This window comes from Benincasa hispida, chromosome 9 (genome assembly GCF_027475165.1).
Source record: "Benincasa hispida cultivar pf3 chromosome 9, pf3_genome.v1.1, whole genome shotgun sequence".
Classification (NCBI taxonomy): Eukaryota; Viridiplantae; Streptophyta; class Magnoliopsida; order Cucurbitales; family Cucurbitaceae; genus Benincasa; species Benincasa hispida.
Window position 1 is genome coordinate 38,826,005 of NC_143486.1, and position 72,089 is coordinate 38,898,093.

Below are 72,089 nucleotides of genomic sequence, written 5' to 3' on the forward strand. Positions count from 1 at the left end.
ATGTAAAATGTTATATAAATAATGGATTGTTTCGTGAGATTAGTCAAGATTTATACAAATTAACTCAAAAGTTTAGTATATACATACCTAGAAAATCACCTTTTTCATTTTATCAGAAGATAATGGAAAAGTTGACTATAGACATTGATTTGAATGGTGGCTGTGACCCAAACAAACTGAAGTAGCAGCAGCCTTTGTTCCTTGTCCTACCAAAAAACATGAGAAGCTTTTCTTGCTCCAGCTTCTTCTTTCTTCTTATTGCGAGATAGTGAGAGAGGAGAGTGAGATTGTGAGAACCGAGGGAGTGAGAAGAGCGATTTGTGAGAAGGGAAAGGAAGCGAGAGGACAGCCGAGAAGTGCGAGAGAGCCAATTGGCATGCGTGAGAGTTTGATTGTGATAATTTCACTCAAATTTGACGTCAATAAAGGATAAAAAAAATATCAATTTTCGAAAAGTGGGGTAAATTTTATTTTTTTCCCTCCCGTTTAGATCATTCGTACAGAAATCTCATGGAAGTGAGCATCTAACCTGCAAAAAGAACTATACCACATATTTAACAATAAATCATCACACTTGAATATATCTATAAATTTTCAATCCTATTCTTGTCACCCCTTCTTGGTACTTCACTCAAATATAATTTTTAACATAAAGTTGAAGGAAAAAAAAAAAAAACCAAACTTTCATTGGAAAAAAAATATAAGACATAAAAGAAAAAGCCCCAAAGAAGTGGATTCCAATACTAACTACAAAAAGAACCATTCAAAAGAATGAGATGAAAATCATAACTACAACAAGCTCAGTGATCAATACCAACACAGAAGCATTAAATAAAGTTCTGTTTGGATTAACTTAAGAAAGAAGTATTTATAAAAAAATTCATTTTTATTTAAATATTTTTGATAAAAATGATTGAAAATACACCTCAAAAGCTGTTGTTTTCCCAAAATTGGTGTGATAGTTGCCAAACATTCCAATTTTTTTTCAAAATAACTTATTTTTTAAATTAAACAATTGAAAATACATTTCAAACATATTTTAAAAACTCAAAAATTATTCGACTACCATACAAAGTAGTCTGAAGAATCAGTGGATGTCACTTCAACAGTATGTCAATAGACAATGGTTGCCAAATGTCCAATGCAGAATTTCTACACTACAATAACACTCTAGGATATGCAATGAACAAAGTTAAATTATACAATTGCCTTTGAAGTTCTTTGTCCAAATTCCAGTGAACGTAGATAATCTAACACAGAGAAGTCTGAAATTGTTTTGGAGTTGCCTTGGTTACATCTGCACTCCTCGAAGCCGAAATTTTATCTTCGCACTCGTATACAAGAGACAATCTAAAGCACGATGACATTGATCGAAAATGGAACCACCCTGAATTTTATGCAAGGGGCACAAGTTTTTATAAATACAATTTTAGATACATCGATATAATATTCAAATCATATAATATCATTCAAATGATCATAACTAATTAACATATGTATAGGGTAGATCCAAAATTGTGTTAGGAGGCACAATTTTATATAAGATTAAAATTTTAGTCCATTAACATTTAAATTTGTGTCATATATAATTCTTGAACTTTAAAAATATATACTAAAAAAAATGGATTAAATTATTGGCTACAAAATTGAAATGGTAGGTTCAATTAGAAACAAAAATATTTTTTTATCTAATACAATGATTAAGTTTTAAGCATTTTTAATATTTTATAAGATTTTTATATACTAAACGGAAAGTTTATATATCCATAGACATTTTTAAGAGATTTATTAAAGTTAAAATTAAAAGTTAAGATACTTATTAGTCATAATTTTAAACGCTAAAAATATAACTTGTGATGACTTCAATGTAATTTTAAAATAATGGCAAAGTAAATAATAAAGCAAAAGATCTATATGTAGAATGGTACTTATATGCCATAATTTTCAAAAACTAAAAATCAATAATCAAATAGTTATCCCTAGGCAAGCCTAAAATTTAAAAAATATTTATATATAAACATGAACACGTGGAAAAAAAACATTGGAATGAAGTTTTTTAAGCTATCATATATATGTGCATATGATAATCGAACTCTGGTTGCCAAATTAGTAAACTTCCACCACTGTTAAAGCAAGATTCTATCTTATTTCTCGAAGGGGTACACGTTACTATATAATCAATATACAAAAATAAAAAATATTTTTTTTTATATATTTAATAAAAAACAGTCTATTATGTAATACGATATGATGTAAAGGGGCACATGTTCCTCCTGGCCCTTTCATAGATCCGTCCATGATTGTAAATCAATTTTATACCCCAAAATATGGAAGGGTATGACACTTTAATCAAGAAAAAAGATGTACAGAACGTCCTATTTTTTAAAAATAATAATCAATGATTTATAATTTCTACATACATTCTCTCTTTACAGCCAAATACATTGACCAATAACTGAACATAATCAAAGGTGCACTATCTGCTTTTACTACTAGAAGTGAAGGTACAAGTACCTGTAAATAAAGCAAAAAACGAACAAAGTCAAAGACAACTTGACAATACATGTTGGTGTTGGTGGTTTATAAATGCAGTCCCAATGTCCTTAGCTTGAATGGTCATGATGCCACAGCCAAGTCGCCTACGGGTCACCGTCATAAAGTCCATCCAAAGTTGGTGATGATGAATATGTTAAAATTTTCTTGGGACTGTTCTGAAACTCCGCGATCAATGAATCTTCGACATTTTGATCATCCCAATTATTTCCCCTCAAGTCCAATAGCTCAAGATTACCTATATTTTAAGACAAAGCCTTGAATGTCTTATCACTCCATCAACAACATAAAGTAATAACGTATCATGAATTCTAAGGATTTATTATACTCAGTAGCTTACATCAAATAAACCAAATCATGACTCCATATAGCAATAAACATTTAGCTCATATTGAAAAATCCTCTTCCTTGGCATTATATGTTCGTGTCTGGATATTCCCCAAAGCGTAACTGCCGAAGCAGAATTCATGAAAATGAGAGTTCAATACGTTTGGTGAAAATCTAAGTTGGAAATTTTGGGATATTATCTATTTTCTTGTATACTTTCATGGTTGTAATTTCTCTTTCTTTTTTCAGATTAGGTTAATTGCAAATTCTTTAGGATCTATGAGTGGAGTACTTTTGTATAAAACTTACTATTCACTACTCGACAAAAGAAAAGTAAAAGTAAAATATCTTTCATACATCTCAAAGCTTAAAAGCTACGTTCTTAAACCCAGCCAACAGCACTCTCACATTTAATGGCCTCTCCTCCTTGCTCATCTTCCCAAGTGGCTGTGCACCATTATGCTCGTAGGTTCGAGTTGTGTTCATGACTATTTGTAGCTACTGCTATCAGGGACAGCTCTCACCGCTGTGCCACACTCACCATTGCACAACTCTCCTTGTCCCGTTGTGTCCTTTGTGGCCTCTGCTCACGCTATATCTCCTTGTCGCCTCCATAGGCCTCCAATTGTTTAAGTTGCCAGGTTTGCCTCCATGAGGCTGCTTCTGCTTCTACTTGAGCTTTCACTTCTTTGTCACTTTTTCTCAATCTTTCCTTCTTTCCTAGTTGTCTCTGACTTTTGTTTCCTATCCTTCTTCACGGCTTGGGTTTGTCTCTTTCTGCTCAAACATGTTTCTCTCTGTGTTTAGATTTTTTTAATTTATTATTATTATTATTTGGTGATAAGAAACTTGTGAATAGCATTCCACAAGAACAAAAATAGCCCAAGGGCCGAGGGATGAGAGTACCCTCTCTCAGCAAGAGCTACTTACAAAAAATCTTCCAATCATGAAGGATCATAGAATATTAGTTTGTGTTCTTCAAGAAAAATATAATACGAGTAAACTCCCAAGTCTTTGAAGGAAGCGCCTAGAAGTTGAAGTAGTCCAGAAGCTTATTCCAATTTTGATAGGAAATGGGTGAGAAAAGAAAGTAGGACGCAGCCTCATCATTTGATGATCTTCCAGTAGGAATACCAGCCAAGAGAAACAAAAGAACAAGGACAAGGACAATATTGCATAGGGTATATCTCCCAGCCTAGAATCTATACTTGAAACGATTCTTTGACAATAGTGCAAGGACGATATTTGTGCTTTTTTTAAAGGATGGAAATGAAATTGCATTTCCACTCAAAACCCCCCAACTCAAGCCTTGAATGTTTTTAAACCTCAAACCAGAAACAAGACGATAATAAATTATCAGTAACGTATAGAATAAGTACCTTTAGCAATTTTCAGGGCAGAACGTATGATGTCTAAGGATTCAACGGGCATTAGATTGTAAGATGCATTGACAGAGACAAGATCTGATGCCCCAGACAAAAGCTTCAACAAAAATGTTGCTATCTCTATCCCACCACGATTTTTGCTACAATAAAAAACATAGACATTTATATTTCAGTGCGCCATTTAGAAAAAAGAATAATGAACTAGTTCATGAACGTTAATTTTGAACCTTATGTTGATGTTCACAATATTTGACCCTTCAGCTACTCCTTCAATTAAATCCTTAAACCCGCATGTACCCAAGCCAATGCCTTCAACATTCAGTACTTGAATTGATTTCCTCATGAAAACGCCCAAGGCTCCTGCTACCGAGCTTCAAAACAAGAGTACACAGCAATCAAATATTTGAGTGGAAACTATGAAATAGTCGTGATTTCTGGCTATTGTCAAATATGCAAACCTTCCAAGGCTATTATCTGCAACAGAAAGTGACCTAAGTGGTTTCCTCAAAGTTGACAGCACATTCAAGAGTTGTGTGACTCCATCACAGGAAAGCTCACAGTTCTCTAAATTCAGATCAGCAAAGGGAAAGCTCCTTTCAGAAGCTTCAATAAAATAGGGGATTAAATTCCTGTAAATGCACAAGGTTGGTAAAAACTTGCTTATACTAGAGCTAAATAATATACAATAAAATAATAATAATAATAATAAACAAACAAACAAATAAATAAAAACTAAAGAAGAAAAGAAGGACCTGATTCCATCATCCTCAATAGGATTATCACTTATATCCAGGAACTCCAAGTTTGGAATATGAGCCAAAGCATATCTTAGGTTATCTGCATCATCTTTCCTTAGCTCATTTCCCCTAAAATAAGAAAAAGGTGATTCATCTCTGTTCTCTGCACAAGTAGTAACAGAAGAAAACTATTCTACTAAATTACAAATATTAAACTAGATATGAAATCAAGATTAGTTTAACTGCATTTATTGGTCATGGGATGTATGACATCTCTCTCTCTCTCTCTCATTTTTTAATATGGAAAACTTCAATCAGTGAAAGAACAACATAGAGATCCACACACAAAAGGAAGTCCCAAATCAAAAGTTCGGAGTAAAAAAACACAAAGTAGAGAGAACTCCAACTTACCATAATATAAATAAAGCTATTTTAAAACTCAAGGACATAGTTGTACAACCTATAGAACAGATCCTATTCAAGTAAGGTCATTAATATATATATAATTATAAAACAAACTTGACTCAAGATCTTCTACATGTGCCCAACAAAATCCTTTGTCAAAATCCTCATATACCTTGAGAAGATCCATCTTGGGTTGGGTTTCATTAAATAATATGGTTAAGGTATGGGTCAATTCAAAGGTGTAAAAAAGATTGGATTGTTGCAAGCTGAATCACAATCATACAAACCTTGCAACATGTTATAGTGCTAATATTAGGGTTATTTTATTATTGTAAATATCTTTATGGCTTTTTTACACTTTCCAACTTAGGTCACTCTTGTACACTAGTGTGTGTGTATATATATATATATCACTTTAGTGAATAGAATAAACTATTCGAATTCTCTCAAACCTAAGAGTTTTACGTGATATCAGAGCTCTAGGAAATTAGGGTTTCGTGAACTTTAGGGTTTGAAAGTTTAAAACCCATCTGTGTTGCATCTAGGGTTTTGTGGAGTGGTTGGGTCTATACTTCTATTCATCGTCGTATGCCGTCACTGTTGTCGTTGTCGTTGTTCGCTACCGCCACCGACGCAAGTTAGGTCCTTTTTTGACAATGCTCATTCCAACAGGAAGCCTAACCGCTGATCTAGAGAATCTTCGTGGTCTGGTGATTGTCTGAGCAACACGTGAAGCACACGCACCGCCGCCATATTCTGTCCTTTTGTCTTCCATGCGTGTGATCAGAATCATCTCCTTCAGCCGTTGTCGTTGGTTTGATTGTTGTGGCCTTGTATTCTCTATTTTGTGGTTTGCTAGAGCACAACCTCTTTGGAATATTAGAGGTTTCTTCAATACAAATTTCTTTTAGATTTTAATTTGTATTTCTGTCTATTTTGAAGGTTATGGCTGATAAGAAACTAGCAATCGTTTCCGAGATGATTCCGTGGTGTTGAAAGTTACCAAACATAAGTTGAATGGATCTAATTATTGTTCATGGAGATCAAATGTTCGTCATTTTATAAGGAGCATTGAGATGGATGATCACATCACTGAAGAGGCAGTGACAGATGCTACTAACAAAATTTGGTTGCAAGGCAATTCAAGAATGCTTATACTAATCAAGAATTCTATTGAGCGTGAAGTCGTTGGGTTAGTAAATCATTGTGAATCAACCAAAGACCTATTGGAATATCTAGATTTTCTCTATTCTGGAAAAGAAAATATCAAGAGTGTTTGACGTTTGTAAGACTATATCAACCTGATCAAGGAGAGAAACCCCTTACAAATTACTTTATGGAGGTGAAAAATACGTGTAGAATTCAATGCATTGATGCCAATTAGCATCGATCCAAAAATTCAAGTGACTCAATGTGAAAAGTTGTTTATCATGAGTTTCCTAGTCGGTTTTGCACTGAAATATGAGATGACCAAAGATCAATTTTTGTCAAGCTCAAGTATCTCATTGTTGGAAGAAGCTTAGACTCGTATACTTCATACAGAAAAGCCACAAGCAATTATGCCATCTAATTCTAGCTTTTGATTGGACGCACAAATGACTATAGAGGTAATAAGGGGTGTGGATCAAATAGCTTCAAAGGTTATCCCAATAACCAACCATTCAAGAGATGTTTGCTATTACTATCATAAACCAGGTCCATACAATATGTGATTGTAGAAGATTGTTGAATAAGAGTCAGAGGGTATCGATGCACATATTGCTTCTAATACTAATAGTCTTGAGAAGTCCATTACGATCTTTACAGAGGAGTTTACTAAATTTCAACAGTATCAGGAGTCATTGACAACATCATATTCTACTCCCATTACTACTAGCATAGAGATAAGTAATATCTCTGAATGTCTTCTTTCCTCCCCTTCAAAATGGGTCACTGACTCTGGCTCTACAGAACATATGACAGATAACCCTAGTTTATTTTCTAACCTTTGTCCATCTACTTCTTCATCTAATGTCACTATAGTTGATGGAACCACCACTCCTGTGTTAGGATCAGGAATTGTCCATTTTACTAAATCAATGTCTCTGTCATCGGTTTTAAACTTACCACAGTTCTCCTTTAATTTGATTTCTGTCAGTAAATTCACTCGTGATCTTCATTGTTGTGTCTCATTTTTTTTTCCTGGTTATTGCTTATTTAAGGATCTTATGATGAAGCAGACTATTGGTAGAGGACATGAATGTGGAGGTCTTTACATTTTCTAACCTTAAATGCCTACAACCATCATATGCTCTAGTGCTTCGTCTCCCTTTGAAGAACATTGTCGTTTGGGTCATTCATCTATCTCTGTGTTGAAAAGTCTTCGTCCTCAGTTTCAGCATTTGTCTTCTTTAGATTGTGAGTCATGTTGGTTTGCTAAGTTTCATAGTTTGAGTTTGTATCCTCAAGTAAATAAATGAGCTAGTGCTCCATTTGAATTAGTCCATTCTGATGTCTGGTGTTCATATCCTATTGGGTCCAAAAGAAGGTTTCAACATTTTGTTACATTTATCGATGACTATTCTCATGCAACGTGGTTATATCTAATGAAACATCGTCCTAAGTTACTTTCTCATTTTCGTAATTTTCATGCTGAAATTCGAACTCATTTTTGTGGTTCTCTTAAAATCTTATGAAGCGATAATTTTGAAGAATATTTCTCGCACTCGATTCTTATTTAGATGCCCATCGCATTCTCCATCAATCTTATTGCATCAATACTCCATCTCAAAATGGGGTTGCAAAATGAAAGAATCGTCTTCTTCTTGAAACAACTAGAGCCTTAATGTTTCATATGCATGTTCTAAAATCCTCTTGGGTTGATGCTGTTTCAACAACTTGTTTCTTAATAAGTCACATGTCCTCTTCCATTCTTAAGGGTAAGATACCTTTTCGTACTTTATGCCCCAAAAAACCTTTGTTTCCTATTACACCTAAAATATTTGGTTGTATTTGCTTTGTTCCGGATGTTCAGTCTCAACTTACCAAGCTAGATCCAAAGTCCTTAAAATATATTTTCTTAGGTTATTCTCATGTTCAGAAGGGGTATCAGTGTTATTGTCCTAGTTTGGATAAATATCTTGTCTCTCCTGATGTCATGTCACCTTTTAAAACTGTTCATGAAGTTTTGTCTCATCCTGGATAGTGTGCCGCTATGGTGGAGGAGATGGCTGCCTTAGATGATAATTGTACTAGGGATTTAGTTTCTCTCCCTGAAAGAAAGAAGCCTATCAGTGATAAATGGGCGTTTGCAGTTAAAGTCAATCTTGATGGTTCTATAGCTCGATTAAAAGCACGTCTTGTTGCTAAAGGCTATGCACAAACTTATGGTGTTGACTATGTTGATACTTTTTCTCCAGTAGCTAAAATGACATTTGTGAGGGTTGTTGATTTCATTAGCTTCAATCAATCACTGGTTTTTGTATCACCTTGATATTAAAAATGCTTTTCTTCACGGTGATCTTCAAGAAGAGGTGTATATGGAGCAACCACCAGGGTTTGTTTCTTAGGGTGAGAATGGAAAGGTATGTCGCCTTCGTAAATCTTCATATGGATTAAAGCAAAGTCTCCAAGCTTGGTTTGGGAAATTTAGTCAGGTGATTGAAAACTTTGGAATGTAGAAGAGCACGTCAGATCATTCAGTCTTCTTTAAGAGATCTAAGAGTGGTGTCAGTTAAATATGTCGATGATATTGAGATTACTGGTGATGACGCTTTAGGTATTAAGTCCCTACAAACCTTTCTCCACGGTAATTCCATGCGAAAGATTTGAAAATGTTGAAATACTTTTTAGGAATTAAGGTAATAATGAGCAAGAGAGGAATATTGTTATCACAGAGAAAATATGTACTTAACTTGTTGACTGAAACAGGGAAGTTAGAGGCTAGGTCATGTAGTACCCCAACGATGCCTAACTTACGGCTCACAAAAGATGGAGAATTGCTAAAAGATCCTGAAGATATAGGAGGTTAGTGGGAAACTTAATTATCTTATGGTGACTCGACCAAACATAGCCTATTCAGTGAGTATTGTGAGCCAGTATTTGCCATGTCCTGCAATTGATCATTGGGCTGCATTGGAACAAATTTTGTGTTATCTCAAGGTTGCTCCTGGGTATGGTTTATTATATAAGGATTATAGCCATACTAATATTAAATGTTTCTCAGATGCCGATTAGGCAAGATCTAAAGAAGATAGAAGATCAACTTCAGGATATTCTGGTTTTGTCGATGGTAATTTGATTTCTTGGAGGATTAAGAAACAAAATGTGGTGTCACGTTCAAGTGTTGAATCAAAATATAGAGCAATGACACAATCTGTGTGTGAATTGATTTGGATATATCAACTTCTTGTTGAATTGGGATTTGATATCACCACACCGACAAAATTGTGGCGTGATAATCAAACAACATTTCATATCGCATCTAATCTAGTATTCCATGAAAGGACTAAACATATTGAAGTAGATTGTCATTTTGTACGTGAAAATTCAACAAGGTTTGGTATCTATAGGGTATGTGAAGACTGGAGAACAGTTAGGAGATATCTTCACGAAAACGTTAAATGGAGCACGTGTAGGCTATCTATGTAATAAGTTGGACATGATTAATATATAAGCTCCAACTTGAGAGGGAGTGTCATAGTGCTAACATTAGGATTATTTTATTATTGTAAATATTTTTATTATACTGTCCTTTATGGTCTTTTTACACTTTCTTACTTGGGTCACTCTAGTACACTTGTATATATATATCTCTTTAGTAAACGGAATAAACTATTCAGATTCTCTCAAACCTAAGAGTTTTACACAACAAAAAACGGCACATACGTCAAGTAGGTCCTAGGCCAGGTCATCTTCGCGTGGGTTCTACGTTCTCCTCTTCTTCTCATCTTCATCTTCCTTGTCGCCTTCTACACACTTGATCTTTTGCAGCGTTGATTGATTCGCCTTTTCCTTCTTCCTTCTTTGTTATTTCTTCTTCGTGCAAGACTGTAATTTGGGTTTCCATCTCACAAAAAGGTCTTCGTCGGCATTTTTCTTCATTGTCGATCATGTCCTCTTCTTCACACATCTTCTTCTGCAAATTTCACTTCTTCAACATATGGGTTCTGCAATTTTACCCCTACGTTCTTCTTTGCCTTCATTTTTAGAATTTTCTTCATCTTGTTTGCTTGACACTTCTTCACACACGAATTATAAAACTTTGAGATTTTTGTTTTGTGCGTTTTTTGCATGGTTTCACAGCTTTGGGGAATTTCTTTGGTTATCTTGAATGTTCCTTTCAAAAACCACAATACTAGCCCTTTACGTTCTTGTCGTTCAGATATATCTCTCAAAGACGCTAGATTTCATCCAATCTCTTCCAGAATTCCTCCCAATTCATGTTTGATCCAAAAACTGGCATGTTCTTGAATAGATTTCCGCATTCCTTTCTCGTGTTCCATATTCGAGACAGAAGTTTGTATTTGAATGTTCTTCTAGCATGGAAATCCTCCCTTCTTAGGCAATTCTGACAGTTTTCTTTCTAGGGTTCCCCTTAGATGTGCATTGTTTGGTAACGAGTACAGCTCACAAAGCTTCCTCTTGCGATCTATGTTGACAAGAGTTTCTTGATCTTCCACTGATGGTAGCCAACGTTGGCTCAAGTGAGTCCTCTAATACCAAATTGGTGTAGTCTAAGAGGATAAAAAGGAAGTTTTCTCTAAGAATCAATCAAAAGTCTTAATTATGAATGAAGATTATTGAATACATAAGGGCAATTCTCTATTTTTAGAGAATTGGAAAGAAACTAGGAAAGAAAATACAAAAATGAAACTAAAGAGGAATTAACCAAGTTTTAACAAATATTAAAATGAATTTACCCCAATTCACCCTTATCCTACCACATCACAACAAGTATCTTTGATACCTTAAATTGAGTATACGCAATGATTGCAAGGATTTTCCAACCATGGAAAACGCCTGAATGCCAGTCAAAGATCTCCTATTAAAATTGGAGAGCCATCCTGCCATCTACAAAGTTGTTGAGAAGGTATTGCATCGACTGGCTCATAACAACCAAAATTTAAAAAGAAAAAAATATGCATACTTACATTATTTTCTGAAAGATCAAGGACAGACAAACAAGATGAAGCATCGAGAAGAGTGTGAAAGACGAGTTTTCCAAAGTTTTTACCCAGGTTGTTCTCACATAGTTTGAAAGAATATAAGTACCTGAAAATAAATAGAAAAAGTAGTTGAAACCAAGTTTTAAGAAAAATGAAAGAGATATAATCTATAGGAAATTCAAAATAAAATAGAAGCCCGTGCAAGGAACTCCTTTTACTTTCCCAATTGATTGGGTAAAAAATATAGAACAAAAGGGTGGATAACTAAGAGTACCATACTGTTGAAGTCTTACCGGCATACTTCTTGCTTCTATATATAACACTCAATACAATATATTTCCCATTGTATTATTGAAATGATAATACATGAAATTCAAATTGGTGGAGATACCTTCCCGATGAAAAAAATGATACCAGTCCCGATGGCAGTGCGACAGGGTCAGCTTCATCAAAGTATGATGCATTGATTGAGAAGTGCAGTATATCATGTGTTTTTCTATTATGGATTAGAGCATCACAAATTGAATTAACAGAAGTTGAAGATAGCTTGCAATGAATGAGTTCAAGAGAAGTTAAAGTTTCCCTGTTTTGATTTAGGAGTTTGCATAATCCATCAACCTGATCAAATGTAAAAGCCAAGTCAAGATAAAACATTTTCATTGATATTAGAAAAGTTACAAGTTACTTGAAATTGCTACCAATTTTCCGAAGAGATCAAAACATAAAGGAACTCCAATACTAAAATTATGCGCATTATAAACTTCATAAATACCAAAAAACAATCTACCATGAGATCACAACACTATAACCTCTCACAAATAGCATTACACAAAAAAACAAAAAACAAAGCATTCCAAACAGAATATATATATGGATTACATAATTTTGAAAAGCTTTGGAGAGACCACACCATGAAGCTTGATAAGTTCAAAAGAATCAAAACTTCCTTCCCCACGAGTAATTTTGCAGACCCTCTTATATCCTTCATATCATATTCTCCAAATAACAAATTTAGCAATGTTGACTCAAAAGATTCTTGTTTCCCCTCTAAAGCTATGACTGCAAAGAGAATTGATGATATTGCTTCGAGCCCCAAAATCTAGCATATCCAAAAATTTGAAAATATGCCTCCCATGAATGCTTGCTGTACAAGCAATAGAAGAATAAATGTTATTATATTACAAGTTTAGTCCTAGACTTTCAAGTTTGTGTCTATTTAGTTCTCCAACTTTAAAAAGTGTCTAATAGGTCACTAAACTTTAAAAGGACCTAATAGGTCCTTCAACTTTCAATTTTGTGTCCAATAGGTTCGTGACCTATTCAAAATTATGAACAATTAAGGCCATGTTTCGTAACCATTTGGTTTTTGAAAATTAAACTAATAAATACCCCTCCAGCTCTAGGTTTCTTTGCTTTGTTTTCTAACTTTCTACCAATGTTTTCAAAAACCAAGTCAAACTTTGAAAACTAAAAAGAGTAGTTTTTAAAAAATTGTTTTTGTTTTAGGAATTTGGTTAAGAATTCAACTTTTTCGCTTAGAGAATGTGAAAATCATGTAAAAAATTGAGAAGAAACAAGCACAATATTCAAAAACCAAAAACCGAATTGTTATCAAGTGGGACCTAATTGATCTAATAGATATAAAATTAAATTTTGAAGTCTAATGTGATCTAAGGGAGTGTTTGGAGCACTAAGTTGAGTTATGGAGTTTGGAGTTAGGAAGTCCATGGGAAAATTTGTACGGATGGCCCCTTTTTAGGGGTCCAACTGAAATTTGGCCCAAGGTTCAAAACTGAATGAAAAATAGTCTTCTATTGACGTCAACCACATGTAAAAGTACCCATTTAACCCCAAAACACACATGAAGGCCTCCCATTTTTGGGTTTCCATGCCATTTTTTCAAGTATATGTTTGGGGTGCAAAGTTGTGAAATGAAGTTCCTCAATAAATGTGCAAAATAGAGAAAGATGAGAAGATGGAGTTCCGATAAATGTTCAAACTTCGATAGTGTTCACAATTGAAGTTGAGTTATATAACACCAACTTATAAAGTTGGTGGTCCAAACACCCTCTGAACTTTCAAATTTGTGTCTAATACATTCATAAAAGATCTTGAATAGGTCAAGGACCTATTAGACACAAAATTGAAACCTCAAAGACATATCGGTGGTTGGATACAGAACTGAAAATTTTAAAGACATATTAAATGATTTGGAAAGGTCATGGATGGACAGAAAATTGAAAGTTCAAATCTTTTACAGTTTATGACCTCTAATTGGAGTAGCCTTCACAAATTTTTTTGTAACTATACCACTCTCACTATCACATAGATTGTACGTCTTTTTGTAATCTTTGGTTAAGGAGAGGCTCTAGGCTGTTTCCTTTTTTCTTTTCTTTCTTTTTTATTTTTTTATTTTTAAGGAACGAAGTCTTCAATTTTCTTTTCTTTTTTTTTTTTCAGAAAAAAGGTGTTCAAGAAACAATCACACACTTTTTAAAGTTCAGAAACTAAACTTGCCATTTAAACAAGAATAAATGATGAATGGCTTCTCAATCCTTAAAAGTTAAAACACAAAAGACAACAACTAGGACTCAACACCCAATCTAGGCATTTTCTTATCCTCACCTTATATGCAAATGTAAATTATCTATTAATTAAAATATAAATAAAAACTGAGCTCACTTGCCCCTGGAATCTGATCCACCTTAACACCAAAGTCTGCAACTTGCAGCTCCTTAATACATGCTGCAACATTAGAAATAAGAGCTATGAAAAAAAGCAAGAAGATGGCAAAACAAGTACCTTTTTACTGAAGTAATACATAAAAGAAGGTAAAAATACTGTGACACAAATAAGTTCTAAAGAGACGGGGCTAGCTCTGCTTGTCTTGCAGAACTTGACACAAATAAGTTCGTCAATTATTTTTCATTATTATTTTTTGATTTAATGAGAAACCGATGTTTATTAAGAAAAATGAAAAAGCAACCAAAGGAGACAATACAAAAATTTTATAATACTTTTTACATTTATAACATGAATTGAAAACACATTTTACTGATATGCACAAGATTTACCCAGAACATGAATGATGATACCACTGAAATCTGAAGGACAACAATTGCATTAAAAGTTTTTTTTAAAAAAAAATCATTAACTTACACAAATTTCCGAAACACAGAGAACACTCTGAAGCCTCAAACATCTGTACCAATAAAAGCGCATAGAATAAGATGTTCTGCTGAACCCAAAATATGAATTGTATTGTAAAGGACCAAAATGTGCTAAGAAAAATCGAAATCATTCAATCACTGAAATTAACTCATTTTTTTGGTAAGTTTATACTGATTTAGCATGAAGGGAGCCATCTTTTATGCTTTTATCTGGTAAAGACCCCTATTTTTTTTTTTTTTTTTTTAATGAGAAACAAATGATATTATTCAAATGACATAAAGCCTCGCCCTATTTTGTAATTTCAAGACCATTTCTATGTTAGATTGTAGTTGGGAGGGGTGTTTTCTGTTATTTTGTTTATTGTAGTTGATAGTTCTGTAACTTTTCAAATCTCAATGAAAAGTCTATAATTCTTGTAAAAACGATAGATGTGTGTGTGTGAAGAATTCATAGGCATAAATCAGATTAAATCACAACGGATAGTCTTAAAAATTAAAATGTGTGTACTTAAATGGCATTAGCAGTAGAACCTCTATAAGGCATTGAGCACATTGAAAAAACCCACTAGTAAGAATTCAATCTTAAGCAGCACTAGTAAATACTCTATAATCAACAAGTATAGTGGCCAAATCAACAAGTATAGTGGCCACAGGAAGTAAACTGCTAAAAACCATTATTTTTTCCCTTATTAATCTTAGGGGAAAAGGGTTTCTTAAATAGAAGAAATACCCAATTACAAATAAGGAAAGAATAAAATACAGCAAAAATAATACAATAAGTACAATATAAAATTTCACAATAAAAGAAATAATCTACACTCCCCTCAAGCTGGTTTGAAGATATCATTCATAGCCAGCTTGTCAATCAACTTGTTGAATTGCCACTTTGGAAGACCTTTGGTTAACACATCTGCAATTTGCTTTGCTGTTGGGAGAAAGGGAATGCATATATTATTCCTGCATCAATCTTTTCCTTTATGAAGTATTTATTAACTTCAATATGTTTGGTCCTATCATGAAGGACTGGATTGTGGGCAATGGAAATTGCTGACTTGTTATCACAATAAATGTGTATGGGCATTGTCTGAGAGAAATTCAATTCTTCCAGTAGTCTTCTTATCCATATGTCCTCACAAATACCATGGGCTAATGTCCTAAATTATGCTCCAGCACTACTTCTTGCAACCACACTTTGTTTTTTACTTCGCCAAGTAACCAAATTTCCTCCAACAAAAGAGCAATACCCCGAAGTAGATCTTCTATCAGTCGTGCTTCCTGCCCAATCAATATCAGTGTAAACCTCAATGTTTAGGTGGTCATGCTTTGTGAATAATATACCTTTTCCTAAAGTACCTTTCAAATATCTCAAAATTCTATAAACTGCTTCAAAGTGAACTGACCTGGGAGCATGTATGAATTGACTTACTACACTAATTGCGAAAGCAATGTCAGGACGTGTGAGAGAGGTATATGAGTCTCCCTACAAGCCTCTGGTACTTTTCCTTTCCTTTTACTTCTTTTTCAGTTGCAGCAACCAATTTTAAATTTTGCTCAATAGGAGCTTTTGCTATCTTGCAACCAAGTAAACCTGTCTCATTCAGTAGGTCAAGAATATACTTCCTCTGGTTGACAAGAATGTCATTTTTAGATCTGGCAAACTCCATTCCTAGAAAATACTTTTAAGGTTCCCAGGTCCTTGATTTGAAAATCATTAGCAAAGTTTTTCTTCAAGATATTCAGTCCTGTCTCATCATTACCTGTAAGAATGATATCATCAATATACACTTTCAAAACGACCAACTTACCACTTCCAGTATGTTTATAGAACATAGTATAATCAGCTTGACTTTGACTTAATCCATAGCTTGTGACTGCCTTTTCAAACCGTTCAAACCATGCTCTGGGAGATTGTTTAAGCCCATAGAATGATTTCTTTTAACTTGCACACTTTGTTAATCCCGAGATCTACCTCAAAACCAGGTGGCAAGTCCATAAAAATCTCTTCTTCAAGATCCCCATTGAGAAATGCATTCTTCACATCAAGTTGATAAAGTGGCCAATCAAAATTAACTGCACAAACAACAAGATTCTAATAAAATTAATTTTAGCTACTGGAGCAAATGTTTCTTGATAATCAATGCCATAGGTCTGAGTGAACCCCTTGGCAACCAATCTGACCTTGTACCTTTCAATACTACCATCAACTTTACATTTTACAATGAACACCCATTTGCATCCCACTGTCTTCTTATCTTTTGGTAGTTCAACTATGTCTCATATGCTATTTTGTTTCAGTGCATTGAACTCTTCCATCACTGCTAATTTCCAATTTAAATCATTTAGGGCTTCCTGTATATTCCTTGAAACAAATAGGTTGGTTATTTTGGATGTGAAGGCTTTATGACAATCGGACAATCTATGATAAGAAAGATAGTTTTCAATGGGATATTTAGTGCATTTACGAGTACATTTCCTATGGGCAATTGGAATATCAAGATTAGAGACGTCAGGTAAAGGATTAGAAGGAGATGAAGAACTAGGAGAACAAGGAGTAGAGTGTCTAATACCTAGATCTTCAAGATCATTCATCGGAGTATTAGATTGGTCCTATGATAAGTCAATTGTCTGTTCTCGGACTCTTTGAGTCAAGTTTCTTCTAGTATAAACCTGAAGTTCAGGATTTCGACTTGTAGAGTCATTTTGTAGTGTTTCTCCCCCTAAAGAAGAACTCTCCATACTTGGTATCGAAGGACTAGAGCTCATAATTGCAAGGACCACTGATGTTTGGGAGAGATAAAGTATCCCAAAAATTATCTTCAAGGTTAGATATCTCCCACGGAAGAAAATTTGGGCCAAAAAAAGGTTGATTTTCCAAAAAAGACACATTCATACACTCAAAATGCTTGTGGGTCAAAGGATCAAAACATTTGTAAGCTTTCTTATGAGAAACATAGCCTACAAAAATGCATTTAGTGGCTTGAGGATCAAGCTTAGTTCGAGAAAGAGAAGTATGGACATAAGCAGTACACCCAAACAATGTAATTGGTAAATCAGAAAACAATTGGTTATTAGGAAAAAACTCATTGAAGTGATTAAGAGGAGTTTTATTATTCAAAACCTTAGACGACATTTGATTTATCAGATATGTAGCTGTAAGAACGACATCACACCACAAATAGTTTGGAACATTCATAGAGAACATAAGGGCACGAGCAACTTCAAGTAAGTGTCTATTCTTTCGCTCAGCAATGGCATTCTGCTGAGGCGTGTCACGACACGTAGCTTGATGAAAAATGTCTTTTTCTTGCAAAAAATTGGTTAATTGTTCATTGAAATATTCAGTGTCGTTATCAGAGTGAAGAATTTGAATTTTAGTTTGAAATTGAGTCTCTATCATATTGTAAAACCGAATAAAAACCTCTTTTACCTCTGACTTTTTTGTTAACAAATAAAGCCAAGTTAAACGAGTGTGGTCATCTATAAAGGTAACAAACCAACACTTACCACTATGAGTTAAGACTTTAGACGGACCCCAAACATCAGTATGAATTAAGGAAAAAGGTGATGAAGCCTTGTACGGTTTAGGCAAATAGGTGGATCGATGATGTTTGACAAAAATACAACTTTCACATTGAAAAACTGAACAATCAAATCCTTTAAATAAATCGGGAAATAGATACTTTAAATAAAAGAAATGTGGATTCCCTAATCTACGATGTCAAAGCATGATGTTTTCTTTAGCAGGAGGAGAACAAACACTACTCAAGCCCTGAACTTTTTTATGACTAGCAGAAACTTCATCAAAGTAATAGAGACCATCAATCATCCTAGCACGTCCAATCGTCCCCCCCGATTCCTGATCCTGAAAGATACAATGAGTTTCACAAAAGATAACACGACAGTTAGCATCCTTAGAGAGTTTACTAACAGACAACAAGTTACAAGCTAATTTTGGAATATGAAGGACAGAACGTTATATAAGTTTTATAGTCAAAGGAATAGTTCCTTTTCCTACAATAGGGGTGAAGCTGCCATCGGCAATGCGAATTTTTTCATTGCAATACACAGGAGAATATGATTCAAATAAACAAGAGGAACTGGTCATATGATCAAAAGCTCTAGAGTCTATAATCCATGGAGATGAATTAAGGCAAGAGAGAGCTTGAGGACAAGTACCTGATTGTGCCAAGAAAACACTAGGATTACCAGATGATGAATTGGTCTGTAGCAGCTTCAGAATTTGATCAATTTGCTCTTTATTAAACGGGTTGGAGTCAACAACATTAGCATTAGAGGCATGTTGCTTAGAACTTTTCCAATTCGCAGGTTTTCCATGAAGTTTTCAACAAGTTTCACGTGTATGTCGAGGTTTATTGCAATGGTCGCACTAGACACGAGGCTTTTCATGTGGCTTATTGGATTGATTAGAAGCCTTCATTGCAGTATTTTCAATCACCAATGCAGAGCATTCAACTAAGTCAATAGGTTTTTTGCAAATCATAACATTCCTGTAGCTTTCTTCCCTGCGAACTTTAGAAAAAACATCATTAATAGTTGGAAGAGTAGTTTTTCCAAGTATTCTACCTCTAACTTCATCGAACTCAACATTGAGGCCAACAAGGAATTTGTAAATACAATCATCTTCAATAGTTTTCCTATAGTGCTTTTGGTCCTCTGTAGACTTCCACTCATACGTACCAAATAGGTTAAGGTCTTGCCAAATCCTTTTTAATGAGTGAAAGTACTGTGTAACGGAGCTAGTTCCTTGTCGTATATCACCCAATTTTAAGTTCAACTCAAATACTTGTGACTGGTTGCCCAAATCAAAATACATCTGAGTTACACTATCCCATAATTCCTTGGCAATAGAGTAACACATATAGTTACAACCAATGTCTTCGACCATGGAATTGACAAGCCAAGTCATAACCATGGAGTTTTCAGCGTCCCATTCGGCGAATGAAGGGTCATCTGGACTAGGAATGGTTTTTTCTCCTGTGATGTAACCAATCTTCCCTTGTCCACGAATATACATTCGAACACTTTGGGACCAACGAAGAAAATTATCCCCATTGAGTCGAATGGTAGTTATTTGGATAGTGGGACCGGTTGAATGGCCACGATTGTCGCAAACTCGAATGATGGATACCTTAGTGTTCGACATATCGTTGAAAAAAAGGAAACCCAAAATACAAAATCAATAGATGGGAAAAAAAAACTGAGCCTTAAACGAACCAGCAACTAGAAAAATTATAGCTGACGGACAGCGGCAATCTGTCGACAGCGGAAACGGCGGTTGGCAGCGCAAACACAGTCGGACGGCAAGACTGCGAAATCGCAACAAAAAAACGCGACTTAAACAACGTTCGCAATTTTCAGGCGGATGTCCGGCGGTGGAGCTTCAGGTGGTCGACAAAAGGCTGGGTTTTTTCTAGGGTTTCGAAAAGAAAAAAAATAGGGTTTTTTTTTTTTTTAGGGTTTCAAAAATTTTGTTGCTCTGATACCATGCTAAAAACCATTATTTTTTCTCTTATTAATCTTAGGAGAAAAGGGTTTCTTAAATAGAAGAAATACCCAAATACAAAAAAGGAAAGAATAAAATACAACAAAAATAATACAATAAATACAATATAAAACTTCACAATAACGGAAATAATCAACATAAACAAAATGCATCCAACTGCCAATTTATATATGAGACCAAGTTAAATTCCATAATGAACGACTTACAGAGCATAGCACCCAAATTCTTGGCAATGATAGCTTAATTTTCTATACTTTGCACACCAGAAATGAGCAGACCCTTCGCTGGCAATAAATTTCAATATAGAATCTGCAAAAGAAAGGACGAGAATTTAATGGTTAGCAGAATGCCATGTGCCCCCCCCAAAAAAAAAGGCACCTCCAACAGACACACAAAAAAGAGAGTATAGTCAACCAAACCCTGCGGCAAAAATATCCAGATATAAAGAGCTACTAGGTGTATTTCAGCTTTCACCTCACTGATGTTAAGTGGCGATTTCCAACAAAGTTTACCAATAGGTGTAAGGGCTTTGAATTTATTGCCCAATATATAACCTTCCATTTGCTCTATAAAAGTATGGTTCCTCATTTATTATAAAAGATAACTGATGCTAGAAGAAAGTTCCACAGAATTACCATACAATATTTTAAAACACAGAAACAAAACCATCATTATCACCTGACGTCTCTATTTCTCCAATACACTTAGAAAAAGATGGTAGGGAGGCTATTTCTGCTGCTTCATCTAGGCAACTGTTTTTAATGATTGACATGGTAAAAAGTACAGATCATAAATAAAAGATGAATCAAGAGTCAATGAGAAGAACACACCATCTTATCAGGTAGGTATACCTTTGCAAGTGCCTCTCCCAATATATCTGCTGCCAGTCAACTGGCTGGATAGTATCAGTTAGCTTTGACCATCGTAAATTGAAATTCTTCTTCCATGCTAAATTAAAATTACAGTGCCTATAAAGTTATACACGCATCATTAAGGCTTCTTTTCCTTCCCGAATGTTTAATCTTACACCACAACCAAGAAAAAAAAAATGCTAAACTAGAATATGGTGAAATTGAAAAACCTTCTACGCTTCTGCCCACCCTTAACACAATCATTATCATATTCATCCTCATTCTGGAGCTCAAATGGCCTGCTCGAGGAATATTTTTAAAATTCAGTGTACAGTTAACACTTGAAAATGGTTGTTACCGAAGTGATGTATCATTGATATATTTCAGATTCTCATTGAATTCATTCCAAATGTTCAGAATCACAAATTCTCATCTGACTACAAAATAGTTTATTATCAAAAAGAGAAAAAAATGGTTCAGACTAGAAGATAGTTGGCATGTTTGAAATGGGTGAAATTTGATGGAGCATCGTGTAACTCAACTTCCTAACATCGAATCAGTGGGATAGGAAGCATTCATTGAAAGTTCAATCAGAAATGCACTCACAAGCATCAAAGAATATATTAATACGAAAGTAATAAATGAAGTTTTTATTTTTCATTCGGGGGGGGGAAGAAAGAAAGAACGAATACAAGAAGATTAACTAGGGCCAGAAAGCACAAACCAACAAAGAGAAGGGGCTACAGAAACCAACAAACAGGACCTTGTCACCTAAGAATGGTTCCAGTCCAAGAGAATAAGACCTAATGAACAATTACAAAAATCTTTAAACACGAATGCCCAAAGTAAGCAATTAAATCTAGCTACAAATAAAACCTCCTCCCATAACCACCCCTAAAGATTCAATTATTTCTCTCCATCTATATGCCCCAAAGAACTGCGCAAAGTGCAAACGAAGGGAGGAAAAAAAAACCCCCCAACCCTCCATAAAACCCTTTTCCCCGGGGGAAGAATGAAGCAAAATCTCCCCCATCATCAGACAACACCCCCCTATGAGTATACTACAAGCCAAAGACCAAAAGCCTCAAACAACTAATCCTAAATTGAGCAAGCAAACTGACAACTCCAAAGCAAATGACCCAAGAACCAAAATGCCTTCTTACCAAGAATACACCACAGCGGACCCAAGAAGACGAAAAGAAAGAATGACTCTAAATCTAATCCATAGCATTAATTCACACCCTGTGCAAAACCTGCCATTAATAGAATTTGACGTCCTTGGGAAAATTAACCTTCAACAATAAAGAAAATAAATGGATTAAACATTGGTTTGCCCTTTGTGCTAGAAGAATGGAGAATGCCTCAATCATATCTTCTTCCTTTGCTCTTACTCTCGATGGTGTTGGTTTAATTTATTTCATTTGTTTGTCTCAAATGGATCTTTGCCAACCGTTTTAGGGATAGCGTCCTTCAAATTCTCGGTGGGCCATCTCTGAAATCAAAAGTGCAATTATTGTGGACCAATGCAGTTAAAGGTCGAAAAAAATCAGGGCATTTTCAAGATTCACCTTGTTCATGCGTTGAGTGCTTCGATTCAGCCCATATAGAGGCTTCATCTTGGCGTTCATTATCTAATGACTTCAAAGGATACTCTATTCAAGAATTGAATAGAAATTGGGAGAGTTTCATTGTTCTCTTTTGATTGCTATCTTGTTTTTTTGTACTTCTATTTCGTCTACCTTTTCAGTTACAGTTTTTTCTTAATAGATTTTTTGTACTTTGGAGCATTAGCTTCTTTTCATTTCCTTGATGAAAAGTTTTAAGTACCATTTTCAAAAAAGGAAAACAAAAAACAAAAAACAAAGAAAACAAGGGGGAGTGGATGGACAAGGGTTACAAAAGAGGTTAAAGAAAGAACCACAAGAGAGCCCTTTCGAAGGATCAAGAGACCAATAACACATATCCCAACTCCATGGCCAAATTAGAATATTCTCCAATAAAGGTAAGCTCCAGCATCTAGAGCCTCTCTAATGTAATAAAGTAAGTGGTTTCCATTAAGAATGACACAATTTCAAACAAATTACACTTTTCGGTCTCTATAATTTGGAGTTTCGATACCTAGAATTTCAAAATTGACGATCTCTAAGGTTTAAAAAATAGTTCTAAATAGTCCTTCATATTATTTGACTATGATGTTGCAGTTAAGTGATGACTACAATTTTATATGATGTGCCAAATTTTAGTAATTTTATACTCCAATTTTATCATGTGACCTTTCTTCGTTTTCTCCTTTGGTCACTTTTCCCTCTCTTTCTCCTTTGAAGCCATTTAAAATTTCTCCCTCCTCTGTTTTTCCACGGACACCATCCATGACTCAAAAAAAAACTCTCTTTGTTTTGCCATTATCGTGCCTATTAAAGGAAACCCATCTCTCTATTCCACAGCTCTTGAAGGAAGCCCAAAACTTCCTCCCATTACCATGGCTTTGGCAAAAAACTCAATTCCAAGAAGACAAGAACAACTCAATCACCCATTTTTACATTCTGTAACTTCTCTATAGTTTCTAAGACCTCACGAAAACCCAATCACCTTTTAATACAAGACAATAGCGTCCTCTTCTTCCTCCTCTTTCCTCCCATTTCCCTCTCACCAAATTTAAAGAGAGTTCTTCCTCATGTTCTTTCAATCCCTCTTTTCCCATTCCCTTTCCCAAGACCCAAATAATCATTCCAAAACCCTCATTTCTTCATGTCATCCCAATCCTCATATTCACTTCAGAATCATTTTGTCACTACATATTTGGATTCTTCAATCACAATTTTTTTGGTCTCCTCCACTGCAGAACTGGAGTGAAATAATCTTCATAGAGAATGTTCCTCAATTATTCTGATTGTCTATGAGAATTGATTTGTGGTTTGGTAATTGATTTTCGTCCCTGGTTCTATGTATAATCAGATGAAGAAATAAAAAGCAGGAATAGGTCTTCGGGCTGTTATTGAATGTTTGATGATTCTGGAGGAAGATTTCACTATTATGTGAAATAACTCATGCATTTTCACAATTTTCATAATTTGAAATAAGACCAAGGGAGTAGCACCAATATGTATGGAACCCCAAACATCGTTTTATGGCCTATCTACTTTACCAACATGTTCTCTATTACGTTCCAGTCAAACAAACCACGATACAACAAAAAAATCGACCAATTAGAGAGATGAAGACAAGTTTTTAGTTGACTTTACGATGGCATAGTTAGCTCATTTTCAGAGCTCGTGGTGTGGCTTTGATAGGTGTTCACTGATTTTTGTTTCATTTCATTGTAAGCATAAGGACGTAGACCACAAGACGGAACTCTGCAAAATGCCAACGAGTAATGACTCAAATGGTGTCAATCCTTCCCAAAGCCACTAGCGGTGCAAAACATAGGGTCTCCTTCAAGATAATTGACAAATCATCGGAGATAGAACTTTCTTTTTTAATATAATCTAAACAGAAAGTAAACACACATTGTGTAGTTTTTTCCCCATATAGATGATAAAATCTGAAAACTCTTGAAGATCATTCAACTCACAAGGTGGGTTGTACAACATGCGCCTTAACACATAGGTTCGTTGAACTCACACTATCAACTTTCTAATTTCATGGACCACATGAAAGATTCAAAAATCCACCTTTCACTCAAGCTATATATCAAGGGGCAAACTTTAAATTCATGCTATCAACTTACTGAACTCACAGACCACATAAACTTAAGGGTTGTTTGGTCCCCTAACTTGAAGTTGGTGGAGTGGTTACTATAGCATACTCCATATTTAAGGCTCCAAATATAGTGTGGTATTTATAACTATTTATAACCTATAATTAACTACAGTAATACTATTTGAAATATCTCTTTGTTACAATATTTACTATTTCCTACTTATCCTCTCTCTCTCTTTGGTACAGTGTTTACTATTTATTACCTATCCTTATTAACTAAGACTAAAATAGTCTGCACTCCAAATACAGACTATTATAAACCATAGACTATAATAACCTCAAACTATAGTAACCAACTCAACACCCCCAAATGCCTCTTTAGGATTCAGAAATCTGCCTTTCACTCAAGCTATACAGTTATTTTTACCCATCATAAAGCAACTAACCAAACACAAGTTATATAGGCACAATTTTTCTTAACTCATTCTTCCATACAATCCAGGTATAGGCTAAACAAATTTCCAACCCAAGCTATTTAAACGTCCCATCAAGTGCCAAACATATAACTGTTTGACACACCCAAAAGTATGGAACGTAGTGATCGTGGCAGAAATTTGCCCTATAAGAAGCTTAGCTAAAACATCTACCTGAAAGTTCAACATATATAAGTCACTGGTTAAGGCAGATCTTTCTCAAGGTAGAAAGTTAAATCTCCACTCTCATATTTGTTGAACTTGAAGAGAAAATTGAGAAGAAAAAAAACAAACAAAAACAAAGGTTTTCAGTTCAATTTTTAATCCGATAAAACCACAAGGATAAGACCGCCTCCAATCATGCGAAATGGCAAGAGATAATAGGTTAATTAGGGTGGGACAACGTACATTCCAGAATGTAAATTCTGTAAAGCCAACGGCGGGAGCTGCGAAGCCAGAGTATCCAACAAGTCAGGAGGAAGGTCATAGACGGCCGGTGGAATGTCACCCCCTAACAGTCAAAAAGAACAACGGATTAAGAAAACACGGCAGAGAAACGAATACGGAGGAACTGAGTATAAGTAACACAAGAATTATGGAGATAATTACTGTGAACAATCTCATCTCTGAGTAAGGCGGTGCATAGAAAGAGCAGCGACGGAGCTTCCGCCATGAAAACTGGAATGAAAAACAACGGAGTTGTAAACAGAAATGGATAATGGTCAGCGAAGAGTTCCAAGATTTGGTATAATTACCGGAGGGGGGCGGCACCGGGAGTTCCTACGGCGTACCTCTCACCGTGCGACGTGGCTGTTGTTGATTTTGTTTTTGTTAAATTATACAACATATCTCTCAAAAATAATTAGAAAATATCTACATGTTTTGAAAACATACATACCCTAAAACTTTTTTTTTTTTTGAAAAAAAAAAGGTTTTTTAAAATAATAAAGAAATTTTCACCTATGGAAAATATGTCAAACTATTTACAAAAATGACAAAAAAAAATATTGATGGACATGGATAGTAACGTCTATAGTTTATCAGTATCTATCATTGATAGACAGACTTCTATCTGTTAAGGAAGCCCATTGAGTTAGGCCTATTTTTCAATATTTCATTTATTGTAACCCCAAATTATAAAGGGCCTCTTTTCAATTGTTTTTTTTTTTATTCCTTTTATTCATTATGTTACCCGAGGTATGATTTGGTGCGTGTGAGTTTAGCAAGAGTTTCTCCTCCAACTTTTCTATTTTTGTGATATTCATAATAACTATACAAAAAGTTAGGCTTTTATCTTGCATCTACTTTCTCCCTTCTATGAAATTTTATTTCCTAAGTTGGTATCAGAATATTGTCAAATGACTTTGTTATTTTTTTTCTGCATTGTTCTTAATTCTCTCGATCTAGGGCTTGTTTTCTGATGAGCTCTCAATCTTCCACAACAGAGATTGAAGGATTGGAAGATCATCTTCATTTTTTTCACAAATGTTTAGCTTGAGTAACAAAATCTTCATTGTTAAACTTAATGATGACAACTTTCTTCTATGAAAGTTTCAGGTTTTTACTACGTTAGAAGGATATGAGCTTGAATTTTTTCTCCAATCTAAATCGGAACCTCCACCAAAGTTCATCACCACTGCAAGTGAAACAGAACCTATCGCGACTGCCTTTTCTTCATTGACTATAGTTCAGATCCTTAATCATGGAAACGGCAAGATCGATTTATATCATTGTGGTTACTTGGCTTGATGAATGAGGATATTCTAAATCAGATGTTAAACTATCAATCAATGAAGGATATTTGGGCAACAGTACAAGGTATTTAATCAGTTCGTTGTCTTACTCAAGTCGTGCAATTTAAAAATAAACTACAATATATGAATGAGGGAGCTATGCCTTTAAAAGAATATTTCATAAAGATTCAACAGTGTGTAGATGCCCTTGCATTTGTTGGTAAGCCTGTTACTCAAGATGATCATATACTCTATATATTATATGGGTTAAGATCTGAATATGAGTCTATGATCCCAGTTATTTTTGCTAGAACTGATTCTCCTTCAATACAAGATACCACTTCTCTGTTGCTTACAGAGGAAACTCGGATTGAAACTAAGATTATCCCTGAAGGAGCGTGACCAGCAGCTAATTTAACTTCTCAAACCTCAGAAAAAGAAGGAGACCAATCCACTAAATCCAATAACTTTTAACAATTTAATTAAAATAATCAGAAAGGTTGTGGTGGTGGTCGAAACCAAAGAGGTCGTTCGAAATGGAATGGTCGAAACAAACCTCAATGTCACATTTGTACTAAATTTAGTCATACAACTGATCGATGTTTTCTTCGTTATATACCGTCTTAATTTGTTCCACCATTAGGTTAATCTAATCATGTTTTATCTTCGAATTCTACTAATCCGACTGGCTTTTCTCCCCTGTCATCTATGGTTGCCTCTCCTGATCTAAATGTGGATAGCAATTAGTATCTTGATTCCGGTCCTACGAATCACCTCAAAATAACTTCAATAATCTATCTATTGGATTTGAGTATGGATGAGGGAGTCAAATCTATGCAGCAAATGGATCAGGTTTGTTGATTCTTCATTATGGTTTTTCATCTTTTAATTCCTTGTCTTCATCTACTCAATCACTTGTCTTAAACAATTTGTTTCATGTTCCTTCAATTAAAAAGAATTTGATTAGTGTCTCTCAATTTGCGAAGGATAATAATATGTATTTTGAATTTCATTCGAATTTTTGTTATGTGAAGGATCGTCTTACTGGTCAAATTCTCCTCCAAGGGCAGCTCCGTGATGGCTTATATCGTCTTAATATATCTCTGTCTCATGATTCTCCCACGAAGTCTAGTTCTTATTTCTCTAATTCTCAAGTGTTGAGCGATGTCTCCACTATATCAAAAAGTTTTATCTCATAACGTTGATGATGTTTGGCATAGACATTTGGGCATCCCAATCCCTCTGTTGTTCGTTATGTACTTAACAATTTCAAATATACCAATGTTAAAATAAAATAAAATCAGCTTCTATAATGCTTGTTTTGTGGATAAACATCATGCTCTTCCTTTTCCAGCATCCACTACTTAATGTAATAAACCATTACAACTTATTTTGTATGATCCATGGAGACTCACTCATGTGTATGTCTCGAAATGGATTTCAATACTTGTTGAGGAAAAATGAGGGTGATGCAATATTGTGTGTTGTATGTCTTAAATTATGCATTTATGCCTATGTGTCGAAGGTCATGCGTTGGAATGGAAAGTATGCGTTAATCTAGTATACAATAACTATGCATTCCTATCACAAGTTTTCTTGCCTTCTCGCCAAATATAACAAGAACCCAAGTTTCTCGGGTAATCCGAGGTCGAATACAGGGACTCACTCAATAATGCTTGTGAAGCAATACGTTTGAGACGATGAATAAAAGTAAAAAGAAGAAGTTTAATGGATTACACACTACTCCTACTCCTAACTAAACAAATTGAGCAATGGAAGACTTGCGATGAGAATTGGTAGATACACAACAACCGTCAATGCATAGTAACGTTTATTATCTTAAATCACTCGAGTAATCCCAGCTCGTCATACTAACGCATCGCACACCTCTCGGTGGTTAGTCGTATGACTATATCTCTATAGTGCATGGTTGCGTCGAGCATAAGATCGTGCCTATCTCTATAAACAATGCATACTTTGCTTTAGTGCATTCCATCTCTTACTTTTTTAGGCAGTTAGATGCGGCTAATTAACTTATAGACAAGCATTGCAACAACCCATCGACAAGCGTTGCTACAGCCTTTCACCAAGCAAAGAGGATTAACTCACTATACTCGCACAATGCACACCTCTCGGTGGGTTACTACATGCGTCCTATCTCTAGGCTACACAATTGAGTATGTGACCGCCTTTGATAAATAAACGATGAAGGTAAATGATTATAAAGATAAAGACGATGCAGAAGATGGTATTGAAGGAATCAAGATATGAATTGATTACAAAATGTCTTAATATCTTAAGCTAAAATGTAATACAATACAGAGATTAGAGAAGAAATGAAAGACTCTGCATCAAGGCTGCTAGTGGTGCCATGGATGGATGGTGGAGACGTCTCTCTTGAGCTCTATCTTCGGCGAAAAAAGTTCGGATGTCTTGAAATGAAGGTTCAAAGGGCTATTTATAGAGTTTAAACGCCGACAACAATCATGATTGCGTTATGTCTTACTGTTGCCTTTGTCGCGGTATGTGCAATGTCACATCATCTTATCTTGTTGATACTCCCAAAGTATGTGTTCGAGCTTGATTCAACTGAAGTATCAACGCATTCTACCCATCTTGCGATCACCCTTTTATTTAAGGTTATCACTCCATGGTCGCAATCTCCAAGTGATTACCGCATTCGCTTGACGACCGCAACTTCCATGCGATGGACGCATTCGATCACCGCAACTTCCATGTGATGGACACATGCGATCACCGCATGCGTTCGTCTATGTGATAGCTTGGCTTTCAGCGCATGCGTTTGATTCCTACGGTAGCTACAAAAATAGACACTTTGGCACAGAATAATGCATAATATTGGGGTTAGTGAGGATTTAGGTGCTGATCGACGCAAAACTCAATTTTTCACAAATTCTAAGTATTATCACCGCATTTTCTACTTGTTAGCCCCATAATTCTAAATAAAAGGCTTATAGTAACTGGCATTTTTGCCAGTTATCAATACTATATAAGTTTTATTGATGTTTTTAGTATATATACTTGGATTTATTTTCTCTAATATAAATCTGATGTTGTTTCTGCCTTCATAAAATTGAAAACTCTTACGGAAAACTTGTTGGGGCATCCTAATTTACGTTTAAAAACTAATAGAGTGTTTGGGTTGATGCCCTAAATCTCGTAGGGTCTTATAGTTTGTAAACATTGCTGAATAAACTGTTTATGTGATTAATAAAATATATGATATTTTATTCACTTTGTCTATAAAATATGTGATATTTTAGTTGCATTAACCACAAATCAATAAACTAACATCCAAGGTTATCTTTGTAACTTAAACATGTATAGAGACATATGGGTGGATCATGTTTAAGTGATAACCTACATGGTCTGTAGCAGATGGATAAGGCTGGGTACCTTATCTTGGTAACACTATGAGTATGGCCCGTTTTGTAGGTGTTACAATTGTTGTAAAGTGCTACAAATGTTATGATCCTGATCATTCATGTATTAGACATGCGAGCGAGGATATTCTATACAAAGAAGTTTGTATAAGATCGGACCACAAAATGTTTAGTTTCATTATATAACACCATTTATAATAGAGACTTATATTTCACCAGGATGACCATAGGTAACATGATCTGAATCCTAAGTGAGTTGTGAACTCATACCTATGAGGGCGGTCATTTGATTTATATGGGTGAGAGTGATCAGATCGTCGACTCAAGAAGCCTACTATTTTGGGGATTTGTCTGATTGGGGAGTTGGGAACACAATTACACAAGATGGAATTCACTTCTTCCCCAAAAATAGGGGTAAGTAGATAAATTGCTCCCTTAAGGGCTGATTTCGGGTCTTGAACAATGTGGCGCCACACCCTCTCCTAGCTTGAGAGGGGTTTAGTCATAGTAGGACTATGACCTATTGTTCATAAGAGGAATTAGTGGTACGAAGTTAGATGTAACTACATGAGCAAAATGGTAATTTGGCCTAGTTGTACTTACGAGCAATTTTTGAAGGGTCATCGCACTGTTGATTGATTATATCCAATGGACACAGAAATATATCTATAGTGCGAAGAGTGTAGCTGTCGATCTTTAGTGGAGTGTCCGATAGTTAACGAGTGGTGAATAATGTAATTAAAGAGTTTAATTAATTATTCATGTACCATTGGAGCTTCAAGTTACAGTTCCATAAGGTCCCCTTGGTAGCTCAAAAGAATTTAGTTGAGAATCAGTTTTTGGATTAATTTGAATTATTCAAATTAATAGAATGATTTAATTATATATAATATGTTTAAATTATTTTAATTATATGTGATATAATTGTAATAATGTATTTGATACATTATAGTTTAAATATGAGGAAGTAAATATTTGAATGAGATTCAAATATATTTTCTATGATTGTGATTCATAGTTGTTAAATTTAATATAAATGGGATTTATATTAAATGCCATAAAATAGAGAAAAGAAACTATAGTTTATATTATATGTGATACAATATTAGAACTATAGGTTATATGTTATATTTGATATAACATATAATTTAATATAAATATAATATGATAAGTTAGTTGTCATATTAATTTATATTATAATATTATTATTTTGAATAATATTCCCCATATTTTCTCTCCACCACTTTAGTGGGTGGTTATGTTTTTATGGCAAAAAGGAGAATAAAAGAAAAATGGTTTTTCTTCTTCTTCTACGTTGAGGTTGTTGAACGATAGAAAAGCTACAGAAGTGTTCTGCATTCTTGTTCTAGAGAGCTTTCTCAATCTCCTTCTTCCTCTACCAAATCTTATCCCTCCTAACCAAAATAGTCAGAGTCCACCACTCTTGGGTTCTCACCCCGAGAATACCAAGGACTCTTTGTGGTTGTGTCCAAGTTTTGGTTTGAGAAAATCTTGAAGAAGTTCTTCAAGAAGTTGCCGATTTCGTTCGAGGTTTGTGAATGTTCAAAGGAAGTTTCATGAAGAAAGGTTCTTCAAAGGTGAAATCTTTAAACCCTTTTTTCTTGAAAAAACATGCTTTAATTTATTTTGAATGCATATCTATTGTATGTTTACTGTAAGCTTAGTATTTGATAATTAATGGAATTTGGAAGATCTGCTTCTACTCAAGGTTCTCTTCACATGAGTTCCTTCATAAGGATGGTGAGTTTAAGCCATTCATTCCTATTTTGACAAAATATAGTATTGAACGTTGTATCACTTGTCCTCATACTTTCCAACAAAATGGTATCATTGAAAGAAAACATAAACATATAACGGACATAGGCCAAACTTTTATATCCCAAGCTTCATTACCTATTCATCTTTTAGATGAGGTTTTCTCTATTGCTGTTTATCTTATTAACAGACTTCATACACCTATTTTGAGTCATATCAGTCCCTTGAAGAAGCTCTTTGGTCTTAAGCCAAATTATCCTTCACTAAGAACTTTTGGATGCAAATGCTTTCCTTACTTGCGACTTTATCAAAACCATAAACTATCCCTTTGGTCTATTCTTGCACCTTTCAAGGGTATGATTACTCCCATAAAGGGTACAAATGCTTATCTTCTGATGGTCGTCTTTATATTTCTCATCATGTTTTATTTGATGAGTTGTCCTTTCCCTATGCATCAAAAGCTAAAACATCTCATTTGTTTCTCATGCATCAAACGGAGTCTCTATGTTTTTCATTTCATCCATTATTGATTCTAAATCCAAGAACCATAATGAAGCTTGACATGTTACATTTTCTAATAACTCAGAGAATCTGAATCCTACTAATATGTATCCTCTAGAGACAAGTTATCATGATGATTCACAGGGTGTTGATGAGTTAAACTCCTCTTATCGGGCAAATTTCTCTTACTCTTGCTTCTTCACCTACTTTTGTTGAAGGTCTGAAAGAGTTAAATAACAAGCAACAGAAGTATCAAGGATCTATAAGCATTCAAATTCACTAATTTTAGTAGAAACTAAAGCATGTTTTTCTAAAAAAAGGGTTTTAAGATCATACATTTGAAGAACTCCCTAAGAATCTGAATGTACAGCAGCAGTCTTCACCAGGTATCATCGTGAACTACCTCAAAGTCTTCCCTACTATCCTCTTGGAGCTTTAGATAGAGTTGTGGAACTTAAGAACAGCTTGAAAGGTGAAGAACAATGAAGAACATACAGCAGCTCGATAAGAAGAACAGTTTCTTCTCACAGAGATTTTTCTCTCAAAATTTCTGCATTAGTTCTTTTCAAATGACTCCAAACTTCTTTATATATTGCAGATGAACATGCAAAGAAGTGAAGTGCATGGCTTGCAGCTCATGCTGGGAGAATTAATGAAGAGAAGTTAACGGCTTTTGTGTGAGCATGAAGATGAAGATAATGGAAAAAGTGCATTTTCCATTTTGTGCAACACGCATAATCCGATTTTCATTTTTCTTTTAAAACACAAAATGATTTCAAAATCATCTTGATTGAAAAATGATTTTCGAATATTAATTTCATAAATTAATTTAAAAATAATAATTAATTTAATATCAAATATTAAATTAATTTTTAAACAATAATTATCTTCTTATATTTAAATCATATTTAAATATATATTCTCTTGTTCTGTTTAATTTGAACGTTTCAAATTAATTTTTTAAGCTACTCTAAAGCTTATCCATTTACGAGTTAGTAGGGGGACCTCGCGAAACTATAGATCATGGGCTCCAACGTTTCGAGATTAATCAGCTAAACTCATTAGTCCGATCTAACCTCCATTCGTTAACTAATGAGACACTCCACTATAGCCCATAGTTGATCTCCCCTCACTATAGATATATTATGTCCACTTAATAACCATAATCAGTAAGTCGATCCTTCCCAGGTTGTTCGTAATCACAATTAGGTCAAAAATATCATTTTACCCCTGTGAATACATCTTGTTCCTTAAGTTTTTACTAATCCTCTAATGAGCAATTCTGATTCATAATCTCTATGAATCAAATCCTTTCTCTATCATTAGAAGGCGGGCCCTGATTGTTCAAGACCTGGAGTCAATACTTAAGAGAACAACCTATCTGTTAACCTTAAATAGGGTCGGAGTGAATTCCATCTTGCAAGGCTATGTCCCCAACTATTCATCCGGTCTTATCCCCAAAATGGTAAGCTTATTGAGCAGTGCTGTTGGACTACTCTCACCGTTTGCAGATCAAAGGATAATCCCAAACAAACAAGAGTTCATAGCTAGCTTAGGATTAAGATCGAGTTAACCTAGGTTATGTACTAAATGAAATAGTCAGTTTTAACAGTAAACGGTCGTTATAAAGAAAAGTGACTATTTTCGTGGTCCAGTCTATATGCAAACTCATTGCATAGGATGCCCTCACTCTCATGTCTCAACATGAATGGTTTGTGGATCACATCATTTATAGCACCTTACAACTTCTTGTAACAACTATAGAGTGGGCTGCATCCAATAGTGTTACCAGGATGAGATACCCAATTTCATCCATAAACTTATCAGACCATTTAGGCTATATACTGTCAACTTGATCTTGTTTATGTCATTACATAAAGTTACAACATTCAAACTATAGCCGAGGATGCGTTTATTGGATTTTCATAATATGATGCGAAATCAACAAGTCGTTGTTATTGATAAAATAGAATGTTTAACACAAACTGCGAGTTTTAGAACATTCCCAACAATCTCCCACTTGGACTAAAACTCCAGTGAAAACAAATATATACAATATAATTTTGAGATACATAATGGGAAAAATACAATAAACTAGAGCATCTATAATACCATAGACATTCTCCCACTTGCCCTAGATTACACTACTTGGAGTCCTAGTCCAACTAGGTGGCCCTCAAAAACTTTAACCGAGAGGGCCTTGGTGAATGGATCAGCAAGGTTGTCATTAGAAGCTATCTCTGTGATGAGCACATCTTCTCTGTGTACGATCTCCTGGATGAGATGGTACTTTCTTTCAATGTGTTTTCCACGCTTGTGACTCTTGGGTTCCTTTGAGTTAGCAACTGCGCCATTGTTGTCACAATACAGTGTGATAGACAAGTGCATGTTTGGAACGACTTCCAAATCAGCTAAGAATTTGCATAGCCATACTGCTTCCTTAGAAGTTTCGCATGCAGCCACGTATTTCGCTTCCATGGTGGAATCAACGATACAAATTTGCTTGATGCTTCTTCAAACTATAGCTCCTTCGTTAAGAGTGAAAACTGATCCTGAGGTAGATTTCCTGAAATCTACGTCAATCTGAAAATCAGAATCAGTGTATCCTGAAGGATTAAATCTTTAGGTCCATACACAAGCATATTGTCTCTCGTTCTCCTAAGATACTTGAGGATATTTTTTATAACAGTCCAATGACCATGTCCAGGATTGGATTGGAACCTGCTAACGATTCCAACTACAAAACATATGTCGGGGTATGTACACAACATAACGTACATCAAACTCCCAACTGCAGAAGCATATATAATTCTGTTCATCTCCTCAACCTCTTGAGGTGTCTTAAGACATTGTTCCTTCGACAAATGAATTCCATGCCTAAAAGGTAATAAACCTTTCTTGGAATTTTACATATTATACCTTGACAACATCTTGTCAATATAAGATGCCGGAGACAGTGCCAATGTTCTATTCTTTTAGTCTCAAAAGATCTGTATTCCTAGAACATACTGAGCATACCCAAATCTTTCATTTGGAACTGTGTTGCTAACCATTTCTTTATGTCAATAAGAAAACTTGTCTCATTCCCAATGAGCAAGATATCATCAACGTATAGAACTAAGAATGCTATAGTTTTGTTGACTATCTTCTTGTATACACAAGGTTTGTCAACGTTCTGTTCAAAGCCATAAGATTTAATCACAGTGTCAAATCTTATATTCTAGGATCTGGATGCTTGTTTCAATCCATAAATAGATCAATTAAGCTTACAGACTTTCTGTTCCTGTCCTTTTTCGACAAACCCCTCTAGTTGAGACATAAAAATACTTTCATCAAGATAGCCATTCAGAAAAGCTGTCTTGACATCCGTTTGCCATATCTCATAGTCATAATATGTGGCATGGCAAGAACTGTTCTTATTGATTTGATTATGACAACAGGAGAAAAAGTTTCTTCATAATCAACTTCTTCTCTTTGGGTAAAACCCTTTGCCACGAGTCTGGCTTTATAGGTCTGTACCTTGTCAGTTTGGTCTCGTTTTCTCTTGTAAATCCACTTACAACCTATAGATGTAACACCTTATGGTTGATCTACAAGTTCCCAGACTGAGTTGAAGTATATAGACTCCATTTCATCGTCCATGGCTTTTATCCATTGTTCCATGTCGACATCTTCCATTGCCTTCTTAAAAGTTAATGAATCCTCTAAACATCATCTTGTATGATGTGTTGAGTTTCTGTTAAACCTATGAAGTGTTCAGGCTATTGAATAACCCTCCCACTATGACGAGGCATTCCTAATTCTTGGGATGGATGTGACAAGATAACAACCGTTGTTGATGGACCAGCTTAATCAACAATTCTTGTTAATCTTTCTGTAGTATCTTTAGACAATTCTTGCAATATTAGTTTACTCTGAGGTAGATGATTTTTAATATAATCCTCTTCCAAGAATGTTTCATTCGTCGATACAAACATTTTATCATCTTGGGGATCATAAAATTATCCTTCTTTTGTTTCCATGGGATATCCTACAAATAGGCATAATTTCGAACGCGTTTCCAATTTCTTAGAAGGATAATTTTATCACACGTGTGTTGGACAACCCCAAATACGAAAATGACGCAAACTTTCTTTGCATCCTTTCCATAATTCATATGATGTTTCTGAAACACTTTTGGATGGAACAATATTCAAAATATAAACTGCAGTCTGTACTGCATATCCCTAAAAGGATTGAGGTAATTGAGCATAACTCATCATAGATCAACCATGTGCAACAAAGTTCGATTTTTCCTTTCTACGACACCGTTTTATTGTGGTGTTTGAGGTGTTGTGAGTTGGGATTGAATTTCATGATCTACTAGATAGTTCTGGAATTGCAAATCCATATACTCACCACCTTAATCAGATCGAAGTGTTTTAATTCTTTTACTTAATTGATTTTCAGTCTTAGCCTTAAATTCTTTGAACTTTTCAAGAGTTTCAGACTTGTGACTGATTAAGTAAATATAGCCATATCGAGAGTAATCGTCAATAAAAATGACGAAGTACTGATATCCTCCTGGAGCTTTAACATTCATCGGACCACAAAGGTCTAAATGTATAAGTTCAAGAGGTTCTTTGGCACGAAGACCTTTGTCAGAAAAAATTCTTTTCGTCATTTTTCCCTCAAGACACGATTCACATGGAGGTAAGGAACTGTCTTCTAACTGATTTAGATGACCATTTTTTACCAATCTCTCAATCCTGTTGAGATTAATGTGACCAAGCCTGAGGTGCCAAAGATAGGCGTTAGGAGAAATTTTCCGCTTCTTATTATGAGTTTCAGTTGTTTTAAACATCTCTATATATAAAATAGCTTTTGCTTCAGTTGGTTGTAATATGTATAAGTTATTTACAAATCTAGCAAAACAAATATGAACACCTCTTGAATAAACAAATACTTCATTACATTCAAAAGATACACTGTACATATTCTCTAAAAGGCAAGAAATGGAGATCAGATTTCTTTTCATCTTAGGTACAAAGAACACATTCTTGAGCAAGATAAAAGAATCTCTAAAAAAACAACTTCACATCTCCCAATGCTTCAGCTGAAACGACTTCACATGTGCCCACCTTGAAAGTCATCTCATATTCAGATAGTCTTCTTTAAGAACTAGTTTCCTGTAGAAAAGTACAAACATGATTAGCGGCGCCTGAATCTAATATCCAGGTAAGGTGAGAATTTTCCACTATATATGTTTCAACAACTAGTAAATCATATTTACCTTGTTTAGTCTTTTCTGCTTTCTTTTCAGCCAGATATTTTGGGCAATTATGCTTCCAATGCCTAAACTCTCCACAATGGAAACATTTTCCCTTGGAAGTTTTATTTTTGTTTTTCTTCGCAACGATTTTTTCCCTTTTTTTTATTCTTCATCTATACGATTTTATCCTTAGAAGAAGTAGGACCAACTTTCTTATCATCAACGGGTTTCGTACCAGACGTCGACCCTTTGTAAAACTTTTTCGGTTTGGAAATAACATTTATTTCTTTTTCCTTAAGTTTCATCATAGATTGATAAGTTTGTAATTCATTCAACAACGTTGTTAAGTAATAAGTGATTTTATTCATGATAGAATTTGTCCTGAATGACAGATAGCTCTCAGGAAGAGATTCCAGTATCATGCTCACTTGACTTATCTCATTTATCATAGCCTCATGAGCCTCCGCAACGTTAAAGTGGACCATCATGTCGAGAACGTTTTCTCTTACGTTGATCCCATCCTTCATACGTGTCACATATACATATTTTATGGCTTCATGTCTAACAGAGATAACAGTTGCCCAAACATCTCTTGTAATGATGCCATGATCTCACGAGTTGTGGGCATGACCTCATGTTTCTTGTTGAGTACATCAGATATACTCGCCAAGATATAGGCCCGGGCTTTTTGGTTCGCCTTCACCCACCTATCATAGACATCCCGAACATTTTGGGTAGCCGTTGAATTGGGAACTGGAGGACGCTCCTCCGTTAACACAAACCTCAAGTCGTCTACTACTAATATTGTATTGATATTTGACTTCCACTTCGAGTGACCCTCTTCGTTAAATTTGTCAGAAACAAGTAATTGTATGATTGAGTTCGACATTACTGAAACATTTTAAACAAACTCTATTAAATATGCATCTAAATCCATTTTAGCAAAACTGATAAAGTACCTAATAAATCTTTATTTATTTGCAACGATACTTAAGTGATTTAGAACAAGTGCTACCGTGAGGCAGTCAAGAATTCCTTCACAGAAGCAAGACAATTTTTAACCAAATATTATTATCTAGAATAACTCATATTCAAATAGTTCTTTTGGTTATCGTTTTCGGTCAAGATATTTACTAACACTTAGTAATTCTTGTAAGTGTGACCCGCCATTTTCATATCTTATAAAACGGTATGAATATGCCTCCGAGATAGAAGACAATATCCAAGACTATAAGACCCTATTCATTTTACTGAAGCCTGGATTGTTCTGAATCCTATGTTACAACCCTCTGTAAGGATCGCCGTGGTTAATGACTAGCTAGTGCCGCATAAAAACGACAGTAGAAGCAACATAGGAATCTCACGGTTCAAACTAATGGAGGAGGCCATATGATAATGTTGACACATTTCCTTCACTCACTTACTATGAACCACTTCCCTCATTCACCTTGTTATTGACCCATGCAAACACTTTCCGTATGGAGCAGTTGAGGTAAAATCGACAAGAAGCCAATCATGGATCTCAGGTGTGAACTCTTGAGGACGTGAGAACTAATAACCAGATATCAAATATATTGTTAATCTCCCACTGAAGTGTTTTAAATGTTTGGGTAATTTACTTAGGTATGATGGCTAATTTCATACAACCTAAGTCTAAGTGGTTTATCCAAATATAACTCTTATAATTGGATTTAACCTACAATGTCTAGGTGATAAACCATTTTATTAGCTCACATCGCTCACGCAAACTCATAAAATCAGGTAACAACTCTCAATAATTCGGTCATAATCCCCAGGTAGAAGAAGTTCCGTAAACCGTCAACTTAAGTACCCTTAGCCTTAGACAGGTTTATGAACCGATATGAGTATGTAACCGTATTTTATAAGGTAAAAATCTATTTTAACGTTTAAAATTAGTTGTTAACCTAAGTGAACATGCAACTATTCTTTGTTATGGATTTTAAACGTCTAACCAGTTTTATAACAACTTACAAAATTTAGACATGCTTAACATCTACAACATTCAACAAAGATATCTAATATAACTATTATATTAAACACAACCCGAACATGCATACTATATATTATAACAATTATAACATACTTTCAATGCATGTAACATGCTTCCTACGGTGGGGTTTTAAATCTACATGGCATACTATATGCATATACATGAATTATTTAATTATCACATACATCTCATGCATAAACAATTAAATACTAATTGTTATGGTTTTCGTTTTGGCATAAACAAGCAAACAGATGGCAACGCCTTCAAAAACTATCTTTGAATCGCTTGAACTGCTCCAAACCAACCTACACATCTTGAACCGGGCTAGATGAGTCTGAACCGGACCAGCCAAAACCCTTTGAGGCTAAATCGGATTGAACCTTGAGAAAATTGGTCGAACTGGCTGCTCTCAATCCAACCTCAAAGTGCTGCTAAAGTCGATCATGTAGAGTTAAAGGTAATCGTCTAGTGTCATCGCCTTAGGTTGAGATGAAGTACACGATTGCTTAGTGTTTGCTAAAAGCTAAACGATCATTTAGCTCTATCGTATAGGACTAGACGATCGCTTAGTTCCATCGCCATGCTATCGTTTAGCTCCATTGCATAGAACTAAACGATCGCTTAACACCATCGCCAGCGTCTTCAAGTCATCGGTTAGTATCCGCCGCAGCTAAACAATTGCTTAGCTCCATCGTATAGAACATCATTGCGTCACTTAGCATTTATCTACACGATCGCTTAGCTCCGCGACTAAACGATCGCTCAGTGCTATCGTGTAGCATTTCATCGTATCGCTTAGCGTGCATCGTAGCTAAACGATCGTATAGTGCCATCGTATAGCAAATTCAACGTATCATTTAGTTCCCAGATAAAGCTAAATGATCGCGTAGTGCTATCTTATAGCAAATTCACGCATCGCTTAACTCCTACAGGTACACGATCGCTTAACATTCAACATCACAACGAACAGTGTCCATTGCTAAATGATCGTCTAACTTTTCTTCACATCGTGTAACGTCTGGAACTAAACGATCGCTTAGCAAATGGACCTCAGTAATAAATTTGAGCAGAAGCTGAAAAAACTGGAATAGTAGCTCGACCTCCTTCGCTTGTTTCTTCAATTACATCTTAATTTCAACTCTAATGACTCCAAATAAATTACAGACTCTTGCTAACACAAAAAAGCTCATCAAACAAGAGCCAATTACAAATTTAATTGAGAAATTAAAGAGAATTAAGATGTCAAAACTCATAAAACCATAGCAGTGCATCAGTTTCATATATCTCATGAAAAACACCCACCTTGCCAAAATTAAACCGAATTGAATACTTAAAAGATGCTCTGATACCAATTGAAAGTGTTAAATAACAAGCAGTGGAAGTATCAAAGATCCATAAGCATTCAAATTCACTAATTTTGGCAGAAACTAAAGCATGTTTTTCTAAAAAGAAGGTTTTAAAATCATACATTTGAAGAACTCTCCAATAATCCAAATGTACAACAGCAGTTTTCACCAGATATCACCATGAACCACTCAAAGTCTTCCCTACTATCCTCTTGGAGCTTTAGAAGAAGTTTTGGGTCTCAAGAATAGCTTGAAAGGTGAAGAACAATGAAGAACACATAGCAGCCGGATAAGAAGAACGATTTCTTCTCACAGAGATTTTTCTCTCAAAATTTCTGCATTAGTTCTTCCCAAATGACTCCAAACTTCTTTATATATTGCAGATGAACATGCAAAGAAGTGAAGTGCATGACTTGCAGCTCATGCTTGGAGAATTAATGAAGAGAAGTTAATGGCTTTTGTGTGAGCATGAAGATGAAGATAATGGAAAAAGTACATTTTCCATTTTGTGCAACATGCATAATCCGATTTTCATTTTTCTTTTAAAACACAAAATGATTTCAAAACCATTTTGATTGAAAAATTATTTTCTAATATTAATTTCATAAATTAATTTAATATAAAATATTAAGGTAATTTTTGCACAATAATCATCTTCATATATTTAAATCATATTTAAATATATATTCTCTTTTTCTGTTTAATTTGAACGTTTCAAATTAATTTCTCAAGCTACTCTAAAGCTTATTCATTTATGAGCTAGTAAGGGGACCTCGCGGATATACAGATCATGGGCTCCAACGATTCGAGATTAATCGACTAAACTCATTAGTCCGATCTAACCCCCATTCGTTAACTAATGGGACACTCCACTATAGTCCATAGTTGAACTCCGCTCACTGTAGATGTATTATGTCCATTTAATAACCATAATTAGTAAGTCGATCCCTCATAGGTTGTTCATAATCACAACTAGGTCAAATATATTGTTTTACCCCTATGAATACATCTTGTTCTTTAAGTCCTTACTGATCCTCTAATGAAAAATTCTGATTCATAATCCCTATGAATCAAATCCTTTCTCTATTAAGAGAAGGCAGGACCCCGATTGTTTAATACTTGGAATCAGTACTTAAGAGAACAACTTATCTGCTAACTTTAAATAGGGTCGGAGTGAATTCCATCTTGCAAAGCTATGTCCCCAACTATTCATCCGGTCTTATCCCCAAAATGGTAAGCTTATTGAGCAGTGCTGTTGGACTACTCTCACCGTTTGCAGATCAAAGAATAATCCCAAACAAACAAGAGTTCATAGCTAGCTTAGAATTAAGATCGAGTTAACCTAGGTTATATACTAAATGAAATAGTCAGTTTTAACAGTAAACGATTGTTATAAAAAAAAGTGACTATTTTCGTGGTCCAGTCTATATGCAAACTCATTGCATAGGATGCCCTCACTCTCATGTCTCAACATGAACGGTTTGTGGATCACATCATTTGTAGCACCTTACAACTTATTGTAACAACTATAGAGTGGGCTGCATCCAATAATGTTACCAGGATGAGATACCCAATTTCATCCATATACTTATCAAACCATTTAGGCTATATACTGTCAACTTGATCTTGTTTATGTCATTACATGAAGTTACAACATTCAGACTATAGACGAGGATGCGTTTATTGGATTTTCATAATAAGATGCAAAATCAACAAATCATTATTATTGATAAAATAGAATGTTTAACACGAACTGCGAGTTCTAGGACATTCCCAACAAGGTCATCTTGATTGTACCATATGGATATAGATGTTTTTGTTCCCCCTACTATTGTTCTCATTATTAATAGACATTCGATGAGGACTAGAGGTAAATGTGGTATTTTTAAACCCAAAGCTTATCATGTTGATTATACTCAAAATAAACCATGTAACGTTAAAGAAACTCTTGAATATCCTTACTGGAAAAAAACCATGGAAGATGAGTATAACGCCTTACTTAAATATAAAACATCGGTGGTAGTTCCTAAGCTCGATGATAAAAAGATTAACAGTTGTAAATGGGTGTCTAAAATTAAAAGGAACTCTACTTGATCTATCTCTAAATACAAGGCTCGGTTAGTTGCCAAGGGATTTCATCAAACTCCTAATATTGATATACTGAGACATTTAACCCAGTTGTTAAGCCTATGATTATTCGTATTCTATTAACTCTTGCTCTTATAAAGGGTTGGTTTATTCATCAACTTGATGTCAATAATGCTTTTCTCCATGGATTTCTTCAAGATTTGGTTTACATAGAAAAACCTCCAGGGTTTAAAGTTCAGAGTTCTCAACCTCTCATATGCAATCTAAAAAAAAGCTTTATATGGTTTAAAACAAGCCCCTCGAGCTTGATATGAACGATTAAGTGTTTGTTTACACCAACTTGGGTTTCGAACTTTTCAAGTTGACACTTATTTGTTGATCCGTGTTAACTCCACTACTTGTTATGTTCTAATCTATGTTGATGACATGACTGTAATGAGCAACTTTTCTCATATTTTGGATGATTTGGTTAAATCTTTGCATCTAACTTTGCTCTAAAATATCTTGGTTGCCTTAACTATTTTCTTGGCATTGAGGCATCTATTGAATCAAATGGACAAGGACAAAGTAAAATAATAAGTGTGAGATGAAAAGTAGAGAAGAAGAATTAACACTGATAGTTATGGTGGTTTGACATGATGTACATCCACTTTCAAATCAGAAAGGAAGATTATTTTCATTCATCAAATATGCAAAATCCCTCAAAATGATGATGTACAGAGCTGAGGTAGAAAAGGAGATTTATACTCAGCTCACCCAAATGCAAAATCGACCGAATGTCTCGAATTCCCTTCTAACAAATTGTAATCAACTGCTTCTAGAAGCCTTATCTAATTTTATTTATAGCAAAGTAAAAGGGTAAAATAAAGGCTGCAAAGGTGAGTCATCATAAAATTTACATCAGCATATTTTTCACATAGAGGTATGTTTCTATCTCAATCTAAGTACATTTTAGATCTTTTAAATCGCAAAAAAATGGTTGGGGAAAAACCAATTGCCACTCCTATGGTCAATGGTGCTATTCTCTCTGCTTATCAAGGAGAAAAATTTCATGATCCTCATATGTATCATAACATTGTTGGTGCATTGCAGTATCCTAACCTTACACGTCCTGAAATATCTTATAGTGTAAATAAGGCATGCCAATTTATGCATTCTCTAACTAATCTTCACTAACAATTGGTTAAATGTATAATACAATATTTGAAGGGGCTTTATCTCTTGGTTTGTTGTTTAAGGCTCCTAATGAACTCAACTTGTTTAGCTTTGTTGATGTCGACTAGGCACCAGACCCTGATGACAAAAAATCAACATTGGGGTTTTGTGTTTATTTTGGTGAAAATTTGATCACTAAGGGATCTAAGAAATAATCTATTATATCTCGTTCAAGCACAAAAGCAGAATAGAGGCGTTTTGCTCTTGTGGCCACCGAAATGGTATGGATTCGTTCTCTTTTGACTGAATTTTGTATTGATTTATCTCATCCTCCTACTTCGTGGTGTGACAAACTTAGTGTAGTTCAATTAAGTGTAAAACCAGTGTTACACTTGAAGACTAAATATGTTGAACTTGATATCAACCACAAAGCTATTGAACAAAGGTAGCTTGCTTACTCTCAACCGCTAGTTAGAAGAAAATCCGTTGACTTCGTTTGTGCACTTATGCAGTAAAGAAAACAAGTGAGGTGAGCTAAGCTTCCATTCGAAGTAAGGTAAGAGGATTCGATCTTGCACCATCTTCAACTCTTCTCGGGATATGGTGTTTTTCGAGATTTGGTTTTTAAACAGAAGCTTTTAATTTGACACCTTCCTACTATTGAACAAATAGCCTATGCTCTTACCAAACCATTGTTAACTACTACTTTTCATTGCTTGAAGGGCAAACTCACCATTATTGCTACTGTCGCCATCAATTTGTAGGGGTGTTAAGGAAGCCCACTGAGTTGTGCCTATTTTTCAATATTTTGTTTCTTGTAAGCCATATTATAAGGGCCTCTTTTCAACTATTTTTTATTCCTTTTATTCCTGAGGTATGATTTGGTGTGTGTGAGTTTAGCAAGAGTTTTTTCTCCCAGCTTTTCTATATATTGTTGTTGTGATATTCACTATAATATATACAAAAAGCTAGGGCTTTTCTCTTGCACCTACTTCCACTCTTCTATGGATTTTCGTTTCTTAAGTCTATCGATCTCTATCAGCCTCTATAAAAAAAGATTAAAATTTTACTATTTTGTGTAAATAGTTTTCCTTATTTTTCTATTTTTGAAAACTAAAAAAAATGGATGGAAATAAAAAATACTCATAAACTTTTAAAAGTTTTAAAAATACTCTTGAATTAAAAAAACATACTCATGTTAGTATATATTAAATAAAATCCATCAATACCCTCCTACTTATATATTTTCCCTCTTTTTTCTCCTCGCTCTTCTTCGATACCCTCATATTCCCCTTTTAGTTAATTGTTTAGCATTTATTTATAAAATAAATAAATAAAATCACCACTTTAGTTGAAGTATATAGACTATAATAATAAGAAAAAGAATAATGGAAACACTAAAGAAAATTAGGATTTATAATTTAACTAGGTTGTAAGATAGCAGTTGAATGTGTGTTAACAACTAAATATATATATATATATGTATGTATTTGTATTTGGCTAAAACAAATTGATCACTATACTAATGGTAGGAATTTCTTTAAACTTGTTTTTTTTTTTTTTTTTTTTTTTTTTGAGTTTAGAGTTATTTTTGCAACGGGGTATTAACGACTTCTGTTCATATACTAACATAAAAGACATTTTTTTTTTTAAAGTTTAAGGGTATTTCTTATAATTTTGAAGGCTCAGGGGTCTTTTTGAAACAAAACACTAATAGTTTCCATTCAAACCAACTATGAGGATATTTTTGAACTCTTTTTGAAAATTCAAAGATATTTTTAAAACTTATGCAAGTTTGAGGTATTTGTAATACAAAATACAAAGTTCAAGGGTAATTTTTTATAATTTACATTTATCATAAATTTGATCATATCTGATATAATATCTTTTGGATTCTTGTTTGTTTCTTAGGAATTCTTGTTTCAATTAGGATATTCTTGTATGAATCTTGTTTGGTTCTTTAATAAGTTTTGTTAAGCTAATCTTTAGTTATTGTGATAAATGGGAGTTTGATATGGATGAAGTGATAGATTGCATGAAAATAAAAGTAACGGATAAATGTAACCTAAGATTGGAAAATCTAGTTATGAGAGCAAGAGAGATTCATAAGTAATTTCGATCATTGATTTCTCTTAATTAAATATACACTTGATTCATGCATGTACAATAACTTACTTGGGGCAACCAAACTCATCGACACTACAGGCAACCGAATCGTCGGGGTAAACCAAGTAAGCACCTTAATTATTAATTAAAGTCTAGAGCTTAATTAAACTAAATGCTTCATTCTATTGAGTTTGATAGCTTCCACGTAGAACTAAACCATTTGCATTACGATTAAGGCTTCCATTGCGTGATTAATCAATTGAATTTATCTTTGAACCTAAGTCTAACATGCACTTTAAGGTTTATGGATAGGCTCTATTCCTTAGTATATATATTAAATCTTTGCTACTTAGGTGATTCTAGCTAGACGAACAAGAAGGACACAAGCTAAAAATCTATAACTAAGACATACATTCATGATAGGTGCGTCAATTCACACACAAACATACATCTAAATACGAACAAGATTCAGAAGAACATAAAACAAGTGCATTAGGTTCAATCAAAAGAAATTCTCACAAAATTACAAAGGTTCTTGCTCCTAAAAACTAGAAAAATCTACTTACCTCCATAATCCATAGACAAGATATAGAGAGGGAGCATCCAATCCATGACAACCTAAAATAATATAAAAATTCTTAGCTAAAATGCTAGAAATATGAAGATAAAAGGAGAAAATTGAGAGAACTCCTTGGTCTCCTTGAATTCCAACATGAAAACCTAAAGAAAATGAAGAGACAATTTATAAAAATCGTGATGGCGCAGCAGCATCATGCCCTAAAATTCCTCTGGAAGTAGCACACTGCCGCAGCGACCGCTTGGAATGCCTCGCATGCACACACGCGCGACCTTTGCCTTGTCATGCAACCATGTACCTCTACAACACCACAGGGAAGCACCGCGACGCTGTACTAATATTGTGCCTTTTGGAAAATGCGTCGTGTGAGCGTCGTTGCGTTAGACTCTTGGGATAATTTCATCTTTTTGCGTCCTTTGAAGTGTTAAGTGTCTGATATCACTTCCTATAGCTCCAAATTAATCCTGAATGGCCTCAAGTTCCTATAAAAATAGACATTAAGACACATTGAACTTAATAAGCAAGTAAGATTAGAGACATAAAATTAACTGTTTCCGAGAGCTAACATTCACTTACCTCGTTTAACTATGGATTTATTTGATTACCCTTTTTCTGTTGATCTCAATTCTAAGGCTTTTGGCTGGCTGAGTGCAACAACTTTCATATCGAGTTCACACAACATTTGGAGGATAAGCCAACCTTCAGTATAAAGTTGCAACAGAAAATAAGAAAATTATGTCATTGGATTTTCAAGTGGGTGACTTATTGATGGTTCACCTTCCTAAATTCAAATTAGCCAACAAACGTCTGTGTCCATTTGCAATTCTAGAGAAATTCGACCTCAATGCTTATCGAGTAGATCTTCCCACTTCATTGTGGATTAGTCCGACATTCAACAGTATTCTAGCTAGCTGCACAGTACTTGAGGATGAGTTTATTCTTAGGAGGGTGGATTTGATGTAATATCTTTTGAGATTCTTGTTTGTTTCTTGGAATTCTTGTTTCAATTAGGATATTCTTGTATGAATCTTGTTGGGTTCTTTAATTAGGATATTTTCTATTATTTTTACTTTTTACCCCTTGGTAAAAATATTTTATTCATTTTAACACTACAACAATTTTGGACTTGCCTTTAATAACACTATGTTTAATGTCGATTTTAAACTTTAACTTGTAATTCTTTAGTTACCCATAAATTAGTAACACTCAAGATGAAAATATCGATATCCATATAAATATCGGTAGCTCAAATTTATGGATATATCAATGAATATTTGGATAAAAATCATGAATATCACAAGAATTTATAGAAATATTGTGAATTTTTTTGTGAAACTTTAAAACAAATTTATTTAAGTAATAAACTAGGATTTTAAACATATAAATCAATAATGATTGCTAATGAAAAATAGATAATACTGAGTACCGCAAGTGATTATTGGATTTGAAAAATATAATTGCAATGGATATTAATGGATCAACAAGAATTAGATTGATTCTTTATACAAACAAATGTAACATTTAATAATAACAAAGAAAAAGCTTTTAAGATTTTGATATTAATTATTAGAATTCTAAATTTATATTTAAAAAAAATAGAAAATAGATAGTGTCATGAGATTGAGAGACGAGGAGAAATATAATTTTTTTTAAAAAAAGTTAAAACTATTTATTTTTCTATTAAGAAAATAATTAAACTAATCATAAACTATCCGTTTTTTTTATTATAAATAATATAATTAGAATAAATTAATTAAATTAAATAAAAAAAGTAAAAAAAAAATATAGAGAGATGAAAGTAATTAAAGAGTGAAGATGATAAATGCATGAATATTTAATTATAAATATAAAAAAACAATAATAAAGCAAAAATAATGTAGGATCAAGGTAAGTGAAGCGGTTTTTTTCCTTAAAAAAAAAGAAAAGAAAAGAGTGAAGTGGTTGGTCTATGGAAAAAGAAGAGGGGAGAAGATGTGAGAAGGATTGAATTGATTACTACGTAGGTGAGAGAGCTTTGTTAGTGCGGATATTTTTTTGATAGGTTTTCGGTCTTAATCAAGATAGGTCAGGAGCGCGTCGGAACGGTCGGTGGCTGCTTAGTCTCATCCGAGAGTCTAATCTCTTTGTACCGTTTTTTTTTTCTTTGAAAAAAAAAAAAAGAAAGAAGGGGGTCGATTTAGGCTCCTTCCCTTCCACTGCATAGCTGCTATAGCAGGTACTACAAGCCCTCTGTCCCACGCATCTAACCCGCTCGCGTGGTTCACCGATTCCACCGAAAACTCTCATTTGTTGAAGGGGAGCATAGTGCGCTTTAGGCACCGAGCAAGAAACGTCTCTTCTTCCGTTTCGGTTTATTTTATTCACTGATCTGAAACTTGGTGATATATCGCGATTTTTCGGGTTTTGTTATTGCGAATATTTTGGGGATATATCGCGATTTTTTTTTTATCGTGCTTTGTTATTGTAGATATTTTGGTGATATATCGCGATTTTTTTATCCTTGGTTAGGGTTACCATGTGCTGTAAACTTCAGCTTGTAGCCTATAAATAAGGCCATCAACTTTCATTTTGAGATTATTAACAGATTGAGGTATTTTTTTGTAGTTAAGTGTCCACCAATATCTCTCCCGATACAAGTTCATTTTTCCAATTATTCTCATAAACAAAACAATAATTTAAATAATTCAAACCCATTTAAAAGTCAAGATTTTAAAGAATACAAATAAACACATACCAAAACGAGTGATTATTTTAGCTAAACCAGATAAGAGATACCTTAGAGATCGAAGATGCCAACAAAATAAATGGTTAAATTATATAAAATACTCCTAAACTTTGTATTTGGTATAAAAAATAACCTTAAACTTTAAAAAATTTCAAAAATACTTACTTTTCTACCAATGACCCGAAATGACCCGGAACCTAAAAACTTTTCTACCTATAACCTCTTCCTAAAACTTTTTCTACCACTGATCTTTTGCTCATGCGAAATTTCAAAATTACCCACAATTTTAAAAAAGCCTTCAAACTATTTGGTGAACGCGCGTCTCTACAAATACTTTAGAACGATAGGGTCTCCCTCCATTTTGTTCATTTCTTGATCATTGAGAGAATATTAACCGATCGGATAGAGAATACTAAGCGAGCGTTTAAAGAAAAACAATACACAAAGTGAGAAATTAGGAAAATTGGTTAATGTTAAATACTTGCTATACTCGATCCTCACTACTCGCTTTTCACTACTCGATACTCGATACTCGTCCCCTGATACTCGGTATTCTTAACTCGATACTTACTGTTTCATAGACTTCTCTCCCCTCATCCTCGCTCAATTGGGAGCTACTTGCATGTCTCAATGCACACTCACAAACTCACACTCACTCGATCTCTTTGCTACATTTGTATGTCTCGCATAACGTCAAAAAAGTAAAATACGTAGAGATGTACAATTTTTCCACGGGGATGGGCCCCGCCCAAACGAGGTAGGGAATGGGGGAGGGAGTGGGGAAAAAAAATTCCCCATCCCCGCCCCGATTAGTTTCTGCATATTTATTTAGTATAGTTATCTAATGTTATGTTGTTATTATTATTATTATATAAATATTACATTTAAATTTCAAATTTGATTGTTTATTGGGAAAGATAATGAATATTTAAATTTAGATTATATTCGTGAATAATTTGATTTATATTTATTTCTTTCTACTAAAAAGAATTAATTAGCTTTTTTAGGCTAAATTTGAGTAATTTATCTGTAAATTCAATTTTTCATGTAAAACTAACCATAATAAACAATTAAGTGAGAAAGTTATTATTTAATTAAAATTTGTTCACATTAGTAATTTAAATTAATTAGGTTTTTACAAAAAAAATGTAACGAGGAAAAATTTCCTCCGGAGAACCCGATCCTCACGAATTCCTCGCGGGGAATCCCTACCCCGATCCCTGTGGGAAATTTCACGGGGATGAGGAATGAAATGGGGAGAGGGGACAGGGATGGAGAATGACATCCCCGACCCTACTCCGCTCTGTGGACATCTCTAAAAATACGTGAGCAAAAAATGAGAACAAAACTAGTACATTTACTTACTTGAGGTGTGAGACAATAAAGTGAAATGATATGAATAGCTTTATAACTTGATCACTACCAAGAAAAACAGGTTTTGTGAAATGGATTTTTTGGAGGAAAAATGAGCCTGATTTTCTCTTTTGTGTTTTAGTTCTGTTTGTTCTTAGTTAATAAAAAAAAGTACTTCACATTTCAAGAAATTGATTTGAAAAAATAATGAGAATTATCAGAAAATTTCCCAATTTGTGTATGTTCGTATATGAGCATTAACTATAGAGCAGGTCCTTCGACGGGCGTATGTAGTTCAAAATGATCGAGTCTAAGTTAATCAAGTATCGAGTATGACGTGGATATGATCGAGTATACACGTGTCGATTGCACACATATCGAGTGACCATGCATCTGGGTATCGAGTGATCATGCATCGAGGATCGTGTGACGAGTAATCGAGGATCGAGTGACAGGCAATGGAGGATCAAGTTCCTTGGTAGGCCTAGGCGTGCAAGGTGCATCTCAGGGGCGAAGCGGTAAAATCACACGTGGATGACATCAGCAGAAGGTTACTTTCCATTATTTTTTCTACAGGTAGTCATTTTTCATTTGGGTCTCCTAAAAAAGGCTGTCTGTACAAAAAATTCCAAATATGCATGTGTAACTTAGTAAATAGAATTCAACACCTATTCCACTTTCTATAAAATACCTTTTGGATGCGTCACCAAACCTATATGTGTATGGTTAATCTGACCTTAATTATATTACAATAATTTGGGCATTGTTTGGTAACCACTTTATTTTTTTGTTTTTGTTTTTAAAAATTAAGCTTATATCATGCACATTTCTTACTATGATTTGCATCTTTCTTAAGTACAACAGTTAAATTCTTAGTAAAATTCCAAAAACAAAAATAACTTTTTTCAAGCTACTTTTTTTAGTTCTCAAATTTTGGCTTGTTTTTTAAACTATTGGTGGAAAATATATTACAAAGGAAGAAATTTGGAGGTGGATGTACTCTCCGTAGACTTAATTTTTTTTAAAAAAAAAAAATGATTACCAAATGGAGTTTTAGTTCGAAAATTTTTGTTATATGTCTAGGGAAAAAACCAAAGCTTTATTTCTAAGCTCTTTTTTAAATTGATTTTATGAACATAAAATTTTATCTAACTCTTTGAGTATTTGACACAATTTCTATATACTAATCTATGTGATTAGTCTAGAATAATAATGATTAACAATATCAATAAAAGCAAACCAAATTATGAAATTGACCCAAATTACTTTTCACATACTATGCTTTTTATCGTTTGGGACATTCACATATTTGAATATGAAAGAAGAAACTCTAGCTCATTAAAAAAATGAAGATAAGAAAATTTCCACAACACTTTTACCAAGGAAAAACAAAATTTTCAAGATATCAGTGAAAGTTAACGTTTTGTCATATTAAAGCTAAATAGAATTTTTGCAAACTATAAAATAAATGATAAAAAAATAGGATAACCATTTTAAATGGTAAAAATATTGAAAATATTTTCAAATGTAGTAAAATGTTATTACCTATTAGTATTTAGTGGTAGATATTGATAAACAGTGACATTTTGTTATATTTATAAATAAGATTAGTCATTTTTCTTATATTTAAAAATAGCTCTAAATATTACAATTGAACATGAGATGAAGAAATAAAAATAGAATTGAAATTTAAAAGAAAGTACATAAACTAAATTGAAACTACAAAAGTGAGAGTAATAAAGTTCAATTGCATGTTTGAAAGTAATTTTACCATTGTTAAAATCACTTTTATCATGTTTTTAATCATCCTTAAACACACATTTAATCACTCAAATCAATTTATTAGTTAGTTTTACACTTTTAAATGCAATTTTCATATTATCAAAGTTAGTTTTGAATGATTAAAAGCTGTTTTAGAATAATTTTGAACATGACAAAATTGATTTTAACCATTTCAAAATCGGTCCAAAATATGCCCTATTGGAATGCCTTGAATATGTTATATGGTGGTTCAAACGACCACGTGTGAGGTCTTGCTAGGGTTTAGAGAAATACACTATATAAACCTTGTACGAGTCTCGCTAGGGTTTAGAGAAGTACACTATATAACTCTCTAACCTTAGAGGTGTCATTGTTTTGTACTATGTAAGATTCTCTCTAATAAAATTGTTACCCCTCTACCCCATGAACGTAACTAATATAGTGTTAGTGAACCACGTAAATCTGTATGTCGATTCTCTACTATTATATTTTTCGTATTCTTTGTTTGTTGATTCTATATCAATCCCTAACTCATTTCCACCTTGGTAAAATAAAGGAACCAAGTTATTACAATCCTGACTTTTGAATAGAATTGGATTGAATAGTAAAGCAGCAGGTTGTGTTCTTAGAAAATCAGTTTCAGATGTGTGTACAATGGCATGCAACATCAGTTATGTTAGTTACCCCTAAAAATCATCTGCAATATCTTATGTGGCATGTTGTTCATTGTACAAGGAACCACGAAAACGAATGATGTCTAATGGCATGCAACATCAGTTACCCCTAAAAATCATCTACAATTTCAAATGTGTGTACAATGAACAACATGCCACATAAGATATGTTAGTCGTCGTCAATTTCAGATCTCAATCATTGTTGTGTCGTAGAAGATCCACGACCTTAAAAGCAAAATCGGCTAAATCGCCGAAAGTTGGTTGCTCCCCAAGGTTAACACAATACCCTTCTTGCTCAGAATTAAATCATTTTTAATAGAGAAAAATATCATGTCAATCTCAAATCTCACCCTAGGACTAAAACGACCATTTTTTCTTTTTATAAGAATCCAACAAAAGCGTTTTTATAAATTAAATGTAGAAAATGTTTTAGATCTTAATTAAATACAAAAATGTTTCTTATCTAAATTAAATAGAAAAATATTTCATATCTAAATTAAATACAAAAAAATCGTTTCTAAATTTAAATTAAATATGAAAATATATTTAGAAATCTTTGGCTAATTTTATGAAAGTCATTCTAGCAAATGACTAATTGACTTGTCATTCTGAACAATTCTCCATGAATGACTGGCAATTAAAAAATAATAAATAATTTATCTGAGCAAATATAGGAGAATGGTGAAGTAGGGCAACAACTTGATTAAAGAGAGTGAGTTATCGGTTGAACTTTCAATAATTATGGTTGAGACCCCTACAACACATTTCACTCCTTAAATTTCCATCGACTTCACGATAAAAGCATGCTATTTAAGGTCATGTACATAAAACCTTGGGTCAGCGTGAAAGCTCTAGAAAAGACCCTTAAACTTTTTCATAGAAGGTGGGCACACCTTCACAATCACGTTAATTGCTTCATCAAAACTATCACAATAGACCAATAAAAAATTAAGCTATGAAGACTTCACATCTAGTCCATACCAGGAACAACTTCATCAAGTCTATCAAAAACAAACCACTCAAAAATGAAGATTTTACAATTATCCATCAAGTCCATACCAGGACCATTCAAAGGAAGGGCTATGGAATTTTTAAAAGTTTTAGTTTTGTTCATCAAATCCGTACTAGAACCACCCAATGAAGGGCTATGGACCGTCAAATCTATCGCAATAGACCATTCAAATAAAGGGTTATGGACCACTATAAGTTTTAGTTTTGTGCACTCGTTGAAGAATGATTGGAATCGAGTGAAAACTTTGCTCAAAATTAAATCATTTTTAATAGAGAAAAATATCATGCCAAACTCATATCTCACCCTTAAAAACTAAAACAACCATTTTTTCTTTTTATAAGAATCCAACAAAAACATTTTTCTAAATTAAATATAGAAAACATTTTAGATCTTAATTAAATACAAAAACGTTTCATATTTAAATTAAATAGAAAAACGTTTCATATCTGAATTAAATGCAGAAAATCGTTTTCAAATTTAAATTAAATATCAAAATACATTTAGAAATAGTTTTATGACAAGTCATTCCAACAAATGACTAATTGACTAATCATTCCCAACATGGTAAACTGAAGACCCCTATCATTCGATAAATAGGAAACAACATAAATAGAAAACCCCTAACCCAAAGCAATCGACTCATGAACAATAATTGACCCATAAAGCAATAATCAAATGAAGCAAATGAAAAGAACAATCAAATAGATAATAAAAAAAAAACCTACCAAATATTAAACAAACAACGAACAAAGAGCATTTGAGCAAAGAAGAGCAAGAGGAAGACACCTAAAAGTGCAAGACAGTTGAATGTTAGAAAGTTTGAAACTGCGAAGAATGGAGATGAAACAATTATGTGAATTGTTTGGTAATTTTTTAATTATATCTCGAGGACATTATAGTAATCACACATGCTTTATTTCAATACCGGTGTTAATGTTAACGGATCCTATGGACATCAAATTACGATCACATACTATCTAGTATAAATGAGTTCAAAACCCATCTCTTTTGTAATTGAGATCCATATAATTGATACATGAATGAGACTTATTACAATTGGATCAATTTTGATTATTCGAGTGAAAACGTGACCTAAGTTCAACTAGAAATCTTTTTTAAAATTAAAACTCAAGAGTAAAACTTACCTGCAGATTGGTCTAAACCCATCCTACCAACCACGTACGTGGCGCATTCTAGTGGTGCCACATGGCAAACCAACTTTTTGCTTTCTTCTTCCTTTTTAATTTAACTATTAACCGTTTCCCTCTCCTTTTTTATGGGTTTCTTTTCTCCTTTTTCTTTTTGTTCTTTTTTCACCTACACGGTATCGTTATTTTCAATTAATCTATTAAAAATTAAAAATAATAAGACGAGAAATATATTCCATAACTTAAAGTTGATGAAAATTTCATAATCAATATTATATTCATATCATTGATATATTTTGTTACTTATTTTACATCTTATGGCGTTTACAATATAATTAAAAATATCATATTTGGAAGAATCCTTTAGAAATTGTGAAAAATAAAAAATGAAATAAATAGCAAAATTATTCTTTTGCACCCTTCAAATCTTCGTTTCAAAATCTGTCACTGGCCTCAAAAAATTCATCGAATGAACTTGGAATTTCTCTACGTGGTTGGATTAACATTTCAACATAGACCTCATTCTTCTTCTGAATCAAATGAATTAATAATTTATGTGGTTTTAATTTAAAAGATATAGATATTATTAATATTCAATTGATCAATTAATCAGTTGAGAATAAACTTGTAACATAGATGAGAAATAAGAAAAGGATGTCGAATAAAAATTATATTAAAAAAAATAAAATTTAAGAAACTGTGGTACGTTTTTCTCCTCTTCTATTTTAAACTTGGAGATTAGAAATTTAGATTTAAAAGTGAAAAAATATATAAAATCAAAATCAATATTATATTGATTAAAGAGAAAAAAATGAAGAGAAAACAAAGGAAATCGAAATGGTAAAAAGAAGTAAAAAAAAAAAAAGAAAATGGTTTGCCACGTGGCACCACCAGAATGAGTCACATATATAATTTTTAGGAGCTGGAAAACCAGTCTGCATGGGAGTTTTATTCATAAAACTCAAGTTAACTTGTAACCCTACATTTTCTAACGATTTCGTTTTTAATTTTATGTTTTTGAAATTTATGCTTACCACTCTCAATTTCTCAATCATAATTTTACCTTCTTAAATAAATATTTGAATTTTAATCAAATTAATTAAAAATTTGTTACTAATACCTAGACTAGTAGGACCAAGTTCAGCAACTTAAACTATTCAATTTGATTATTTGTATATCGACCAAATTAAAAAAAAAAAAAAAAAAATAATGTTTATAAGTTTAATTTTTTTAAAAAACAATTAAAAAGATGATAATCAAACGAGACCTAATTTTACCTTCTCGATTTTCGCCTCTCATATTCCACAGCTACTTGATTATATCAACTCAGATTGAGAATAGTAAAGTGATTTCATAGTCATATAGATATATATTTCCCTCTAGGGATGTTCAGTACAAGGAAATTATGGATGGAAATAGATAAGGATGTATGATACCCTTGTTTTGGTATAAATTTATGGTAATGGGTATGAGATTTTGTTGTTTTTCCAGCATTGTCATTCTAATGGACAGGATATTCAAGAGTGAGTTTTTTTTTCTTTACTATTTATTTTGGATAGTTAATAATTTAATTGAAGGATTAATATACTTAATAGAATAAATCTATAATATTTTACTAAAGTACATGCTTAATTTAGTTTTACAATTTAATGCAATCATTTACATATTGAAGTGGTTGATTAATTAGTCGACAATATATAGTTAATTAATTAGCACTAGCTAAATTAAGAGTATAAAATTTAATTTCCAATTATTTCTCCCCATTTTCCAATATGATTCCAACCTTTTAAAATAGAAACACTCAATATTCTAGTTGAATTTGAACTTTTCTTTTTTCAATTTTCAGAACTGACTTAATTCTTTTAGAATATTAATAAGACGGCGATATAAAACATAGAAATTTATGAGCGAAAATTGTAACCACTCAAGTTTAACCAGGTACATGAGTGAAAGGACATAAAAATATAGTTAGGTAAAGATTAAAAGAATTGGGATTTGCTACTTGCACCAACAAGATCACCTTTCTTTTTGGTCGCTCAATTATAGGAACTTTGAAGCTAAGCGCTTAGCTTTGAGCAATCCTATGTTGGGTGATCTTTTGGGATCTTCATAGGATATATGTGAGTAAAGACAAAACATTATGAAAGAACTCGTGTTGGTTTATGAACATAACTTTCAATTTTAGAACTATACAAAATAAGTAAGGATGATATAGCCAGGTTGAAAGAGACCGACACCATCAAGTGCCGAATACAAATTTTGAAACCTGATCCTAATCCTGACTTGAGGGCGTTACAAAAATAATATTTATACACTTAAAATTGAAAAACAATGGACCAAAAACGAAAGAGTTAGATGAGGCATAGGGATTAGGTGCTAAAAAAGTACATACATATAATTAAAGTATTGGAGTATATACAATAAGGTGAGACAGAAGAGGCAGTCGGCATTAAAGTGCAATGGAGACAGCACATGTGTGTAGCTACAGATATTGTTACCAAATGCATTAATGAATTGGGCTCACCTTGCCTGTCACGTTGCTTTGCTACCATTTTCATTCCAAGTTCCAACTTCTCTTATTTTTTTCCCATCTGTTTTTTGTTCACTTTTTGTATCTCTATACGCCCCTTGGTGTATGCATATGGATTTGCCTCCTACAACACCAAAACTTCACATCCTAACTAAACAAGCACATGAACTACCACCATGTGCTTGTACCCAATTTACCACCTATAATTAGGTAGGATGAGAACAAATCTCTCTATAGAGTGTTGAAGTACTAAGTTGAGTTAGGAAGTCTCCGAGTTAATATGTTAAAGTTAAGAAATCTATATTTGAGATACAGAGTTGTAAGATAAAGATTCTCGATAAATGTGCAAGAGAGAGAAGAATATAGAGTTATTCAATAAACATACAAACTTCAATAATAAACACTATTGAAAATGAGTTATTTAACATCGACTTATGAAATTGATGCGCCAAACACTCCTTATATTTCTACAATGATATGATATCATTCCAACTAAGCCTAAAACGTGTATGTAGTTATTTTTGTATTAACAAAGATGTGGTCTTTTTACTTGTATATGACAACGTTTTGGATCTTCCCTTCAAATGTGGGACTTGTTTGCATCTCTAACATACCACATCTACCAAGTCCTAGAAACTATGTGATAGTAAAAACCAAAGACAACATGAACACAAAGGTTGATATAAGAATGAGAATAAAAGAACTAATAATTAATGCTAACTATTTAATGCCAAGATCAAGTAAGAAGAGAGAGAAATGAGAACTAAAAAGAATAAATAGTAGGAAAAGAAAGAAAAGAGCAACACTCAGAATAAATCCTGGACCGTACTCATCATCCTCCAATCTATCTCAATCACATAATAAAGAAAATTCAAGAATATTTAGAAGATGTGAGTGTATACACCTAAGTTTTGTTCGAGTGAAAATGATTCTATTGCTGGCATATATTTATAATCTTATTAGATAGAAACAAACTGTGCAGTCCAAAATGTACAGAAGAAAAGGAGTAGGTAGAGAGGGATGGCAAAATGCACACAAATAAAAATGGCACAAATTATTTGAAGCTGTATATGAAAGAAAAGTATAATATATAATAATAAGAATAAAAAAGAAAGGTAGGTTGATCATGGGCAGGAACCTGTCAAATCAAGCAGTGTCTCTTCCACAAGTTCTTCCAACAATTTCCCTTCTATTTCCTTCCCTAAATCATCCATTTCTTCTTGTAATTGCTGAATCCAGCCCTTCCCTACAACCTCCTTCCTAACTACCCTCTCCACCACCAGGCTGTTACTGTCCCCAATCTCACAACCAACACATTGGGTTTCGCCCGACAGCCAATCCTTCAATTGGTCCCACACAACATCGATCAAAGGTTGGGACGGAGCATCAGCATGAACCCAGTTGGATGATAGCACCATCATGCTCATTTCTGATCGAAAGCCTGTGATTTCGACCAAGACTGCACTGACGCTGTCAAAGATGAGTTTCCAGTTTGATCTTGATTGCCTTCTTTTCGCCTCCTGTTCTGGTTCTTTATCGCTAAGGTTGGCAAAGTTGTTTCTCAGTGATGGATCCAATGGGTTTTCGAGGGAATGCCATCTTGAGAGGAATGAGTTGAGCTGCACGCTGTCATTGAGGCCAGCTGCCGAGAACAGACTACGGACAAGGCCGAGCCACTTTTGTTCCTCTTCTTCTCTATCTTCACATGCTAATGAGGGTTTAAACAAATACGGTTCGGTGTTCTCCGAATATGTATCTTCCCATGTCAAAGTTCGAGAAATGGATTCTATGGGAGGTGATTTGTCAATTAAGCTGGACTTCGTAGGTACATGAATTCCTGGAAAATAGGCAATCAAGAAATAGCATTTGGAATGTGGATTACTCTAGACAGTACCACAATAGGTTATAGGTCAAAATCAAACAATAACTTTAGTCCATAAATCATAGGGTACATTTCGCCTGAACTTTCTTTTTCTGTGAAAGTTCCACCATCAATCAAATTACACAAACTTTTCACTAATGCTCAACCGCACTGAAGTTACCCATAGTCCAGCGGAAAGGACAAATTTGAAACTAATTAATCATTTTGAGATGAATCTTTGAAACTGAATTAAGAGTGTTTAGTTTAACTTTTCAAGTGTTTAATTTTAAAAATAAGCCATTTTGTTAAAAAATTGAAGTATTTGGCAACCACTCAAAATGACTTTTGTGAAAAACATTTTTTTCTCTAATCAATCCAAACATGCTAAGTCACAGATAGTTAAAAAGAGTATGAGTACCTCTGGAGTTTGGCTTTATATGGCTGAAAGACACATGCATGATGTCATCGTCATCGAATGGTGGTTCTAAAACAGAGCATGGACTTGGATGGTCCGGGTTCTCACTGGCATTTCCAGGCATCAAATGTCTAGAGAAAGGCAACCCTGCCTGCAAAATTTAAATTTAGCTATGTAAGTTAACTGAATAAAGAGACATTATTATGCACACTACTGGAAGCAACAACCAGCAATAATGATTAAGCTTCTCTATTCAACACGCATGAAGAACTAGACTACTTGGTGCTACAGTGTTTCCGAGAGTAACAAAAACTGACTGCCTACTAGAGGCTGGAACAATTAGATGCCAGCAATTATCGGACTTTCAATTTGAAAACTTCGATTTCTTAACTCCATACAGAACAGTAACAATCAGAAATTCAGACACCATATTTCTTTTCTCAACAAAAGCATAACAGAACACCACTTCCATATCTGTTCTTGTTGCAAATATTTAATCAAAATTCATCGAATTCCAGTTCACAAGATAACAAACATTCAGGAATTCCTAAATGGCTCTGAATTATTAACCACTTAATTGTACCAGAAGCCTATAACATACTTCAGCCAACTATTCTGAACGATTAGAATAATGTCCTGGTACATGGTAGCTAAGTAGGTAGGCAAGCTCAGGAAGAAAGACCAGATAAATTGTTAGTAAACACAATTTATGAAACTAAACACAGTTGCTTACAAATGTTAGTGGCGATCAGATAAACATAACCCTGCCTTATATGATACTTAAGCGGAAGTAATTACTGAATGGAGTCAAATGCAAATCCTCTATATGAAGATAAATTACCTCAAGAGAGACCACCCCCAATTTGCTGGTTAAATCCGGAGATGTGCCTGATGATTCACACAGAGCAGAAGATGAGCATTCTTCAAGTCGACTATTGTTCACACAAGACGCATCACCAACCCTGCCAGGAGGTAGAGAAGCACCAAGTGTTTCTACAACAGAAGTATCCAATTCCTCTTTGCATTGAGATGCATTACGTTTTTCTTTGGTGAGTTTCTTATTCCTGGAGAAAAATAAGCTAGAAATTTTTCCTTTAAATGATAATTTAACTTTTGTCGGACTGGCTTTCTCTGTGGTAACATCTGCTGTAGTAGACATCAAAGGAGACACGGGAGCAGACTTTGACCTCTGGAGACTTCTAGGAGAGTTTCTAATGTCTTCCTTACTGAAGTCAGTACTTAAGCAGGATGCAAACTCCCCCCGCTCTTCTTCCTCATTGGTTCTCTGATCAATAGGTTCGATGGGCTTTTTTTGATCAGATAAAGAGAGCATCTCACCCAAGGTACTAGAGCTCCTCCTTATATGCCTTGGTTCTTGAGAATTGGCATTTAATGCCATCAATGACCATCTTTCTGAGAGGCGCTTTTTGGCTTCTCGGCAAACTGATGACTCTGGAGAACATGAAATACGGCTAATGGAAGAAATAGAATAAGGGCTATCAAATTTGTTAACATAGTCCCAAGAATGCCTGGAAGATGGTGACATTAATTCTAAATCACTGAGAACCCCACCAGCATACTCATTGTCTGACTTGTAAAATGAACTCTCATCACCAGTATAACCATTGGAAAAGAGAGAAGAGATCAAAGTTTCATCCCTTCGATGCCCCATTTGATCTTCACTCAATTGTTCAGATATCTCAGTTGCTTCCCTTGATTCTGGCACCTCAACGTCCTCAACTTCCTCATAAAAGTTTCCGGAGCTTTTATTAGGTGATGAGCAAGGTTGTTGAGTTACCAAAGGTTTAACACCATGATTCTTACCAATGTTAGGCTTCAATACCACTATTCGTGTGGGTTGAACATATTCATCAAATTTCTGGTTTGGCAAAGTACGCACATTACCGGACTTGTCACAAGCAGTCGAATGGCAGACCTGAGCTGGTTTTTTCATCTGTTTCTCACATCTTTTCCCTGCCTCAGAAATGTTTTCACTACCAACTAACTTTGAGGGCCTAAGGATTGTGATACACTTCTTCTCAGGAGATGTAGGGAGTGAACAAAGTTGAAAACTATGCTGAGAAAATAAGGAATTGGGTTCTTGCAAAAATTTGACAAACAACTCTTTATTGGAGCTGAGAACTTCTAAGGCATCTTGGAATTCTTTTGATTGCCTAAGTTTCTCATCTGTTGCTAGACGTTTTGCTTCAGTGAATTTCTGACGAACAAGAGCCATTTTTTTTTCATCAATACTTTTATCAAAACTTCCATAGTGCAACTTTTCTCTATCATTATTTGTTTTCAAACATTGCTGCCATATTCCATAAACGTCTACAGAGCTTTGATGAATTTGACACAGAGCTCCCTTCTCCAAATGGTGATCAACTAGTTCCGTACATTCTAGTGCTAACCTAGATTCTTTAGCTGTAGACTGGGAACCTCTTGAAGGTGTTTTATTAGCAGCTGAACCAACCTGCTCGGGCAGAGTATCTAGACCCATTAACTTTGCAACAACATTTGGGGGAGCAATCTTAGACTCTGCATCTTTCGACATTTCCTGGTCTATGAGCATCTTCATGGGTGTTCGATTTGCCTTCCCAATTGAATGCCCCTGCAATACAGTAATAAACCAAACATTTTACACAACTAAAAAAGGAAAACAAAATTTTAACATAGGGTAGAAAATGGGCATGTAATGCATAGATTTTTCATGCTTCAAACAATATGCATCACTGTACTGTTAACAAAGCCTGCTAACAATTTACCAGTCCATCCTCTATCTGACTATCACGGGAGGGACTCGACATAATAGCTGCATCTGAATGGCTTCTTGGGAGTAAAGAAACTGCAAAAAAGCATGTCAATATCAACAATTATTGGCACATTAACAAACACAACTGACAAAAAAGCACACTGGTTAATCTAATGGCATCATAAGGAGGAGCTTTAAACATTAGAAAAATGCAGGAAGAAAAAAAGAAGAAGAAGAAGAATTCTACTACAAACTTACCAACCGCTGATCAGAACAATTTTTATTTAATCGTATCTTATGCTTAATTTTTGTTTTATTTTTCTTCTCTACTTTTGTCCAGGCAAGATAGTTCTGTAAAGTGTGATGCATTAGTTAAACGTGACCAAGAGCAAAGTAGGTTTTTTTAAGGGGCCAATTTGATATCATGCGTTCTGGATCTACAAATTGGGAAAAGCCATAAACAGTGCATATTCCCCACCAGTTAAGCTTCAAAGTCTGGAAGTTAGAAAAAACATATGGGGCAACCAAAATCACGAGCAATCATCATTTGAAAAGGCAATCAAGTTTAACATTCACGCGTGTGCACAGAAAACCAAGATTTGAGAACAAAATTCATCCGTTGACCAATAAATTCGCATTAGCACCTCACACTAGTAGCAGACTGTCAAACCTTCAAGGAAGAAATTGTATCAATTTCGAAAACAATTAGAAAATAAAGGAGGTAGTCACCATCACGATGCGGTTTATCCGTCAGAAGCTTGTTCCTACTAACGCCTGCACTCAAGTCAAACAAGTTTACCATTCTTCCCAAGCATCCAGGGAAAGGTTTCTCCGTATTATTACGGACTTTTCTTCTTTGAATCTCCTTCATTTGATCACTGTAAAAATAGGATTCCAGCTAAATCAACAAGATAACATCAACTAATTTCTTCAAAAAGAACAGAACCCATAAACAGGGTAGTTTCGTACCTTAAAGTTTCTGGTTTCAGGCTTCAACCTCGAGATAGAGAGAGAGAGAGAGAGAGAGAGACAAAGAGAGCGCCAAATTTGGAAGGTAAGATCCCGAGTTTCAAGAAGGAAGAAGCCAATGACCATATGAACACAAAGAGATAAGAAGAGAGAAAAGAGAAGAGAGAAGAGAGGGCGGGAGAAGTCGAAGATTATTCAAAGAGGGGAAGAAACCATTCATTCAATCGACACAGAACAAAGGACTGAGCAATGCAGACAGATAATTCTGCATGTTCACACGAAGCATCACATCAATTCTTACGTCACAGCTCGATAACCCAAGAAACTTTCAAATTACACACTTAATTTAACGCTGCTGAGTTCTCAGGGGGATGGAGCTCACTGGTCGAGGTTTCAAAGAACCCAAAATTCAACTTGACGTTCAAAATCAGAGTATAAGAAGCACCTGGATCGAGAATTCCCCCTAAAAAAACAGCAAAACAGCAGAATGACATCAACAGAAAGAAAGCAGCAAAACCCAGCAATCACTATCCGATAATCCAAAGATTAAACAACAAAGCTAACTCGCAATTAGCAGTAAGTCAATTCAAAACCAAAATTTACTCCGGAAACTAAAAAGGAACAAGTGTAAAGATAGAAAAAGAGAATCTAGTTTCAAAAAAAAAAATACCAAAGAAAAAGGAAAAGCTGAAATTACATCAGAAGAGATTCGAAAACAGCTGAAAAGGAGAAGAGCTTCGGAAAACGAGAGATCGAAAGGGAAACAGAAAAATGCAGAAGAAATTACACAGTAGCGGCGGAGTAAAGAACCAACCAACATTCTGACAATGAGAGAAGCATTCCCACCAAGCGTATGATTGAGAGAGTTTGAAAAGGAGTGAGGTCGGAAGGCGGAGGAGTGACCGGAAATGTCGCCGGAAAGTTGGCCGGGATCTGTAAGCGAGTAAGAGAGATGAAGAAGAAGAATAGCGTACTCGTGCGGGAGGGTATAAGTTGTATTTTTCCTCTCTCTCCACCGACTCGCCGTCGGATTTCAAAACATTTTATAAACTGTAATTTAATTAAAATTTTCGATTACGAATGAAACCGTGTATTGGTATTTGGTAATTTGGCGTTGAGAAAGGTTTTTATTTATTAAATTTTGCGAATTTTGTCTTTATATTGTAATATTCTGTCCATATATAGGGCTTCCAAATCTTTTCTTCAAAAATAAAAATTTCCAAATCTTTTTGCAAGAAAATAGTAATGGTTAATCTATAAATTTATTCTTAAAATTATTTGTACACGTTTAGATTTTTTTTAATTATTAAATCCATGTACTTATATAGACAATTTTCTTGTAAATCTTTATTAAGAACTTTGTGGATTGAGTACTTATGAGTGTTGTTGGTATTTTTTACAATATAAGTTGATGTTTGTTCTTAACCCCAAAAAAAAAAAATTCAAGTAAGTTCAAATATAATAGACATCTAAGATTTAGATATCAAACAAGTTAAAATTATGATAAAAATATAATCAACGTTTTCTTCCATAGATCTGTTTACTAAATTGTAATTATTATGTTTTTAATTTCACATCAATTATTACATAGTCCACAACCAGTCATACATATCGATTACAATTATTAATTGTTTAGATCGTGATTTTTTTTTATTTGTTTAATAAAAAAATTAAGATGAAAATCTATTCATGATTATTATACATATTGATGTTAGGCAAGCAAGATCCCAAAATTCAAATAGATGATGAAATTATAACTTTATATTATAACCGTTTGAATAATTAATGTCTTCTCCCACATGTAATTAATCATTTTATTACCACAAAGGTCACTATCTTTGGAGACAAAGTTCAAGATTGATTTGATTTCCAATGGGAAAAAAAAAAGGTTGATTTGATTTGGGTGATTTAATTTATTTTTAACTCAATTTGGGTTTTATCCCCTTATTATTATTATTTTTTCCCCTTTCTTTTAGTTGCATGGCAATATGTTTGTGCATAGAGGAAGCGGTTATTTTTTAAGGGAAAAAAAAAACTAATTTTGAACCGTTTAATTTAGATTTTTGGATTGTTTTGCACGTTCCTACGGTAGTATTAAATTTTTGTCGATTTTTTTTTATCTATATTTCTAATTTTTTATGAATTCAACATCAACATGAATCAACATAAATCAACATGAATTTATATTTTCATTATATTGTATATAAATTCATGAATCATAAAAAATATTATATATATATATATATTACTTTAATAATAAACATGTTAATTAGTTTAAAAAGCATAAATGACAGGTTTATTAATTTAATTATATTTTATTAATTTTTTTCCTATTATTTCTCTTGAAATATCCAATAACATCGATATTTTATCAATATTTTCATTAATATTTTTGTAAAATTGAGATATTGACATTTTTATTGACTGTGACTATATGGTTTTTTTTCCAATGGTGTATGTGTGTTATATGGTCTTTTTTCTCTCAGTGCAAATGTGTGTGCTATGTGATTCTTTTTCTTCCATGAGTGATTTTTTGTGTGTATATGGGCACGCATGGTGTGCGTGTTATTATACCCTAAAAACTAATAAATTGTAACCATTAAACCCCTAAACTTTCACGAGTTAATTAGCTTACATTTTTCATTATTATTATTGTTGTTGTTGAAACAAATGAACATAAACAATAACTACAGGACTCTATAGACAATCAGAAAAGAAAAATCACTCGAATACAAAGATGTGACCTAAAAAGGAGAATTATTGAGCTCCAAAGCATTCAACCCGAAAAACAAAAGAATGTATGTGCCTCACACCTCCATTAGCATTATATTTTAAGACCACATTATTGTATAATTCACAAATTGTGTAAGTGACTTATTTAAGTGTTGGAAATAAGAAACATATAAAAAAAATGTCCAATAAATGGAATAGTAGTGCTTAATTAATATGAAAAATTAAGTAAAAGTAGGTTTTTTTTTTTTAACAAAGGTGGGACATTGAACCTTCAACTTCTAGCAAAAAAAAGATTATATCTCATTCTTACAAGTAAAAATAGTTATGAATCATCAATATAGAACCTAAATTAACTTGAAAGTTTAAATCAATATAATTATCGATATGAAGTTTAATTGATATTAGAGGAAATTGATTTTTTTTTTCTTTATACGTTTCTTATATATAATGTTTATATAAAATAATGTCAATTACCAATTATAATAAATAAATTTGTCGCTTCAAAGAGAATAATTAATAAGTTTGTGTGTTTGATATTTGAGAACATGAATTTTAGGTTATGCCCATAAAGAAAGAGATTCTTGGTTAGGAAACCAACACCTTTTTCAAATAATTTTTTTATGGATCTTTTTCCTTATTGAAAATTATAGAAAATTAATTAAATTAAATTTTTATTTAAATTTCCTATCTATAGAGAAATTTTGTTTTGAAGTGATTAAAAAAAGTATTGCTTGAAATATTTGATTTAAAGACAAAATGGATATGTCTGCTATTTTTGGATCCATTTTTGGTAAATGATCCAAAAATAAATCTCATAAAAATGATTGCCAATATGTGACATATGTTGATTTTATTTTTAGCTTCATATTTCTATATAGGGAATTAAATCCACTTTTTATTTTATTTTATTTTATGAATTATATCTATATACTATCTAAAAATGACTATGGAGAAATATTTCATTTCTTCTTTGACTATTGGTCATAGGGTTAGTTATATAATGTAATTTTATATTTAAATTATTTAAAAAATAGTTTATAATTCATGTAAATTAAACTTATGCTTTTGATTCCAAAACTCATCATTAAAAAAAGAATATCAGTCATGTGGATAAAAAAAATTATCGTTCATGATTTTATTATCTAATATTTGGTTGTCTCTAATATTTGATTTCCTCTATTTTTTTTTTGGCATCCACGTCAAAATAGATGATTTCTTTTTTTTTTTTTAAAAAAAAAAAAACCACCTCTTTTTTCAGCATCCACAAAGAAAAGGTTTAAAATAATAATAATAATAAAATCACATTTAAAAGATTTTTTTAAAAGAAAAAGAAAACAACAATATCTAAATCACGTTAAAAAGGAAAAATAATAATAATAAATCTATATACTAAGTAAATTGAAAAGGATTTAAAAAAGAATAAAAAAAATTACCGTTCGTTTATCATTCACGTTAACCAAAGGATATATTGGTTTCAATTTTGATTTTTCTTCCTAATATTTGGTTACTTTGTAAGGGAGATTACATTGAGTTTTCTTTACAAAGTGTGTGTATATATATATATATATATATATATATTTGGCAAAGGTATTGTAATTAAAGTGTGGGATGGGAAATTCGAACCTCAGACGAGATTGATAGTACAAGCATCGTGCCAGTTGAGCTACGCTCTTGTTGGCACAAAGTGTATATTTTGGTATCTAGTTATTCCTATCCATTTATTATATTTAAATAGTTGCGTTCTTCTGGATGAAATTTATTTATATTTCAAATAACAACATACATGTCTCTCAATGCTCTAACAATCCCTCTTCACCTTAAAATAAGGGGAAAAAATCCTATTCATCAATTTTTATCTCTAACAAACAAAAGAAAAATAATTAAATCACATTTTATCTTTAATAATCTTTATTCACCTTAAATAAAGGATTTTTTTTTTCCAAAAATCACATTTTACCCATTCAAATTAAATGATTTTTTTAATAAAAAAATCACATTTTATCTCTTAACAAGCCATATTCATACAAGTGGATCATGTCTTAAATGATAACCAAAATGGTGTATAGTATATGGATATAGGAGGGAAACCTTATCCTGGTGACACTATGGATGCGACCCGTTTTGTGGAATAGTTACAAGTGTTGTGACTTGTCACAGATGGTCTGATCCTGATCATTTGTGTAGGGACATGCGAGCGAGGGCGTCCTATACAAAGAGTTTGTATAAGACCTGACCACGAAGTGTTAATGTCTCGTCATATAACTCCGTTCATGACAGAGACATCACTTCACTGGGATGATTATGGGTAACATGACCTTAATCTTGAGTGAGTTGGGAACTCCTGCCATTGAGGACGGTTCTTTGATTTGCATGGATGCGAGTGGCCAGAGCGCCGACCTAAACCTACCACTTTAGAGATTCATCTGATTTGGGAGTTGAGAACTCAGCTTCACAAGATAGAGTTCACTCCTTCGTCAAAGTATGGGTAAGTAGATAGATTGTTCCCTTAAGGGCTGATCCTGGGGCTTGAACGATGTGGCGCCACACACTTTCTCATGGCCTGAGAGGTGTTCACACATAATAGGACTATGTTGTATTGTTCATTAGAGGGATCAATGATACTTAAGGAGTAAGATGTAACTATAGGAGCAAAATGGTAAATTAGCCCAATTATACTTACGAGCATCTGTGAAGGGTCATCGTACTGATAATTGGTTATATCCAATGGACATAGAAATATATTTATTGTAAGAAGAGTTTAGTTGTCGGTCTTTAGTGGAATGCTTGGCAGTTACTGGATGGTGGATATCGTGACTAAAGAGTTTAGTCAGTTATTCACGTACCGTTGGAGCTTCGAGCCATAGATCCATAAGGTCTCATTGGTAGCTTGGATAAAAGTTGAGAATCAGTTTTTGGGTCAGTTTGAAATGTTCAAATTGAGAAGAGGGAGTTCGATTATATATGATATAATTGAACTAGTTAATTATATATGATATAATTAATGTTATGTATGAGATACATTAATTTGGAGGAAATTAGATATAAATATGATTTATATCTAGTGGAGGAAAAATACTATGGTTAATATATGATATTAATCCATAGGTTATGGATATAATGTGATTATATTTATTGTCTATTAATTGGACGGTTAAGGGATAATTGGTTGGCGTCTCTTCTGTTTTCATAACGGATGAGTAAGATGAAGAATCGCTTTGAGATGCTTAAATAGCTCACGGTGTATTAAGCATTGGATGCGCAGACATAGTGTTGAAGTGTGTCATCGATTAGTAAAAATCAGAGCCTATACAATAGTGCTGAACAATCGCTTACCAATACGATAGTGCTGAACGATTGCTTGACGCTTACATCCCTACGCGCTATTTATTAAACGATCGCTTACCTTTTACTAAACGATCGTTTAGCGCCCGAGTTTTTCTAAACAATTGTATAGATGATCGCTTATCTTTTCCTACACGATCGTATACTTCACATAAACGATCAAACATTTTGTCTATACGATAGACGAGCCTTTCTCCCACTTGCTTGATCGTTGTATATGATCTCTTTATCTTCTCCCCTCTACCAAATTCGAACAAATCCTACCCTTTGAATTCCCACTCCAAGAATACTGAGGGCTTTGAGTGATGGTGTCGTCCCCGTTTTCTTCTGTTTGTGTGGAGACTGTTTGAGGTAGATGATTGGGAGTTGCTGAATGATAGCTTGCTGTTCCAGTGAAAGCGAGATTTGTTGTGAAGAAAAAGTCTTCAACTGTTATGATCTCTTATTTATTGATTCTTTAAGTATGCTAGTAATTTAACGTTGTGAATGCATATTTGTATGTTTTAATGTATATGTGGAAATTCTGTCACAATGAATTGGAAAGATCTGCTTCTACTCATAGGTACTATTGAATAAGAGTTCCTTCAATTGGTATCAGAGCTAGGTTTTTGATATTCCAATTCATTACTACAAAAGAATTGCATTTACATTCTCGGTGGGTGCAGCATGTCTACTCTCTGTTTTAATTGTTAATTTGTTTGTGGATGTATGGATTAATGGAGTTTTCTGGGATGTAACCTCAGTTTGTTAAATTCTCCAGTTAATTGTAAAGGCCCCTGTATTTTTTGACACAATTAATTGCTATCGAGTCTGTAATTTCAAAGTTAGTTTAGGTCTTAAGTCGTTCGTGAAGAAGTTCGGAGCAAGGGTTGCTGTTCTTCGAGGAAGAAGAGGATTAAGCGTTGGTCGTGTCGTGTAGATGATGAGGTAGACGATCGCTGATGCTCAGCTGTTGTTAAATATGCGCATGCACTAGACGGTCGTATAGCTCAGTAAGCCTCATCACTTAGTTATTGACTATACGATCGTGGAGTAAATGCGTGGTAAATCGTTTACTTTTCGCGTGCTAAACGATCGTTTAGACGATCAGGCTTCACGGCCTCGTTGTCGTCTATGCGATCGTTTAGCTTTCGTGCTATCGTCTAGTGTGCGCTACATGATCGTTTACCTGGAGGTGTTTACTAAACGATGGGAGCTTCGCCCGGTGGTTCAAGACCCGGTTCACTTGTGAACTGGTTTGCTCGGTGAAATAATGTAATAGATAGAATTTTCATTTCGGTTTTGTGTTGGTTCATCCCGGTCCATTAATCCATAGTTTTATACATGCGATGCATATTTTTTTATGTCATATGGTATGCACATATAGATAAATCCCACTTTAGGTTATGCATTGGTCATGCATATTCTCTTTATTATAAGTTGTATGATTTAGAAAAATATGATTTAAATTAAGTAAGAGCATGCTCATGCATCATATTATATAAGGGTTATATTTATGCATGCATTATAGCGTTATATCTATAAGCTTTATAAATACCTCGTTTTGTGGCAATGTATGTTTTAGTTGTTTCTTTTATAAAGCTTATAAAATGAAAT

The 72,089-nt window shown here is 33.9% G+C and overlaps 2 protein-coding genes across 8 annotated transcripts; both read right to left on the reverse strand.

The window, feature by feature from the left end:
• Positions 1–2,364: 2,364 nt before the first annotated feature.
• LOC120085036 (RNI-like superfamily protein) lies at positions 2,365–26,171 on the reverse strand. Of its 5 annotated transcripts, XM_039040863.2 has the most exons (18): positions 26,026–26,171; positions 25,880–25,948; positions 25,679–25,781; positions 21,329–21,397; positions 21,099–21,215; positions 20,926–20,999; positions 20,454–20,556; positions 14,713–14,755; positions 14,236–14,298; positions 11,945–12,171; positions 11,539–11,659; positions 11,355–11,458; positions 5,018–5,131; positions 4,724–4,894; positions 4,493–4,636; positions 4,260–4,405; positions 2,894–3,003; positions 2,365–2,791 (listed from the first exon to the last, which is right to left on the reverse strand). In XM_039040863.2, the coding sequence occupies exons 2-17, from the start codon at positions 25,941–25,943 to the stop codon at positions 2,909–2,911; spliced, it is 1,758 nt and encodes a 585-aa protein (XP_038896791.1). In that variant the 5' UTR covers positions 25,944–25,948; positions 26,026–26,171; the 3' UTR covers positions 2,365–2,791; positions 2,894–2,908. The 5 variants fall into 5 exon arrangements, with proteins under 5 accessions (XP_038896791.1, XP_038896789.1, XP_038896792.1 ...); XM_039040861.2 differs by lacking the exon at positions 2,894–3,003; XM_039040865.2 differs by lacking the exons at positions 2,365–2,791; positions 2,894–3,003 and adding an exon at positions 3,150–3,657.
• Positions 26,172–59,330: 33,159 nt separating this feature from the next.
• Positions 59,331–65,523, reverse strand: TRM17 (GPI-anchored adhesin-like protein, putative (DUF3741)). 3 transcript variants are annotated; one of them, XM_039041675.2, is made up of 7 exons: positions 65,233–65,523; positions 64,419–64,881; positions 64,179–64,327; positions 63,463–63,542; positions 61,539–63,308; positions 60,701–60,848; positions 59,331–60,258 (listed from the first exon to the last, which is right to left on the reverse strand). In XM_039041675.2, the coding sequence occupies exons 3-7, from the start codon at positions 64,318–64,320 to the stop codon at positions 59,546–59,548; spliced, it is 2,853 nt and encodes a 950-aa protein (XP_038897603.1). In that variant the 5' UTR covers positions 64,321–64,327; positions 64,419–64,881; positions 65,233–65,523; the 3' UTR covers positions 59,331–59,545. The 3 variants fall into 3 exon arrangements, with proteins under 3 accessions (XP_038897603.1, XP_038897602.1, XP_038897604.1); XM_039041674.2 differs by having other exon boundaries at positions 65,206–65,520; XM_039041676.2 differs by having other exon boundaries at positions 65,116–65,390.
• Between the last annotated feature and the right edge of the window lie 6,566 nt (positions 65,524–72,089).

Excerpts from the sequence above, each read along its gene's own strand:
- TRM17 (XM_039041675.2), bottom strand. The coding sequence starts at position 64,320 with ATGAAGGAGATTCAAAGAAGAAAAGTCCGTAATAATACGGAGAAACCT. Across the intron at positions 63,543-64,178 it reads GGATAAACCGCATCGTGATG|TTTCTTTACTCCCAAGAAGC; the intron begins GTGACTACCTCC and ends GCTTTTTTGCAG. Across the intron at positions 60,849-61,538 it reads TGGGGGTGGTCTCTCTTGAG|GCAGGGTTGCCTTTCTCTAG; the intron begins GTAATTTATCTT and ends TAAATTTTGCAG.
- LOC120085036 (XM_039040861.2), bottom strand. The coding sequence starts at position 25,943 with ATGGCGGAAGCTCCGTCGCTGCTCTTTCTATGCACCGCCTTACTCAGA. Across the intron at positions 25,782-25,879 it reads CAGAGATGAGATTGTTCACA|GGGGTGACATTCCACCGGCC; the intron begins GTAATTATCTCC and ends TTTGACTGTTAG. Across the intron at positions 12,172-14,235 it reads GGATCAGATTCCAGGGGCAA|GTTGATGGATTATGCAAACT; the intron begins GTGAGCTCAGTT and ends ACATTTGATCAG.